General features: G+C 45.5%; 11 protein-coding genes across 11 annotated transcripts; 4 read left to right on the top strand and 7 right to left on the bottom strand.

The window, feature by feature from the left end:
- Nucleotides 1-2,513: 2,513 nt before the first annotated feature.
- Nucleotides 2,514-2,876, bottom strand: PtA15_3A79 (uncharacterized protein; the record flags this gene model as incomplete). The annotated part of the gene is made up of 2 exons (XM_053167803.1): nt 2,514-2,731; nt 2,792-2,876. 2 exons carry the CDS (start codon nt 2,874-2,876, stop codon nt 2,514-2,516), a joined length of 303 nt encoding a protein of 100 aa, XP_053018270.1.
- A 316-nt stretch (nt 2,877-3,192) lies between these two features.
- Nucleotides 3,193-4,572, bottom strand: PtA15_3A78 (uncharacterized protein; the record flags this gene model as incomplete). Its single annotated transcript, XM_053167792.1, has 4 exons — nt 3,193-3,426; nt 4,080-4,208; nt 4,350-4,426; nt 4,497-4,572. The coding sequence occupies 4 exons, from the start codon at nt 4,570-4,572 to the stop codon at nt 3,193-3,195; spliced, it is 516 nt and encodes a 171-aa protein (XP_053018269.1).
- A 30-nt stretch (nt 4,573-4,602) lies between these two features.
- PtA15_3A77 (uncharacterized protein) lies at nt 4,603-5,063 on the bottom strand (the record flags this gene model as incomplete). The annotated part of the gene is made up of 2 exons (XM_053167781.1): nt 4,603-4,890; nt 5,052-5,063. 2 exons carry the CDS (start codon nt 5,061-5,063, stop codon nt 4,603-4,605), a joined length of 300 nt encoding a protein of 99 aa, XP_053018268.1.
- A 5,147-nt stretch (nt 5,064-10,210) lies between these two features.
- On the bottom strand, nt 10,211-15,063 carry PtA15_3A76 (uncharacterized protein; the record flags this gene model as incomplete). The annotated part of the gene is made up of 30 exons (XM_053167770.1): nt 10,211-10,232; nt 10,327-10,366; nt 10,466-10,514; nt 10,609-10,638; nt 10,707-10,835; nt 10,902-10,985; nt 11,074-11,103; nt 11,183-11,240; nt 11,311-11,333; nt 11,457-11,547; nt 11,628-11,677; nt 11,774-11,789; nt 11,885-11,938; nt 12,013-12,077; nt 12,148-12,207; nt 12,284-12,327; nt 12,398-12,476; nt 12,546-12,654; nt 12,730-12,760; nt 12,847-12,980; nt 13,054-13,129; nt 13,195-13,252; nt 13,348-13,391; nt 13,480-13,499; nt 13,587-13,808; nt 13,888-13,896; nt 14,002-14,047; nt 14,109-14,367; nt 14,477-14,521; nt 14,590-15,063. 30 exons carry the CDS (start codon nt 15,061-15,063, stop codon nt 10,211-10,213), a joined length of 2,451 nt encoding a protein of 816 aa, XP_053018267.1.
- A 2,533-nt stretch (nt 15,064-17,596) lies between these two features.
- PtA15_3A75 (uncharacterized protein) lies at nt 17,597-20,652 on the bottom strand (the record flags this gene model as incomplete). Its single annotated transcript, XM_053167759.1, has 20 exons — nt 17,597-17,608; nt 17,678-17,872; nt 17,966-18,050; nt 18,125-18,234; nt 18,303-18,345; nt 18,415-18,484; nt 18,546-18,588; nt 18,650-18,717; nt 18,798-18,910; nt 18,999-19,169; nt 19,245-19,261; nt 19,336-19,396; nt 19,464-19,484; nt 19,558-19,617; nt 19,705-19,769; nt 19,842-19,849; nt 19,954-20,003; nt 20,091-20,139; nt 20,219-20,393; nt 20,620-20,652. 20 exons carry the CDS (start codon nt 20,650-20,652, stop codon nt 17,597-17,599), a joined length of 1,449 nt encoding a protein of 482 aa, XP_053018266.1.
- Nucleotides 20,653-21,872: 1,220 nt separating this feature from the next.
- PtA15_3A74 (uncharacterized protein) lies at nt 21,873-22,639 on the top strand (the record flags this gene model as incomplete). Its single annotated transcript, XM_053167748.1, has 6 exons — nt 21,873-21,892; nt 22,004-22,087; nt 22,178-22,202; nt 22,283-22,345; nt 22,440-22,479; nt 22,617-22,639. 6 exons carry the CDS (start codon nt 21,873-21,875, stop codon nt 22,637-22,639), a joined length of 255 nt encoding a protein of 84 aa, XP_053018265.1.
- A 690-nt stretch (nt 22,640-23,329) lies between these two features.
- PtA15_3A73 (uncharacterized protein) lies at nt 23,330-24,809 on the bottom strand (the record flags this gene model as incomplete). Its single annotated transcript, XM_053167737.1, has 7 exons — nt 23,330-23,476; nt 23,585-23,695; nt 23,802-24,152; nt 24,236-24,344; nt 24,420-24,502; nt 24,592-24,724; nt 24,796-24,809. The coding sequence occupies 7 exons, from the start codon at nt 24,807-24,809 to the stop codon at nt 23,330-23,332; spliced, it is 948 nt and encodes a 315-aa protein (XP_053018264.1).
- A 660-nt stretch (nt 24,810-25,469) lies between these two features.
- Nucleotides 25,470-28,217, top strand: PtA15_3A72 (uncharacterized protein; the record flags this gene model as incomplete). The annotated part of the gene is made up of 3 exons (XM_053167726.1): nt 25,470-26,562; nt 26,648-27,354; nt 27,426-28,217. 3 exons carry the CDS (start codon nt 25,470-25,472, stop codon nt 28,215-28,217), a joined length of 2,592 nt encoding a protein of 863 aa, XP_053018263.1.
- Nucleotides 28,218-28,781: 564 nt separating this feature from the next.
- PtA15_3A71 (uncharacterized protein) lies at nt 28,782-61,912 on the top strand (the record flags this gene model as incomplete). Its single annotated transcript, XM_053167715.1, has 2 exons — nt 28,782-29,191; nt 60,160-61,912. 2 exons carry the CDS (start codon nt 28,782-28,784, stop codon nt 61,910-61,912), a joined length of 2,163 nt encoding a protein of 720 aa, XP_053018262.1.
- An 838-nt stretch (nt 61,913-62,750) lies between these two features.
- On the bottom strand, nt 62,751-63,138 carry PtA15_3A70 (uncharacterized protein; the record flags this gene model as incomplete). The annotated part of the gene is made up of 2 exons (XM_053167704.1): nt 62,751-62,979; nt 63,098-63,138. 2 exons carry the CDS (start codon nt 63,136-63,138, stop codon nt 62,751-62,753), a joined length of 270 nt encoding a protein of 89 aa, XP_053018261.1.
- Nucleotides 63,139-67,408: 4,270 nt separating this feature from the next.
- On the top strand, nt 67,409-67,847 carry PtA15_3A69 (uncharacterized protein; the record flags this gene model as incomplete). The annotated part of the gene is made up of 2 exons (XM_053167693.1): nt 67,409-67,789; nt 67,836-67,847. The coding sequence occupies 2 exons, from the start codon at nt 67,409-67,411 to the stop codon at nt 67,845-67,847; spliced, it is 393 nt and encodes a 130-aa protein (XP_053018260.1).
- Nucleotides 67,848-69,729: the final 1,882 nt, after the last annotated feature.

Here is a 69,729-nt window from a genome sequence, read left to right as displayed (position 1 = left end):
GCTCACAATACAGGACCCCATGGATTGTCACCTGTTGATTATCCACTCCATTAAAAGTAAGGTCGCCTTTGCCCGTGATAAAGGCATTATTGGCTGAGGTGGCTACTTTCAGAGGAATGGGATTCGGAAAACGACAAAAATTAGAGATCAAATTGAATTCACCACAAAGATGGTGGGACGCACCTGAGTCAACTATTGGCACACTTGTGGACTCATCCGCCAGCACATGGCCGAATTGGAGATTGGCCAGATCCTCCGCAACGTCCCCCAGTTCCACCATTTGGGCAGAGGACTACCCGCCGCTTCATTTGCCGCAGGTTGCGGTTGCTGGCTGGAGTGGTTGGATGCCTGGTTGACCCTCTGAAGTCAATCTTGAGGTCGGCAGTTGTCTGCCGGTCTTGCCGCTTGAGGTGGACTGAAGTTCGAAGGAACTGGGGGCCGGTTGCCTTGAAACGTGCCTTGAGCCTGTGGATAGATGCCTACAAAACCAGGTGGTGCCACGATCAGATAGAAGGGTTGGAAACCTGTCTGCGCTGGAGGCGGGATGTATTGTCTGGTTGTTGCCGGCGCTCGTGGTTGAAACCGCTGGCAAGTGGTTTGAGGGTGTTGCCTCAGGGGACAGTCCCGGAGTGGGTGATCAGGAGACCGGCATTGCCAACACAGTCCTGCCTGCATGGCCATGAAATCAAAGGCGTCAGGTACGTTGTTGGGGTGAACGAACTGATTGTTGTGTGCCGTTGGGAACTGCTGGGTGTTGGCTGACGGGAGATCAGGCAGGGCATCTGCTCGCATGGCCAGAGGCGTAGTGTTTTGACTGGTTGACTGGTTGTCAGCTTGGATGTTGAGTTGAGTCCGGACTATGTCGATGAGGGTGACCATGCCATCAAAACCCATAGGTGGGCGTTCCGGTGTAGCAGTTTGATATTCGATTTCAAGGCGGCAATCGAATTCCTCTTGGATAGCCGGGACAGAGCGGAGCGCATCTTGAAGGAAGAGGCCTGCCCATACGTCGCGTGTATAGGGTACACCCATATCGTCGATGTCGTTGAAGATGTCAGAGATTTCAGTGGCTATCTCAGGAGTGGAGGCCTTTTCCAAGACTGTGAATGATTTTAAACGGCGAAAAAGGTTAAGCATGGAAGCTTGGCTGAGCATGTGGAACCGCAAACGCAACGTCTGATACATTTGGTGGGAGTTGGCAACATGTTGGAGGGAACGTCGCAAGCTGCGGACAAGGGAGTTCAGCATGACAGATTGGCCGATGCGCTCGTGGAGTTGGTTGGTGGCCGGATGATGGAAGAAGTAAGTAACGCCCGTAGCATCCCTCATCCTAGCGTCAATAAAATCGATCCACTCATTCCAATTCAATCCGTCAGCGCGCAAGCAATCCTTGTCCCAAACCTGGCTGTTGACAGAGTTGATGATGGAAACGGCAAGTCGGTCGATTTCTGCTTGGTTGCGGCGAGAGGATGAGTCAGCTTGTTGTAACGCAGGAGGATTTGCGTCCGTGAGAGACGGGTTGACAGGGGATTGTTTGTGAGGTGGTTGATCTTGACCACGGCGGCTGTGAGGGCGAGGAGCACTGGGCATAGGTGCTATGTCTCGTGAAAATTGATTGTTGGGAGTGGGAGTATTGGTGACAGTGGGGGAAGACATTTCAGAGTTGGAGGGAAAACGGGAACAGAACGGAAGGAAATTTCAGAGTTGGAGGGAAAGCGGGGACAGAACGTGAAGGAAGGAGGAAAAAAAAAGGGAAGGATATTCAGGATGAGACGGTGTTTGGGAGAGTAGATGATGAAATTGCAGATGTTTTGAGGAGAAGAGGTGCGTGATATTTGATTTCTTAGAGTAGCGAATGGAGCAATTTTTCAGGGGGGGGAAGAAAAGAATGTGAAGAAGAAGAAAGAAAAGAAAGAAAAAAAAAAAAAAATGGTCTGGGTTCGAAGTCAAGGTGGTTGAGTCTACTCTTGACCCTCAACGCCTGTTCAGCCCCAGCACCTAGCGTCCTAGGTGAGGATATGCTATTGGGTAGCTAGTCCGTAGCAGCTTAATCAGCAGTTAGAGGTTCAATTTTGGGCTGGAGATATTGGGTTTGGCGATTGGAGAAACAGAGTTGGGATGATAAGGTGAAGGCGATATAGATCCGATATACATAAGAGGAGAGAAAAAACGGGCCGATTACACCCAACACAGGGCTACCCAGAGTGTTGAAAAAGGAAATAGTAGGCCGATTACGCCCTACGCTGGGCTACCTTGTTTTGCAAGAACTTTAGGCGCTCATAACCTGTTGTGATGCAAGAAGAGAACAACTTGAGAACTTCCATTGCATGTATAGAAACAAGGAACTAGTTTATATACATCTAATCTAGGGGGTCTAGGTGAGCTCTAACTGTAACCCAGTAGGGGGTTACAACACTGACGACTTGAGCCGAAGAGAATCTAAAAGAGAGCAACAAATTAGTGGTGGTAGTAAAGTTATGGAAATGTAAAGCAAGGGGAGAGTGGTTATGATCTCACCTGCGTAAATTGTGCTCGTTTGTGCAAACTTGGCCGAGAACGGATCTTTGCAGGTTTTGCAACTGTTTGGCCCGTTGAATGAAACTCATTCTGTTGTTGTAGAGGGACCCGGTGGTAGATTGACGGGCTGTCAGAGTTAGTTTGGCCACCGCAGGTTTGACTTGGCGAGATCGGTACTTCTTGAGTACAGCTCGAGTGGCAAATTTGATTAGGTCTGAAAGATAAAAGGAGTAAGTATTCTATGAGGGATTGTGTTAAGGTGCAATTCACTAACCCACAGGGAGGAACCAGATCAAGTTCCAGGCCCATGCCACACCCACCCAGGACAATGGGATGGCCTGAACGGCTGAGAATCCCATGGCTGAGATCTGTGAGTAATCTTGACCTTCAACCATTTGTAGCTATAAATGAAATCTTCTTCACAATTGCAGTCACATATGGCCTTCACCTTGCTTTGTCAACAATTCTCTTGTTTGTGGTCATTGTCAACACAACATTCCTGGAGGACAACTTCGGCCTGTCCCCCTTGAAGGATGCAAATGACCCTCAGTTGCACATGGTCATCCACCTTCAAGTCGCTATTATCTCCCAAGCTTTGATCTTTGTCACCCGCTCTCACAGTTGGCTCTTCATGGGAAGGCCCTCTTTGGCATTGGTTGGCGCGTTTTGTATTGCTCAAACTGTTGCCTCGCTGTTGGCCGTATTTGAAAACAGGTCCCAGTGATCAGGTTCGCTGTTGGGTAATACGCGATCAAGTGAAATGGTCATGACAGTTCCGTCATTTAAGATAGCAATGACCAGGACCATAAAGGGGGGGAAATCAAACTGGAAGGCAAAAGCCATGATAGCAAAGCCAACAACAATCCGGATGGTGACAGCGCATGCGTAGATGGAATAGTTCCTCATTCGCTGGAACAACAGTGCAAGAGCTACGCTACAAAAAGCGGCAGCATAGCAAAAGCGTAGCGGTTTTAGCCTCGCTTCACTAAGCTTTTGGTAGCGGACTTGGCGCTTCGCTATTTGCTACATTTTTTAAGGGAAAAAAATTAAAGAAAATAGCGCGCTTTTTTTAGCGCAGAGTAGCGGCAATTTGCTACGCTTCTTGCTATAGTAGCGGAAAAAACGCTACTGTAGCGATTTTGCTGCGCTACCATAGCACCATTCAAACATCAATACTGCACATCATAAAATGATGGAGGATTGATGTTTGTGTACTATTTCTGGCATTTTCCACCAAAAGGCAGAGATGCCCGCTACGCTTTTGGCACAAAAGCGACCCGGTTCGCTACGCTTTTGGCGCTAAAAAGCGCTATTAGCGCGCCAAAAAGCGCCAAAAAGCGTCAATTTTTCCGCTGCGCTATACTGTAGCGAAGCGGCAAAAAAAAGCGCTTCGCTACGCGCAGGCCAAAACTGCAGTAGCGGTTCTGGCGCTTCGCTACCGCTCAAAGTAGCAATTTTCCGCTAGCGCTAAAGCTATTCTGGATCCAGAGTAGCGTGTTTCCGCTTCGCTACGCAAAAGCGCCGCTTTTCGTAGCGAAGCCTTGCAGTGTTGGCTGGAAGACGATTCGGGACTGTCGGATGGCGTGTACGATGGTTGATAGACCGGGCTCGGTGAGGACAATGTCTGCGGCTCCTCTGGCGGCATCAGTAGCACCCTCATTAACAGCGATTCCGACATTGGCACGGGCGAGCTAGGTAGTGGAGGACTTCCCGCCAATCTGGAAACCCAGATTTTCCCAGATTTTGCGGGGAAATCTGGGCTCGATCTTCCCAAATCCTAGAGTTGGTTTTTGGTCAAGCAGAACAGGTTTAAAGCACTCACTCATAGCAACCATGTGACCCAGGCTCTGTAATTTTTTCACGATATCATACTTGTGCTCGGGGTACACTCCAGGAAAACCATCGGCATCTGTGCGCATAGGGAGTTTGTCAGCCAGTTGCTATCTTAGGGTGACATATCCAGAACTGGAGAAACGTACCAAGAATCATGCTGTCCACCGATGAAAATTTGCTTCCAGGTGGGGGGCCCTCCTTAAGCACCTTGGAGGCAAACATGTTGTCACCCAATCCCAATCGTCGCCCGGTTTACTTTGCGATAGCAAGTTGATCACCAGTGACCATCTTGACCTTGAGTCCGAGACTAACGGCGTCGTCAATGGTTTGCTTGGTGTCATCACGGGGAGGGTCAAAGATGGACAAAATACCAATGAGTTGGAATCCACTTCCAGGTCCATCGGCATCGCCACTGGGAACATCTTCATAAGCGACGGCTAGGGCCCGCAAACCTACACAGGCGGCGCACTTGGCAAGAAATGAAACGCCGCCCGGATGCCAGTGCCATTCTGCCGTCCCGGTGCAGCACCGGACGTCCCCCTGGCAGCGTCCCTCATGGGAACATCAGTCGGATCGAGCTTGACTACAAACCCTCTCCTGCCAGGACGGGCGAAGCGTCCCCGGAGGGACGCGTCGAAATAGGAGTATGTCTCCTCCATGAGACAGCAGCATCAGTTTGTACGCAACTTGACCCTCCTGACAATAGGACTCATCTGGAACTTGATCGAAGTTGCTTGCTATCACCAAAATATATCAAGAAAAAAATATCCTTCCACGACAGTCCTACAAGAGACAATGATTTCTTGGCTTTTTCTTTTCCTTGTATACGTTGGAGTGTGGATTGCTTGTTATAAGGCTTCGGAGGAATTGGCAGCTTGGGAATCGAACTGGTCTGTCAGTCACTTGCTCGACTGGAACGATAACCAAGCACTGAACCTCAATAACATCATTAACCCCACCTCGACAACAACTTTTCAAGGCCCTAACCAAGCCAATTGTTTCTACGAGCTTCAATCCAACTCCCTGAATTCGGAAAATCTCCAGAATCCTTCGCTGCAATTCAAAGAAGCGAGAGAGATCTTCGGAGGTCCAAGAGACGGCTCAGATCGTGTTGCAGATGCCACTATCATGAATCACGAGCCTTGCTTTTTTCGAGATTGGCCAAGTGGAGCCATGAGGGCTAGCCAGTCCAGCTCAAATAATGAACTTCATTCAAGATACGTGAATGAGAACGCTCATGGACCTTGGCCAAGACTTGAAGTAGAAACTTGGCAATTGATTCCAGAAGATAGCAGCAACACTGGAATTCAGTCCCATTCACCAGTCATGCCGGTAACACAAATGTTTCAATCTTTAGTAGATGGACCAATATGTCATAATCCCACATCAGGTGAAGTGGCCAAAAATTCAGTCTTCCCAGAAGAACTCCTTCAATATTTAATGGTCCAGGTAGCGTCAGAACCAATATTGAATGATCCAACACCAAACCTAGGCAGCAAAAACTCACAATTTGAAACAGAAATAGATGTAGGATCAAGCTCCCAAACTTCAACAAGCCTTGGGGTAAATAAGAAGGCATTTCTAGAGCAATCAAGCCACCAACCATGCAGAGACTTTCTTGATTCTAAGCCTAATCATGTAAAGGAAAAACTGGGCAAAAAAAGAAAGAAAAAACTGCCATCAATTTCAAATGAAACTCACATGACCAGATACACACGATTTTCCCCTGGAATAAACCCCAACAAGGAGGATGCCAGTAGATGCAATCTTGTGGATGGGCTAGATAGAAATGAAAGTGTTCTGGAATTAAAAGAGCATGATTGGATCAAAAGCAGGAAACAATTAGATATTATTTCTGACAACAAAAAGACCCCAAAAGTGCACCAGAACATAATCAACTTTATGGATATTTTCAAGTTTGATGTAACAGTTTTTTCAGGTGAAACATATTCATCCCAACAAGATTGGCTTGGAGCAGAATCCATAATCTCATTCATCACCAAGGATCTTGCTGGAGCTTACCAACTCAATCTTTCAGATAGGACACCAGGACAGGCTCTTGAAATTTTCAGAGGTATAATTGACACCAAGTCACCAAGCAAGAGAAGAAACTTGGAAAAGGAACTTTTGAATCATCAAATCAAGACTATAGAAAAACCATGTCAAGGAAGTAGGGGAGAATCAGCAACTGACAGGCGAAGTTTGCTACTAGTGGAGTCAATTCATCAGATATGCTCAAACAGAGGATACTGGCATTTGTTTTGGAATGAGAAAGCAAAAATTCAAATTTTACAGGATATTTATGGGCAGGATAAAAAGAATTATGCAGCAGTAAGAAAAATTACTTTGTTCCTGTTTTATGTTGACATGATTGGTACTATCCTGGGAGATACTTGGAAATTTCAAACAAGGAGCAACCAAAGTATCCTGGAGCAAGCAAGAGATTTTGCTCTTCAATATCTGGGAGAAGAATTTCCTCTAACCTCTTTAACTTCTGAAGATTATATAAAAATGAAGACTGATCAAATAAAATTTGAATATCCTGCAACTGCTGAAAATAAAATTTTGAGTAGGGCTTGTCAAGACCTACTTGCATTGATTTGGAGGTGGATAGCAGATTTTGTCAAAACATCAAATAATCTAAATTTGTATGGGATCTTCTTTCCAGTGGGAAAGCTATCAATCAATAGAACCACTCAAATTTTCTTCAATCATATTTTCTTTTTCTCAATTGAAAAGTTAAATCAAAGATTACAGAAATATTATGAACTAGAATGTTAGGCTCCATGTGGCAGCAAACTAATCACACAATTCATAGAATAAAGTCCTGAAAAATCCTACTAAACCTTGTATTTTTGGTGCTATGTAGCCCAAATGTTATATCACTTCCAAATGAGGCCTTAAATAATCAATTTTGAATTCTTTGTGGAGGGGGAGCTGTCAGAGTACTACTGGTGTCATCTGGCTACTAATCACAAGCCATTGTGACAAACCTAACAAAAATAATGATCATATTACTACAATGAACAAAAGAGATATTATTAAAGATATGAGCAATTGTAAGTGGCCATGCATGTTCTAAGTATGCAAGCAGAGCTCTGATGCATGTTCTCAGGACAGCATGCAAAAGTGCTTGCCACCTCTGCGCCCGGATGACACAGGACATAGCAGTCGGCTACCAGACACATGAGATGTGAATGATAGGGGTCGTGCCAGTTTTCCTGACAAGTAGCAGGCATTTGAGAAAACAAGTGAGAGTTCTCAAATGAACCTGTGACATAAACCCTTGGCAGTACTATAAGCAACACTGGGTCGCTACGCTACGCTACGCTATTTCAGCGCTACGCGTTAGCGTAGCGGCAAAAAGCGCCCATCTATTTTGCATAGCGTTAGCGCGCTGTTAGCGCCGCTACGCTGCGCTAATTTTCAGCGGCGCTAACAGCGCGCCAATTCTTTGTTAGCGTTAGCGCGCCGCTACAGTCGCTGCGCTGCGCTACAGCGCTTTTAGCGGAAAAAAAGCCCTTTTTTCCCGCTAAAGGCGCTGTAGCGCAGCGTAGCGCGCGCTCTTTTGCTCCCTGCATGCGTAGCGTTAGCGCAATTGCGCGCATCTGCGCTAACGCTACGCTATCAGCTAAAATAGCTGCGCACCGCGTGCGCGTAGCGTTAGCGCATATGCGTGCAATTGCGCTAACGCTACGCTAAAAAATAGCGCATTCGCGCTGCGCTACGCTACGCTAAACGCTATGGTTAACCCAGTGTTGCTATAAGCTTCCACAATTGGTCTTACTCCAGATGACACATTTCCAACTTGTTCCCCCAGCACTGCCAACATGAATCTTCCCACTTGATCAATTGATTTATAGACAACCAAATATCTTCATGATTCAAACGTTACTGTTGAGGCCAAAAGGATATTTAACAGGTTTTTGTCCCCCCCCCCCCCCTCTTCCAGCCTCCTCAGCTTATTACACCAGAATTGATTCCTAACCGCCTTCTTTGCACCTTTGTAACTGAAAGTTTCCAGCCAAATTTTCTTTTAGGATCATTCTGTAACAAGCCTCTCCTCTCAACCTCTCTCATTGTCTCAGAGTGTCAATAATCTGAAGATCTGAAGGAGCAAGTCCTATATCCCTTCCCTGTATTGACTTGCTTCCTCATATCATGTATGGGATCAAAACCACCCCTGTTACAACAGGCCCCAGCATTATCTTTAGGAGGGATCTAATCAACCCCTGTTACAAGAAGCACCTTTCTATCTTCTTTTTTGTCATTATCCCATTGAATAATTAACTCCTATCACCCCTCTCCTATATTATCTATCACCTTGTGTTGCTGCAGGAGCACCGCTCTTTGCATCACCAAGGCTGATAACTGGATTCTCAAAAGATGTCACAGAATGCCTGCTGATGCCCAATCACCACAATTTTTTCTTGGTGCAGGTGGCACCTGTTCAATGTTGAGTTATATCTGTCAGACTATATCCAGATATAATTTATCATGCTCAATCATGACACAAGAAAGGTACCTAAGCTTATTATCTTGGAAAAAAGGAACATGTTTTCTTAAACTTAGGATTCATTGCTTTCATTTGTGTGTTTTTGTATCAATAAGGCATCAAGAGGTATTTCAATGTCAACAGGAAGTCCTCCAGTCAATTGGTAACTTTCTTGTGGGATAACTTCAAGGAGAAAGAATTTTAGTCAAGAATATTAATTTTATTTAGATGATCAATTACTCATAACCGCTGCAAAAAAAACTGCATCAACATGAAATGCAACAATGGAAAATTGGTTGGAGCATCCTGCACCTCAACTGTGAGCAGTTGACTCAACGCTGTAACAGCTGCGCTGCGTTTAGCACAGCGGCTTTTTGGGCCGCTGCGCTAACTTCTTTTTGTTTCCCCTGGAAAAAAAATGATTATTTTTAGTGCCCTGAAAAAGTGAGCACGTAGCGCTGGACCGTTGCGCTTCAGCGGTAGCGCAGCGGTTTTAAAAAGAAGAAACAAAATGGTTTAAATCCTGTTATAAGAGGTTTAACGTACAATAAACTTCCGCTGTCAGCTACATTAGCGGATAGCATAGCGGATTTCCGCTTCTGCTGCGCTATTGCTAATTGCTCTGGGTGGGTAGCGGTCAATTGCTGCGCGTAGCGAGTAGCGCAGCGGTTTTTTCAACAGCTTCCGCTACATGCCTCTGGGACGTAGCGGTGTGACCGCTGCGCTGCGCTAAATGCTTAGCGCAGCGCAGCGGTAACAACGGTGGTTGAATTAGTTTTTTTTGCAGTGAACCCAACAGAACCCATCTTTAGTTCAAGATTGCATATGCATATGCAACTGTTTGTATAAAACTTGCACAAATAAATCCTCTAAACTATGGATCTACAGAACCAAAGGTATACTCAACTTGTATTTATTGTGCCAACGCATAAAAATAGTACTATGTGAACCCGATAAAGATAAAGGAGTAGGGTAAGATTTTCATCTATACATTCTGATATTTGAGAAGGAACAAATACTTGTGTGTATCTTCCGTGAGGTGTTTATCTTGTTTATTTACAGTGAGTATCTTGTGAGTACATGTGTTGAAGGCATGCTCCAGGCAGAGTAAGGTACATTGGTTGGTGTATGAGTAGTATGGCTAAGCTAACAGCCAGCTGGTGAAAGTCGCTGATCCAATCATGCAATAATGAGGCTAATTGGTGGTAGAAGGATTAAAACAAGCAATCGAAGTATGAATACTCGAAAAGTTGTGAAATAGTGGCCAGATGGGGGAATACTTGTCACCACGCAACCTGATAGGGATGATAAATCCACCAGTTGTCAAATTTTTTGTTCCTGACTCTCTTCCCTTCTTTTCCTTGCTTAAAACCGAGTACAATAATCTCTGGAAAATAAGATAAAATTGGTCAAGGGAATGGTCAGATGAGCCGAGTGTAGCATGAAGTGGGCAGAAAGGTTAGATCATAGAAAATACCAACCTCAGAAAAGGGGCGGCCGGATTCAAAAGGTAATGTGGCACTTGAAAAATGAGGGTTCGAATATTGATTGATCAGTGCTTTTGAACTTGACCACAGCGAATGATACACGAACAGATGATGATGGTCAAAAAAAGCTCACGTTTGATTTTTCCGCTGGCAAAGGATAGCAATAGGACGGCAATTTGAGTCTGCAAAGCCAAGAAAATTCAGGGTCAAAATAGTTCTGTTAACGTGGTTGCTTGAAGGATTGACTGTTGGTACAGGTTTGGTAGGAACACGCACTCCACCATCTAATGCGGCACTCAAGACATGCTGTTTAGAAAGAAACAGGTAAGAACTTCTTGTAGGGTGCAAGCACATAAGGAACGCAAAAGACACACGTTGTAATCTGTGAAGATCTGGGGGCAATAGATTCGTACGTAATATTGGCTGATGAATCCAACAACTATTGCAGTGACTCTACCGGAGGTAGTACCATTGATCGCAACTTGTATTGTCCCGGCAACCAACTATTTTTGGGCAAGTAGGGGTTTGGTGATTATCGCCACAATTCCTCAAAGAAGGAAATGGCTTACTGGTACGTTAAACTTCCCAAAAATCGATTTCGGCCAGGTTTTCTCAATGAACAGAAACGGAAGAGGCACGAGAAACCCAAAGAACTATACAAAAAAATAAATAAAACAGCAAATGAGTGTTCCCTTTCCAGGACCTTTTCATAAACAATCAGTGAGATGTTGGAAATCTCACCAGACTGGCAGGAATGAAGAAATATCGTTTCTTCGCTCAAATCGTTGAAATTAGTCCCCAATAAGCTTAGAACCGTTTATTAGTTTTGCAAAGATGGAATTAAACTGACCCCTGGTCCGTACAGTGCATGATGAAACAGACTCCAAGTACTAACTTCATTAAATAAACTGCGTTTATAAATCAAATTTAAGGATGATGTCCAAAGGCTTAGGCAAACCTCAAAATCAAATCACTCACGCTTGTGAGGAAACTCCCGAGAACTGGTGATTACAAAAGAAGTGGAGGATAGTAGATAAGCATCTCAAGTAACAAAACATAAATCATTTTTGGAGGAATAGTCTTGATCAATAACAATCGTAGCTAGGTCAAAAGTTGAACTCAACTTGTCCGCTGGCGGTAGGTTCGACCAAAGCTTCCGCGTTTGACGAGACAATGATTTGCATCACGAACTGGTTCACAAAAACACCGATAATGCTTATCGAGGGCAATAGAGAACAATCTCAAATCAGCTTGTATTCATGCATATTAATGGAACTTCCAGTTTGAAAACTCACGTTCCACATATTTGGGCAAAAAATCCTTTGCAAGGTGGAACTTTAGTGTACTGAGAGGTAGTATCAATAAGATCAATATGAGATTTGATTCCCGGAAGGGAATTCTTGATGGAGAATTAGACATAGATTGAATGCTTGCCGCTTACGATCATCATTTTGATACTGGTTGTTTTTGTCAACAAAAGAAGCACACACGGTAAATAGTTAGTCCAAAGGGTCCAAGCTCTGATGGAGAGGCAATTAAAAAAATGCTTAACTCTTTGGCAATCAGTAAGGAAATCGTTGCACATGTGGCGCTGAAGATGCTAAACCTGACAAATTTATTGCTTATGTTAGAAAATTGTTTGAAAAACTTGAAACCAATTGAGACAACACGGTGACTGACCAGAGAGAGCGGATTACAGATCCCCCAAAGAGAGAGCCAATCATTTGACAAGCGGGGGCGACAACCTGAGCACATCACAAACGCCAATTGAGTTATTACATACATAGAATGCACTTGTACAGAGAGGTACTCAACTGGATTGAAGCCCGTGGTCGCATTCAAAAAACCAATGGAAGCGACAATGATTGATGCCAACTGTAAAACGCGCAGAAGATATATCAGTGATTGTTCTAAACATTGGCTTTGCCGTGATTTTGGTTGGATTGCTTACAAAAACGGATGCCAACATCGCAAACACTCCCATCTGACTTCCAGCTGCACTCGAAAAAATGATCATTAGATTGAGAAAGTCGGTAGGCACTAGAAAGTTGGTGAGTGTATTCACCAAGTGTCGCGCAAAGATATCCAAGCGCCACGGATGCCACAGAGAGGCACCCAAGAAACCATTGGGGGACTTGCGAATACTAGCAGATCAAAGGTTCAGTTGATCCACGCAGGTGGGTGCATTCGCGGTGCCAACATGATGAACTTACTTTTTCCATCTCTTGGAGATGGGGATCCTCACATCTCGACACTCCCACATCACGATCGGGACAAATGATTCCAGTGATCAGAGTCCAATTCTGAATGAGAGCCTGAGTACTGAAGATTTTCAAAAAAAAAAAATCAGGACATTTTGAAATTTGCCTTCGATCTGAGGCAAGTCGAGGATCTCACACTGCGCTTGTCATCAACAGTGCAGCAAACGCTGGAAGAGGAATCATAACAGGAGGATCGGGAAAGGATTTTAGCGATGTACTTGGCAGTCAGTATGCTCATTACTGTTTGGAATACCTTGTGAAGTCACAAATGAGAGAGTGAAGGCTGGAAGTCCTTCGTGAGCAAGGCCTTCTTGGCTGAGGGAGCCATTAGACAGGAACACGGCGGTATGATTATATTCTTTCCCGGATTGAGTGAGCAAGCTTGTGCTGATCGAGAGAAAAGGGGGTTCAGATTTCCACGTCGTCATGAAACATTCACCAGTCATGTCACAAGGCTTACGAAAGTAGGGGAAAGTTGTTTTTGGAACCTGAGGCATATGGGCCAATTTTGTATATTGTGAGATACATGAAAATTGCTGATAAGGTGGGGGATTAGCTCTTGAATTGCCGATCTAACAGGATTCGGACAGAGATCACTTACCAAAACCGAGCCCAATCCACGAATTCACTTGAGCGATCCATGGTACATACATTGGCGACTGCACAAGATGATTTAGGTTTTTTTTTTTTGAGATAAAGATTAATCGCTGAAGAAAATGAAAATATGGGGTTGAGCTTTTGCAAGATACTCAACTGCACCATTCACTCCGGCGGAAATGTTGGTCCAATCAAGGCTCACTAATAGTCGGGTGAAGGACGCATGAAGAAAAAAGAATTAATTCAAAAGTGCCCTTATTTCTATGATATACAGCAAAAAAATCCACACAGGAAAATAGTCCGAATCCACTGAGTTGGTGGTTGATTGAGTAGAAGGATAATAAACATATCAAAACTGAGCTCGGAGGTGAAGGCTAAGGGAAGAATGTAACTGACGTGTTAGGGGAAGCGCCTCCGAAGAGTGCAGTGACCTGTTTTGAGGCCGGCAGAGCCAAACAGAAAACATTGATGGCGCTAAAGGCGGGAGCCAGGAACTGGGGCAAAACTTCCCACAGACCGATCACCGGGGCGACAAGCTTGAACAGATTGATCCGACGGGTGGCGAGACTATCGCCGCCATGAAGAGACTGGAACAAGATAACTGGAGGGATGACAGCCCTAAAAACGAGGTTCGAGAAGCAACAAAATGAGTTATTTCTTTGGTTGACTTTCCCCACCCACAAGAACCAACACTTACGGATATAGGCTGTGTTTGAGATTAATTTCAAGAGAGCCAAATCAAGGATCCATCTTCAGCTGTGGCTTTCGTATAGAGGGCTTGAGATAACATAGTGATCAGCGTATGACTGACCATGCAACTGGGTAGACTAGAAATAATCGAAAATGCCAAGCGAGACCTGAAGTGAAATTTCCGTTAGCTAGATGTAGTGTGCTGGAAACAGAAGAAAGAAAACTGACAGATAGCCAAGAGTTGGTTGGCAAACTGTGCGGCAACCGAAAGGAAGAATCCGGGTCCAGCATGGAGAAACAAAATCTGGGGGGCAAAGATTTCGGTTCCAAAGGCAGCATAGGCTGCTGATGCAGCCATCATGGTGGCGAAGACATCCTCCTTGATCGAATAAGGACCGGGATTGAGCCAGTGGAAACGAGTAGGCAGGATTTTCGATAGCAGAGTGCCCAAAAGGAACGACAGAATCTGTAGAGTGAGCAAGGAGATCTGCGAATGCATTTTTTTTTTGCGTGGAAAGATATTGCGTTAATGATGTCGAGGGTTCGTGAGATAGTGGACACATATGAAAATCCGGGGCAACAAGGCACTGACTGACCTGAACTCTCACAGGCTTGAACTGGAAAAGTTGGGCAATGGCAGCCTGGAGACGATGTTTAGGTTTGAGGATTAGTTTAACACCACAAAGCGACGCGAGGGATTAAAGCTCACAGAAATCAGGGATAAGATGATACCAACGAGGACGCTTCTCAGGGTGATAACCGGTGCGGTCACATCGTCAGTTGGATCCAATGGCTTCATCCCACCAGGTTTGACAGGATTGGGGGAGACTGGGTCCTCGTCGTCAAAGGCAGAGCCTTTGAGGGCTGGTTTCTCGTCGAGTGAAAACTGCGAATCACGCTGGACAAACTGGCTGTCGAATGGGCGATAGAAGTCATCGGGATCGACGTAGAATTTGCACTTCGTTGCGGAGCTCCTTTCCGACATCTTGGAGACCCTCGTCCTCTCGGGCAAGGCTGGGTGATTCATCCGGGGCAGACGAGAGGGTGAGGAGGGCGGCATGATCCATTTCTCTCCTTCCAAGACTAGATGGGAGGCTTGGTCATAAGAGAATCGATCACACTTCTTGCTACCAGCTTCCCGATAGAGATTCTCGCAATAATCCATATCCGTGACCGGTTCCATCTCGGCTGGATGAAGGTGTATGGAGTCAGGTTGGCAGCTGAATCTTGAAGCGCACGTTGATCGATTGGGCGTAAGGGTTTCACCGCTGCATACACGATTTGCCTGGAATGAGAGGGTTTCTACAAGAGGTGTAATAATCTATTTATAAGAAATAAAAGATTTGGGATGGCCGAGTGATGAAGAAAGGAAAGATTGAATGAAAATTACCTATAAGGGGAACTAAGCTAGGGGCTAAGGCTGAAAATGCCGACCTGTTCTCTAGTCATATGTATGTCCCCAATCCTCCAAAAATAGTGAGAGATGCAACGGGTACTAAGTAACAAAAAAAGCCTGACAACCAATGATGGCTGATTTTGCGATGACGGGCCCACCCACTCGTACTCAAAGAAAATGTTCTGAGTACACGTTGTGTACATATGTACCTGCTCGCCTGGAGGATCTTCTCGACCTTCACTTACCCCCTTTGATGGCCGGCACAACCGGTCCTCGAGAGGAGCACATCCTCCGACGGGCAGTACAATCGGCCATAAAAGGGAGTGTGTACTTCCCCTTGATGACCGGTCGTGCCGGCCATCGAAGCGCATGTATCACCTTAGGCTCAATGACCGGTTTCCTCGGCGGACCATACATTACGAACAAGTTACAATAATTGCCAAGGAGGTATTATTTGGAGTAAGCAAGTACACCATGCACGTACTCGCTGGAGGGATTTCTCTTCAGCCATCAGTTTGTACCTGTTCCTCGCCGGGGGGGAGGGGTCTCTTCCTGGTCATTTGTATCTAGTTTCCGATGAGAACTGTTTTTGTTGACTTGATGCACTCCAGTCACTCTGGATATCAACCTCTGATTCGAGTCAGCTTACCTACCAGCAGTTCGGAAGATTCGAGAGCATGGAGGCTTGGGTTTGAGGGCTTGGTGTCCAGGGGAGCAAAGCCTTAATTGTTTGTCACATCGACCATAACCAGCTTGGCCGCAAAGGAGTGAAGGAAATATGTGATTGATTTCGAATATCGTTCGTGACATCCGATATGCAGCTTTTCGCGGTTGCGACATTGGAGTGCCGGCTTTCATTCAAGTAAGTAGTGAAGATAACGTCTGCACACGATATGTCAGTCGAACCGAGATTTGGTCTGCGTCATTAATCGACGGCTTGCGGTTAGAGAAACTTTGCGCGATGCATCTAGAATAACCTACACATCGGCAGCCCCATTCAAATCCCCCTGGTGACTCGAGTGCAAGCAACATGTTTTTGAAGGTTGGCCATGGGAATCCTGGCGGCTTGGCACTTATAAAAGCAACGCGTGACCTCCCTGTTGGACGAGCCGGTTCCACGTTAGACTATTACGAGCTGGCTTCAAACCTTCATCGTCAGATGAAGCTAACCATGCCTCGCAGGAGAACTGTGGAGTAAGAATGATGTGTCAATGGGATTTCATCCCCAGCGACCCGAATTACCGGTAACACAAAGGGTTACATGCATACAAGCAAGATAAGCTTAAGCAACCTGATTAGCACTGTTCACGTAAGAAATCTATGACCATGGTGAGAGATATACATCAGCATACTTTCCCAGTCAAATTGGCTGGCACAATGGGATAAACTTTATTTCAATCTTGCTGATGTTTAGCTTACGTCTGGCTGGTTGGGAAATCAGAGTAAAAATGCCCAAAAGTTACAGCTTCCCACCCGGAGGTGATCACGAAAGATTGTTTCATGCATTGACCTGCCTGATCCCCGGGTCTCCCTAGTAAAAGGCGAGGGGGACGTTCGGAATTGAGATCAAACAGAGCATGTACTCGGCGAGGGCAGTTTGGAAGCTATGTTGCCGCCAGCAGGTCACACGGGTTCGATTCCGGCTGCGATCGGTCCGTCTTGGCAGCGAAAATCGCGCCAGTCAACGTAACCGTGCGTAATGGCTTGTGACTTTTTCTTCCACTACACGCACATAATTGGAAATATTGCTGGGTCCAAAGCAGCATATGGTGTCAGAGCTAACTTAACAAAAGTCTCCCTGGTGGGAGGCTCGCCGCGAAGCGGCCCCTGGCTTTGTTAAGCCAGATGTCAGAGCCAGCAGACACAGACCAGACTCTCAAACTTAACGTAAACCACGCGGGAAGTAAGAAACGAAAGCCTTTCAGCTTCTTGGATATGAATGCTAATGTAAAAACACGTCTTTTTGGTAGGTATCATTATTCAAGTACAACTAGCTCAGACATGATATATATATATTTACAAGCCAGATGGCATGTTACAGAGACAAGACAGGTACACTTTAGAAACCACAATACAAGCACTGTTATTTTTAGTTATGGATGATTATTGGTTTTCTGTTTTTACATGTCAAATCGAGATAGACTGGGACTGAGCAACAGGACGGAGACGGGTTTTGAGACTGAAGAATAATTGAAATAAAAGATCGACTTTGACGATGCAAACCAGGTAACTTAGAACGATAGAGTAAATCAGTAGATCCGAAAGAATTTGAGATGCTTTAGAGTGAAGAAATCTGGGCCAGCTTGACGAGTCATCGGTTTTACTTCTGTTTCTTATTGAGTTAAAAAAAAGAAGTTAGTGGCCAGCGAAGTGAGTGAGAACGGATGGAAAGAATACGAACTTGCTCTGTTAGTTTCAATAGTTTGATTCCATTGGAAGGGATATTATTCAAGATCAATTGAAGATCTTTGTAATTTGAAGCCATGGTGATTGGAATTTGGTTGTTATGAGCATTTTGGACTTGTCTTATCGTGATAGCGCCGGTCGAATTCCACAAATCTTTGACTCCCCAATTACGAGTCATAGGCCATTGACCCTAGGATGATCAACCAATCAGAATGAGAAGAAAGCACAGTTAAATCAAACTCGGATCACACCGCCTTTCTGCATGTTAATGGCTGGACTTTACCTCATCAATAAAGAACTCGGATAAGGAGATGACGTAGCTGCCGATCTGTTGGGGCGAAGCATTTATGAAGGCCAAGGCGAACTCTCTAAAATATGGGGGCGGGTGTCAGGTAATCAGTGTCGGCAATCATTTCGAGGAATGAATATTTGAAGAACAGACCCATTAGCAAGATATGATTTCCAAAGTTGAAGATTGCCTTGACGACCATTGGAGCTCGGCCTTTTCCATACTCGATAACCAGCACTATGCTCCGAGTCTTGGTTGATGGCCTACGTGTGTGTGGAGATATGAGTGTCTGTACAGAAGACAAGACAGATGAATCCCAGTCAGGACCTACAATGACTTCTTTGTTGCTGATGATTGACTTGGTTTCGGAAGACCTGAAAGAAACGATGGACATGTAACTGTCAAAAAGGACTACTCGGTGATGGGATCGTTGCTCGACGTACATTTTCGTAACATCGTTACCCAAGATCAATGGTGATTTGACGAGAGCCCACATTGAGAAATGGGTAACATCTGAAGCATCTCGACCTGCGTAAGTTTATGCACCATGAGCGGGCCAGAAAATATAACTTACATTCATCATATGACATTCCACCATTCCCAACCTCGAGCATATCCTATGAATATGATCATGGTGAGCGTTTGGTAGGCAGCTATAAGTGGGTTGAGATTACGAACCAAATCATTCCAAGCACCTAGGCCTGCTTTTTGGCCAAGACCAGCAGCCTTTTCCAAGATATTCATGGCTGCGTAATGACCCAAAAAGCACAATCTTTCAATACAAAGTGTAGTCGGGGTGGTGGAAACAGGGAAAGAGTGAGTATACCTGAACAATGGAAACCAGCTAGAGGGCAAGGAGAAGCCGAGTCTGGGCATGGGCAGCGATCATCCGGTCTGTCGAAGTTATCATATATATCACCCGAGATTCTCCACGAATTCCTGCATGTTTTGGACAGGCGGGTGGAAGATTGGGAACTAGGAGTGAGCAACAATTGTTGATAGTAGTATCAAACTCTCCACGACATACGCGATCGTGGCTCCCCAATTCCACACTTGATCTTCGCCCCACTGACAAAGCGAATAAACAATCGGCCGACCAGTTGCGTTGAGTGCATCCCTCATGGTCCTGTATCGGGTGGCGGATATACTGGGTGTACCAGAAAGCCCTTCGTTGTAGCAGTTATCATATTTCAGATAACTAGACGAACAAGAGTGCAATTTGGGTCAGCGGGATAGTTGGCTTATCTACGAATCCAATGACCTTAAGACTTACTCTATACCCCATTCAGCCTAGAAAATCAAAAGCAGCCGAAACTGAGTGAAAGATTGACGAAAGGAGAATGATTTTAAAGAGAAAAACTTACATATGCTTGGGCGTCGTTGATTTCGTAGCCAAGCGAACCATATCGTTTGCCGCAGGTATAGCTGATTATTTTGCAGAGAGTTCGGTGATCAGATTGAATGAGCATTTGAACAAGCTTGATTTACTTACGTTCCAGCATCCGAATATATGCTGTGAACACGGCAAAGAAACCAGAGTCAACATTAGTTTGTTGCCTATCAAATAACGCGTGTTGCCTACGAACCCAAGTTTCAACCCTAGCTCATGGACTCGGTCGCTGAGATGTTTTATGCCATTTGGAAACCTGATAACAAGCAATTTGTTTTTGGATGGGCGTGCCTGGGTGAGTCTGAGTGGACGGTGACCGGAACATCGCAGGATCGAAACTCACTTTTCCGGGTCAGCTACCGGTTCATTCCTAGGCCCGCGATGTGGTGCTTGCCAGCAGTCGTCGATCTACATTGGATAGTTGTTAGGATTTAATTAATTAATCAAATCTGCAAGCTCGTTTGCTGATGTGGAGCTCACGTTGATGTCTTGAGGGGGTTGTGATATCATCAAAAACCAACAAAAGACACGATGTCAGCTTTGCAGTTGTTACCGTGACAGTTTCATTGTACGATCAATTCAAGAATCTCACAAGTATATCCTAGTTTGTCGAGTCCCTCGGATTTAATTGCCTTTGCTGCCCTGTTTCGATAGAGAGCAGGCAGAAGCAGCAAAATGAGGACCGACAAAGAATTATACGGGATGGGTTACTACTGCCGGAGCACGCACGAAATGATGATGTCTTCGTTGATATTACAGCCATACTTGTTCCAGGTATCTAAGCGAAGAGAACAAGATCGATCATTCAGCGAGAATGTAATCGAAGTGCCTCAATGAACAGGCTGCAAGAGACTTACTCCATCCCATCGGTGGGGTGATTGCCAGACCATTGTCGTGAGCGAAGACCCCATTGAACGCCAGATGGGCAATTAAGGTTGCTTGGTAGATCTTCAACATCGTTTTATTATGTAGTCGGCGCAAGAAGTGACACGGTAGGGTAGTGGAAGCCAGGCAAGAAACCGCTGCTTGCTGCTTTGAAGAGAATATGCACAGAGTCAAAAGGTGAGCAATCGAGCAAGTTATTCGGCTGGGGAGGTTCGGTGTGTGAGTTGGGGGGGTCTTCTTCGAAATCCGAGACGAGGGTTATAAACAGTGCGAGCCTCGAGGAGTCAGGACTATGTATCCCTCAACAGATTCGGGGAGATCATCCATCACACTTTGAATTGGATACAGTAGACACCAACCTAACCCAGCTCACCCTACGTGCTATCGAACAAGCGCGGCGGATCATCTCTACACACGACCATTTCAAGCTTACCTCTCGATCACGACGATGTGAGCTTGGCAGCTCTTTCGCGCATACATACCCCGAGGTCCGTCACCCCACCCGCTTCTACAGCTCGCCATGATGATGGGGATCGCTGCGGAATGTGCTCATGTGAGTGTGGCCAAGCTTCATGGTGGGCAGTGTCGTGAAACAGTGCGGGACGATCTGGTCTTGTGATGTGGGGAGGGTCCGATACACCTCCCGAAGGGCCGATGCCGTCACGCTCGGACCCTGCTCCGCCGAGAGTCCCTGCGTACTCCGACACCCACAGATGAACTTCCGCTCGTTGTGGAGAATCTGGCGGAAGCACAGTTGACGAAAGGACGTTGTCCGAGTGTGCGAGCAAGAATGTTGAAGCAGAGATGCTAACGGTCGCTGCAGCTTGCCAGTCAAGCCGAACTATCTTATTTTATTCGACTTCGGCAACGGAAAAGACTCCGCAAGAATCAGTTGGAGGGAGCTGATGATACACGAATAATCTCAATCGGGAGTCAAGCTGCGAGATATACAAGAAGGGCGGAAGAAGAGTTGTAGAAAGAAGACGAAAGACAGCAACACATCGATCGATCCTAAAGAATGAGATTAGTCTGATGATACTGTCGATCTATATCGCCTGGCTCCCTGGGGTTTTGTTCTACCGGCCATCCGTTCCAAACAGGCCCACTGAGCTCATCGAAATGATTCACGATCCCAAAAGAGACAGGGCCCGATGGAAATTTTTAGTCGGAAGTTGATCATACTGAAGTACGACAACATGAGGTGGGACCGGCGGTGGGTGGGATTTTATACATAAATACGACCCGATAAGCCCCCTGCTGCGGTGAGGGAAACGCTCGAGGGCATCAGTGAGCTGGCCCTGGTGTCACATCCATGTTATGAAGGTTGCCGTCCAGTGGACATTTCGCTGTGGCAAAATAGCGCCCATTGCAGTTGTGGATGAACCAACTTGGATTGAACTTCCTCCTTGGACACCGTCAACAACGTAAGAAGACCATCATCCTCACCAGCACCATCATCTTCACCACGATCACAGGAGCGTATCTGATACTCACTCAACTCAACCAGCACAACCGTCCCAGTAAGCCCAACCCCATTTGAGGAACTTGTGGGATACATGTACTGACCAAGATATATTCGCGTGCGTGCATCAAGTCATCAGTCCGGTTCCTACAACCCATTCAACTATGACGGCGAAAATTATCAGGTTCGTTTGAATACTATCCAGCATTGATTTGGTCAGAAGGCTCCGATTTCTCGGGTACTCTCCTCGTTGGAAAGTGACGAAGATCTCAATACTGTTCTTTTGCGCTGACAGCGTTCAGGAGGTCGAAAGCCACAAGGACGAGAAATCAGCCTGGGTTATCGTTGAAGGAAAAGTATATGATGTAACAAATTTCCTGTGAGTATCTTTCCCATCCCTCAAAATCATCCGAGCAGAGCAGTGTAATCTGAACCAGATATAAATAAATATATATTGGCAAAACTTTAGTGAAGAGCATCCCGGTGGTAAGAAGGTAAGTTCGCGCAAGAATCTGTTGACCACTTCTCTTTCAGTTTTTGGTTCTTCCATTGTTCTGACGGCTTGATTGATCAGGTCTTATTAAAGAATTGCGGAAAGGATGCAACCGAACTTTTCCATCAATACCATACAAAAAAAGTAAACCCATCTTCCCTACAACCTATTTCCATTTTTGGTTAGAGTGACAAGACGTTTTGATGACTTACGCGTGGATCTCCTTCATGAACTGTAGATTTTGAAGAATGTCGCCGGCTCTATGATGATTGGCCAAGGTAAGTCATCATCGCCCTTGCGCCTATTGGATCATCGAGTCTATGTAGACAGAAACATAGTTCCAATGGAGGACTATTGAAATATTAATGAAATTCGATCATCATTTGCCTTTCTTTGCTTTCTTCTTTGAACGTAGTATCCGGCGATGCTAAGCTATAACTCGGATGTATCGGTCGCAGCTGGTGACCATCCGAAATCAAACTCCTTGTTTATCAGTGCCACAATCCATCTTTTGGTTTTATTTCTTGTGTCTCATCAAGAATTCGAATGTTTTCCAGTCCCAACGGTCGATGAAAGCCGAACAGCACACAAACTAGTTGGTTTCTTCTCTTGCATTGTAGACATTTTTCTCGTCGGTTCATTTTACTTTCAACATTGTACTTCTCGGTTCACAGAGTCATATTTTCAACGCACCGTGTTGTTGTATTTCTTAGTAAGAAGTAGCTTCCCCTTTTATTGCCTCTAAGATTGCAAGATTTATACAAATATTTTCGTTATGCACACTGTAACACAGTTCAAGATGAAGCTGGAGACTGAATTGAATTTATGTGCGGAACAAGAAACTACGTACATATTCTGCATCTTTTCCCTTGTAAATATCTTCCGTGCCGCATGACGCATTAAAAGCACGTTATGGTAGGCGCCTTATCTTTGTCTGGTGCGAAAAGTGCCTGCAGATCGGTATTTTCTCAGATTGTTTGGCATATTATGTTATAGGTCTAATTTGTCGCAACAAATGCACTCGATCCCCGGCCACAGAACGCATCCAACAAATGAAGGTGTACTTATATAGATTACAATTTGGAGAGCCCGTCTCCACCTCTTGAGGAAAAAAAAAACGATGAAAGTTTATTTCAGAACTTCTTGGATCTGAGGTTCTGAATGGGTTGGATGAAGTATGCGAGTGTGGTAGCCATCGAGGAACGCGTTCCGGGTAAGGAAGTCGATGACCTCATGGAGATCAGAGACATCTTGTTCGACATCTTTTTCAATCAACTTTTTTTAATCAAGTTAGACGATCGTCAATTAGCCTTTATCTTCGTGGGGTTTATGTAGAGAGAGAAATTATGGCCTGTGGGATTGGGAAGAGGAGATCAAACGAACCTTAGAGAACAGGCCAGAACGGTCAAGAAATAGATGCCCAGATGAGGATGACGCGTTGCCGGGACGACGGTTGGAAGATGATCCTTTCGCATTCTGTTTATTTGAATTTTCCTGCAAGAAGAGTTGTCCAACGTAACACGAGTAAGCAGACGTAATGCAGTGTTTTTCAAAAGCAAGAAAGAGTGAGCGTGTCTATCTGGAATGAAAGATACTCAACTCCGCGAAGTGAAGTCTGCTGATTCTTACTAGGTCCGGCATTGAAGGAAGAAGATTGGGTGGCAGGAGGGTTGCGAACGGGAGGGGCGATCTTACTAGACACGGCATCCTTGAGGGGGTCGATATCTGAGCCACTTGATGAACTCTCACTTCCGTCGGATTCATGCACATCTCCTTGAATATTTTCTGGCAACTGCGTGTCTGGACAGGCTCTCTTGGTGGCGCCTCTGATTATGGGAGGGTCGGCCTGATCGTTCCTAACCCACACGCGTCTCCTGTTCTTGTGCTCGTTCTTGTATTGATTGGAAACCTCGAGCAAGATTTTCTTTTTCCGTTCTTCAGCTTGAGCCCGCTATATATCCACCAAAACAAAGAAAAACACCCATCAAGGCTGAGCATGGCTTTCACGAAGCAACAAGAACACAAGTGCCGAACCTTTTCGGCGACGAGCGCGTTGGTGGGCCATTTTTTCTTGCGTTCTTGGATCCATTTGTCGATATCTTCTTGAGTCTTTAACGCGTATCCTAGTCCTTGGATCGTGGCGCTGTTAAGGGTGCAATCGGGGTTATTGAAGTGAGCGGGTTGTTTCATACAGAGCGATTGCGTCGAATAGACGTACTTTAATGGTCCATCTGGTTTTGTGTTGGTTTTCGCTCGCGATTTGGGAGACCTACCGGGTTTGAAGATAAGATGGCGGTCCTCCTTTATTAGGATGGCGGGTAAGACAGAGAAAAGCCAAAAAGTTGTCAGTTGAGGATTGATTGTGTTGGGTTGGATACGAATAGGTCTACCTTATGAAGATCCAAGATATCCTGGATCGCCTCGAATTTACAGTTTTCATAATCACATTTGACATGATTCCTGAGATGGTTTGCTAGATCCGTCAGATTGTAATAATCCTGTTTGCATTCCTCGCATCGAAATCTAAACAAAAGTGACATTGAGTGTGTGTGGGTAAATGTGCTACAGCAGTCAATCATGAAAACTTGTGTTACATACTTTTCGGCATGGCTGTGATGAGTCTTGGCTCTTTTATTGTTTTGATTCTGATTGTTCGGGTGGTTGTTGGGTGGTAGTGAGGGTGGGTGTGACTGGTAGGATGGATTAGGATAAGCAGTCGATGAGAAGGAATAACCTTGTGGGGTGGTGGGAGGCAGGTATTGATAGTATGGCTGTTGATATTGGTACTGTAGAAATTGATACGACTGAGGTTGCGGTTGGAATTGAGTCTGAGGTTGGAATTGAGTCTGAGGTTGGAATTGAGTCTGAGTTTGGAATTGAGGTTGTTGAAGGTAGTTGGGTTGATGGTTTTGGATGGCTTGATTGACGGTTAGGAGCAGTGAGTTTTGCTGATAGTACTGTTGCTGTTGCTGTTGCTGGTGCTGTTGGTAGTAGTATTGCTGCTGCTGGAAGGGGTTCATGGTTGGCCTGGTCGATGTGGCTTGCCAGTCGATTTTGGAGATGTTGTTTATGGAGACGTTGTTTATGGAGATGTTGTTTATGGAGATGTGGTTTATGTATGAATAAAGTGTATGAATAAAGTCCAGGAGGAAGTGAATAAAATCTATGAATAAAATCCAGTGGGTTTGAAGGTTTCGTGAATAAAAAAGTCCCGAGGCCGTGCCTGGTGCTACTACCGACTTCACCAGCCAAGAAACACCCGCAGACGATGAGCGAGACGGAAACCCAGTCGGACGCCAGCCGTCTAGCCGATCGACTGTCGCAGTCGGTCTCACTCCTCGCTGGAAACTGTCAATTCAGAGGAACAACGATCAAGGAGAATGGCGAGCAAGCGGTCGAGCTGGAGGGACAGAGGAATGGCTTGATTGACGAGACCCTCGAACTATCACGACAAATCTTCAACTCGGCCCTCAAGGCAGAATCAGACCATCTGCCATTACTAGAAGCCTTGGCCAGCACGCCAGATCAACCGACCAACAAGAGGACCAGCCAACCTGCCAACCTCTTGCCCCGAACACCCCTCGAGGAGCTCTATCTGCCCCCTCAACCGGATCATCTAGCAATCTGGCATCAACTCTCACTCAGACACAACTGTCTCATCAACTGGGTCAAAGACACTCTCGACCTGGACGTCCAAGCCGACCAGCAGGAGGACCAAAACAATAAGAACGATGCCCTGGCCATCGAACTCGATGGTGATCCGACCAACCTCGACCCAGATTCACTCCGACTTCCATCTGGGTCAGAATCCGACGAACTATCCAGTCTCGACGACCAGGATGACTCATCCTCCGACACCGAACAACTCTTCTCGTCCAGCGATGGCGATTCCGATGACCAAGCCGATCCTGACCCCAATGAGTCCTATGTGACCACACTAAATGATGCCGATCAGGACAGCAGTCAAGAGTCAAGTGAGGATGAAGAAGAAGATGAACTAGAGGACAAAAAGCGAAAAGATCAAGACCAACCGCTCTCCCTCGATAATCTAGAGTCTCGTTCATCATCATCAGCATCCTCATCCAAAAACACACCCAAACACCGGCGATCAGCGGTTGATAGCGACTTCTTCTCGTTAGCCGAATTCGAACAGGAAGCCGAGGATGGTGAAGCAGAGATGAGGAGGAAGCTCAGACGAGCGACTGGCATGAGTGGCCAACCTGAGGATGACGAAGATAGCGAACAGGATGAGGAGGTTGATCTGTTTTCCCGATTTGATACTGGCCTGATAGACGACGAGGACGCTATGGATGAGGATGGTGATGATGAGGGTGGACAAGTCGATCTAGATTCAGTCGCAGGTACTGTCCCTATCACTTTCTCCTCAAGAACATGCATCCTCAACCAAACTAAAACTAACACTGTTCTTCTTATTTTTTTCAATAGATCTCAGATATAACGATTTCTTTGCCCCGATCGCCGGCAAGCCATCTGGAAAGAGACAGCCCAAAACAGTTGATGCCCCAGCTACCAAGAAAAAAACAAAGATACAGCCCAAACTCGGCAAGGTCAAGTTCTCAGAGGAAGTCAAAGTAAAAGAGATTCCTGCCAAGAACCGAGGTGTCCGGGTGGCTGAAATCTCGAGTGCTGACGAGGATGAAGATGAAGATGACGATGACGTAGACTTCCACTCCGATGATGACCTTGATAGTGAAGATGAGGAAGAACAAGAAGAAAGATCGGATGGCCACGACTCATCCGATAACAGCGATTCAGATTCTAACGGCCATGACAGTCAAGACGAAGACGCAGGAGAAAAAACGATGAGCCGACTGAGTGGAGATCTCTTTGACGATGGCTTCTCAGAAGATGGGTCAGATTCAGATGGGTCGGATCCAGGGGCTGCTGAACAAGATTTGTCGAGACACGCGAAGAAGATGAAGAACTTATCTAAGCAAATCGCGCAACTCGAAGCAGAGAACGTCGCCAAGAAGGAGTGGATGATGAAGGGTGAAGCCGCGTCAAAAGATCGGCCCCAAAACAGTTTACTTGAAGAAGTTTTAGAGTTCGAACATATCCAGAAACTCGCTCCCGCTGTGACTGAGGAAAAAACGCAGAATTTGGAATCGCTTATCAAACAACGGATCCTAGAGGTAAGCTCGTGGCATCCTTTTGCAGATTTAGTTTAATGGATCAAACTAGAAAACTGTTTCCAAATTTGTAGGGTAATTATGATGACGTAGTCCGGAAGCGACCGATCGATCCGAAAGCATTTTTACCATCTCGGTTGTTAGAATTAGAAGATACTCAGGCCAGCAAATCATTGACGGAGATATATGAAGACGAATACGCCAAGACGAAGAGCCATTCTGAAACCGGGAAGAGAGCGATAGAGGCGAAGGACGAGAAGTTGAGCAAGGAGCATGAGGAGTTGAAGGCGATGTTCGAAAGCTTGAGTGGCAAGTTAGACGCCCTAAGTAATGCACATTTCACCCCTCACCAACCCACGGCGACGATCAAGACGATCAACAACCTGCCGGCGATCTCCCTGGAGAGCAGTCTGCCTACTGCCACTGGGGCCGGAACCCTGTTGGCACCGGAAGAGCTTTTCAACGTCCGGTCGGCCAAGGATCTCGTGACGGATGTTGACAGTCTCACTCACTCCCAAAAACAAAACCTGCGCACCCATCTCAAAAAACATAAGTCTAAATCTCCCTCTGGATCTGGGGCTGCGGCTGCGGCTGGCTCGGGGTCGGGGTCCGCTCAGAATCAGAAGAAGAAAGAAAACTCGGGCGCACCCTCCGGTCAAGCAGATCAGCCAAATCAGCGATCATCCGTCAAGGACCAGAAAATCGCATCCTTGAACTTGCTCCAAAAACCCTCGAATCAACTCGCCCAAAATATCACTATCCTCGATAATCCTAAACTCAAACGACCTTCCGATTCTGATTCCCTTCCCTCTAAGACCAAGAATAAGACTCGTAAATTGGATAGTGGGGCTTCTTTTAAGCTGTAGACTCCCTCTCTCTGCTCTACCTCATCGTTTTTTCGTCTCTCTTTTGTTCCGATCTCTTTTTTTTAAATCGGTCTTTTTGTTATCTTGGTCTCATCGGTACTTCCAGTTGGGTAACTAATAACATGCAATCGTTTGTCCCGTATGATTTTTGTGATGGGTTTTCACGTTCATGCTGGAATTAAAACATGGTTATTGGAGAAGCTCATGAGTCGATTTTGTACGTTACTCATACCATGTAGCCCTACTCTCGTATCAGACCTGTACATAAATTGCGTTTCTTTTAGTGAGCCGGCATGTCATGCTGGCACTCATAAGACTGTCCCGCTGGGACATAATCCGCTCCAAGGAGGGGCAAAACGTCTGAGCTGCGCGACCTCCACGGAGACTAACTCGGAGTCGAAGGGACTTGTGTTGAGAGATGACTCGTCCACGAGACGATAGTATCAGTTTGTACTATGTACAATCTGACCCTCTCTATGATAGGTTTCCTCTGTAACTGGAGATGCTTGCTAATTGCCAAAAACTGTCAAGGAAAAAACATCCATCATTCCAATCAGCTAGGCAATGATCCCCTGGTCGTTTCTTTTCCTCGTCCTCATGGGAATGTGGATTGCTTGTTATAAGGCTGCAGAGGATGTGACTTGGAAATCGACCTGGCCTGTCGGTCACTTACTCGACTGGGACGACAACCAAGCCCTGAACCTCGATAGCTTTATTTACCCCACCTCAACAACAACTCTCCAAGAACCTGATCATGCGAAGTTGTCCTATCAAGTTCAATCCCTGAACTCGGAAAAAGCACAGAATCCTTATCAATTCAAAGAAACAGGCGAGACCTCCGGAGGTCCAACAAACGGCTTAGATCGTGTTGTAGATGCCACTGCCATGGATCTTGAACCTTTCACTTTTCGAGTTCGGCCAAGTGAAGCTGTAGGGACTAGGCAGGCGAGCTCAAATGATGATCTACCTGCAAGGTACGTTAATGAAAACGCTCATATTAGGGCTGGGTCAGAAGGTATGCCATCTTTCGCAGAAGGTGCCAACAACACGGGGAGTCTTTCCCATTCAACCGTCATGTCGGTAACACAAATACATCAGTCTGTGGACGAACCAATCTTCCACAATCTAACATCAGGTGAAGTGGCCGACAATTCAGTCATTCCAGAAGGACTACTTCAATCCTTACTAGCCCAGATATCGACAGACCCAGTCTTCAACAATCCAACACCAAGTCTAGGCATCGAAAACTCACCATTTGAAACAACAATAGATGTAGGATCAACTTCTCAATCTTCAGCAACCCTTCAGATAAATACTCTGGCATCTGCAGAAAAGTCAGGCCACCAATCACGCAAGAAATTTCTCGATTCTGAGCCTAATCTTTTGACGGAAAAACGAGTCAAAAAAAGAAAAAAAATACAGCCTTCATTTTCGCATGAAACTCACATTTCTAATCACACCCCAATAGTCCCTGAGACAAACATTAATGATAATATAGCCAGTAGATACAATCTCATAAATTGTCTAGATAGAAATAATGGCAGTTTAGACAGAACCTACAATGAGAATGATGGCAGGACAACTTTTCAAATTGCTTCTCACAAAAAATTCAACCCAGAAATGTACCAGAACAGGATAAGGTTTAGTGATATTTTCAAGTTTGATGTGGCAGTCTTTTCACATGAAATATATCCATCTCAATTAGATAGGCTTGGAGTAGAATCCATAGTTTCATTCATTGAAAAGGGCCAGCCTAGAACTTCCCATCTCAATCTTTCGGGTAAAGAACCACGATTAGCTCTCAAAATCATGACAGGTGTAGCTCACAACACACAGATAAGCAGAAGAAACCTGAAAGGGGAACTTTGTAATCAAGAAATCCAGATTTTAGAAAAACCTTGCCAAGGAAGTAAGAAAGAAACAGAAGCTGCCCAAAAACCACTACTAGTAGAGTCGGTTCATCAGATATGGTCAAACAGAGCATACTGGCACTTGTTTTGGAATGAAAAAGCCAATGTTCAAATTTTAGAGGATATCAATATTGGTTCCAAAAGAACAACAGATGCATTTATAAGAAAACTTTCTGTGTTCCTGTTCTTTGTTGATATGATTGGAAATATCCTTGGAGATATTTGGAAGTTTGAAACAAACAGTAATCAAAGTATCCTGGAGCAAGCAAAGAATTTTGCTTTTCCAGGTGTAAAAGAAGATTTGTCTCTGCACCCTTTAACTTCTGAAGGTTTTCAAAAACTGAAGACTGATCAAATAAAAGTTCACCAGAAAACTGCCTACAAGAAAATCAAGGTTACAGCTTGTCATGAACTGATGGTAACAATTTGGAAGTGGATACTAGATTTTGTCAAAACTTCAAATAATCCAGATCTTTATGAAATCTTCTTTTCAAATTCAAATGAGAAGTTGACAATCAATAAATTCACTCAAAAATTTTTCAATGATGTTTTCTTTTACTCAATTGAAAATCTCAATCAAAGATTACACAACTATTATGAACTGAAACTTTTAAACAATTTCTTTTAAATTACCCTTTTGTTTTCAATGCTTTCTCTTGTATCTATCTTAATTACATAGCAATTCATACCTTCAGAAACTGATGCAGCTATTTGCAATTGGGTTGGGTTGGTCTGATGGCTGACGCCGGGTTCATCATTTGAATTTAATCCGTTGTTATATTAAGCAGTACAAGACAAAGTACATGCTAGCACATCTTTCCACCACCAAGTGTTGGGAGGATAGATGTAAGGCTATGTAAGCCAAAAGAGATAGAATGCGAAGAACAAAAAGCAAACAAAAAATGCCCAATGCTATTAGGCAAAACTTGGAAATAAAGGGGCAAGTCCCACCTTCCCTTCCTTCGGAGACTCCCTGCGGGACAGTGTCCCCCCTAAACAAACAGAGCAATTTTAAGTTAGGCTTCAGGGGTGCCTGCCCCAAACTTAATCGGTCCTCCCATCTGAGTTGGCAGGCAGGCGCCCGCAAGGTCTCTGTGAGAGACCATGCGGGGCTCTCCTTCAGAGAGCCTTTGTTAAGCTCGGGCCTGCCTGCCCCCTATGTATTGACTAATAGTTGGGTCCGCAAAACCACTTAATACAGATAATCTGCGCCCCTCAGAAGGATGAGGTTCGGGACTGACTGAGTTGGGCGCGAAGCTTCTCCGCACAAGAGCTGCGCGGGCTCCTCGGAGGGACCTTTGTTGAGTATATACTATAGAGTATAAACTGGTCCATGATTTTAGCTTTGAGGACCCTAATATCATTAGTTTGTACTACATAAATATGTGCGATGAGTCTCATATGGAACTTGAGTTCTTCGCTACTACCCAAAATTATCAAGGAAAGGATATTACTGCAATCCTATAACAATGATTTCTTGGCTGTTTTTCTTTCTTATTTTTGTGATCAGAGGGTGGATTGTTTGTTCGACCAAGTCTTCAGAGGATTGGGCCAGGGAATCGACCTGGTCTTTCGGTCAATTACTCGATTGGAACGACAACCAAGCAGTGAACCTCAACAGAATCATTTACCCCGCCGGGACAACAACCCTTGAGGAACTCGATCAAGCAAAGTTGTCCCCTGAAATTCAGTCCAACTCCCTGAATTTCAAGAAGCTTCTTGATTCTTTGCAATTCCAAGAAACAGGGGGTATATTTGAAGGTCTAAGAAACGGCTCAGACCATGTTTCAGATGCCACTGCTATGGATCACAAACCTTGTAATTTTCAAGTTTGGCCAAGTGAACCCTTGAGGACTAGCCAGTCCAGCTCAAATGGTGAAATTCATGCAAGATCTGTTGGTGAGAACACTCATGGGGCTTGGCCAAACATTCAAGTAGAAGATTTGGTAGAAGATACCAACAACACTGGACTTCTTTCCCATTCACCAGTCATGCTGGAAACACAGATTTTTCAATCCTCAATGGAAGCTAAAACAATCACCCACTATCCAACATCAGGTGAAGTGGCCAGAGATTCAGTCTTTCCAGAAGAACTGCTTCAATCTTTACTAGAGCAGATAGCCGCAGAACCAATTTTCAACAATCCTGCATCAAGTTTAGACACCAAGAAATCTAAATTAGAAACAAAAATAGATGGTGGATCAAGTTCTCAATCTTCAACAAACTTTGAGATGAATATTCTGAAATCTTTAGATCATTCAAGCCACCCAAAATTTAAAATATTTCCTGATCTGAAGGCTAATGATGTGAAGGAAATCCCAGGCAAAAAAAGAAAAAAGTTACAGGGTTTGATTTACAACAATAGTCTCATCTCCAGTCACACAGGATTAGCCCCTGAGGTGAGAACAACCAATAATGAATCCAGTATATCCGTATTCAATCCTGTGTATGGATATCATGAGTTTTCCAAAAAAAATCACTATGAAATTAACAGCAGGACAACGTTACATATTGCTTCTGACAAAAACATGACCGCAAATTTGCACCAAAAAGAAATTGAATTTATTAACATTTTCAAGTTTGATGCAACAGTATTTTCACATGTGACATATCCATCAATATTAAATAAGCTTGGAGCAGAATCCATCATCTCATTCATCAAGAAGGATCAGCCTGGAACTTTCCAACTCAATCTTTCAGGCAAGACACCACATTGGGCTCTTAAAATCTTCATTGGTGTAACTTACAGCAAACAGATCAACAGAAGAAAGTCGAAAAACAAACTTTTGAATCAAGAAATTAAGATTTTAGAAAAACCTCACCAAGGTCGAAGTAAGAAAGAAGCAGAAGCCATCCGAAAAAAGCTACTAGTAGAATCAATTCATCAGATGTGGTCAAACAGAGGATACTGGCACTTGTATTGGAATGAAAAATCCAAAATTCAAATCTTAGATGATATCACTGGTGCAGATGAAATAAACTATATTTCATTTGTAAGAAAAATTACCTTGTTCCTGTTTTATGTTGATATGATTGGTACTGTCCTTGGAGATACTTGGAAATTCCAAACAAATATTAATCAAAATATTTTGGAGCAAGCAAAAAATTTTGCCTTTCAAGATCTGATGGAGGGATTGTCTCTACCCCATTTAACTTCTGAAGAGTATCAAAAAGTGAAGACTGATCAAATAAAATTTGATTGTCAAGCTGCTCAAAAGAAAATTCAGGGCACTGCATGTCATGAATTGATTGCATCAATCTGGAAGTGGATTTTTGATTTCGTCAAAGCTTCAAATAATCCAAAGCTGTATGAGATATTTGTTTCAAAGGGAAAGTCTTTGATCAACAGATATACTCAAACTTTCTTCAATGACATTTTCTTTTACTCAATTCAAAATTTAAACAGAAGATTACACAAGTATTATATTGATAATTGGAACCAGAACTGAAGAGAGGGAAAAACCCTGATTCTCATTACCACACCTTGCCCACCTCTTGACACCAGAGATACCAACTCTTGACACCATAGATTCTCCAGGTTTGGAGTCTGCAGAATCCATAACATATTAGGGGGTTTCAAAGTTGGCCAGATTCGACTTGCATGAACTTTTGCAAGTCAGTGTTCAAGTTCATTCTTGAAAACTGAGTTGCAAGAGTGCATGCAAGCATGCAAGTCACATTGTAATAAAACCCCCAAACCTGCTTGAAGGTTTTTTTGAATGTTGGTTTTGAGGAAACACCTTGAAAAACAACTTGCAACAGTACATGCAAGTAATACATGGCCAACTTTGAATCCCCCTATTAGTATTACAAACTGAAAATTTAAATGATTGATTTTTGATTCCTCTCTAATTGGAAGACTTATAGTAGGATCTACGCCCTCAAAAAGACTCACATTTTACAGATCTGTCACCCAAAAGATGCCCTAAAAGATCTTTCCTCTGGTAGCGGTGAGGGACTCCTGTCCGTGCTAGGCTGCAGCAGTTGTGTGAGGGGATGGGTGCTGTTGAGGCTGCCCTCGGGGTGATGGTCCGTAGAGATGAGCGCAGGTGAGATTGGGGATAGATAGTTGGTGGGGGTGGCTTTGAGATGTTCGCCGGGGGATTAGATCCTTGGCGGCGGTTGTTTTTGCGTGAAAAGAAAAGGGTGATGATCTTAAGGAAGGGGAGGAAAGGTGGGATACAGATATGGATGAGGACTGATTGGCGAGCCGTTCTTGAAGGTTTGAACTCAGTGGATATGATAAATAGGATTGATGGGGATCAAGCGGGAACTGGCGAGTTCCCCCAGGACCCTGGAAACAACAATGGGAAGTTACTTACGTTACGTTATCCAGCGGGATTTCTGTAACGTAACTTCCCACCGTTACCAGATAACGCGTTATTGTTATCTGGTGAAACTTTCCTGCGCTTGTTTGGATAACGTAACGGAGGGGACTTTCCGCCTTGATGCCGCAAAAAATAACGCCGATAACGCGCTAACTGCGTTATATGGCCTAAAAGCACTGTAAAATTGCCAAAAAAAACCGCGTTATCCGCACGTTATCCTCCTCAGATTGCAGGGGATAACCCATTACTTTTTGTTACGGATAACACAACTTCCCATTGTTGCTGGAAACCCCCAATAAATGAGCGGAATGAAAATGTATGAATTTTTGCATTTTTTTGCAAAATGGTACACATGAAAATGGTATGAATTGGCTTTGAACCTCAAAAGGGTACGCATGAAACACCAAATAAATGTATGAATTTCCAATGAAATTCAGGTAAGTTGGCTAAAACCCGCAAATCCCCGCTTAAAATTGGGGTTTTCGGGACCCCCAGTCGGATTTAAGCTCAAGTGCACGCATGAAAATGTATGAATCAGCCAAAAGAACCCATTCCCCGGTGCCCCCCAATGTATGAATTTAGGCGAAATTCAGGAATTTACATTTTACCCATCTATAGGAGGTTTCCAGGGTCCTGTTCCCCCCTGTCCATGCAGGCCAAGAGTGGGGACTCAGGGATCAAGATGAAGAGCCGTTTCATGCGCAAGACAAAGGCTGCGCATGACAGACGCTTGGTATATAAACAACAGCGTCTCAGAGCGAGACAGCGTAGCGCGTGCTCCATCTCTTCCCACCAGATCACAGAAACAGTCCCCATCTCGGGCGTTCATCTTTTTAGTCACCTCCCACCCTCCCTTTTTTCTATCAAAAGGAGTTGTTTTTCGCCTGAAACCCTACTCAATAATTGAGGGCACACATTCCTACTCTTCCCCCTGGTCGGGGCGTTGTGGGTAAGATCAGTCACTCTTCCCTCACGCGCCTCTCCTCCCACACTCGTCGCGGGCGACTGGCTGCGGCGTGACCCGCTACCAGTAACCCGCAGGGAGTACCAGAAGGGAACGCAAGCCGGAATGGATTCAGAGTGATGCTTTGTATTCTGGGGATCAGAATGCCATGCCCCCTCCCATCATCCAATTTTGCAGAAGTTGGACTCAGGGAGGACACATGTCACATGTGTACATTTAATCACATCCTCCTGTGCGCTACAGGCGCGCACACACAAAACAGCAGAGAGAAACAGGAAAAGAAAACACAACACAAAGAAAGAAAGAACAAACAGTGAGGTGAGACAAAAAGAAACCAATCAGAACCTGCACAAACCAGAGAAAGGAAAATAAAGAGGAAAGCAAAGATAGAAAAGCTCAAGCCAAAAGAAGAAAACCACAAACAAATCAGGGACTACACCCACAGCAGATGCTGTGTTGGAACAAAGAAAAATGAAGAGGCTGGGGAACTGAGAGAGAAGGGACGTGGGAAAAGAATTTGGAAGGAGAAAAAGAAATGAGGGAAGGGGGGAAAAGGGTATTGAAGGGAGTTTGAGGAATGAACATGGATAGAAAGGGAAATCTGAACTCTGAATCTTGAGAGCCTTGCGGGTGAGATCTTGGATATCTTGAAGAATCGGAAAGACATTTAAGCCTTGAAAATATTGAGAGCGAGGGGGGGTGTGAAGCCCCCCTCGACATCGGGGCTCCACACAAAGAGTCATGGGATAACGTAACCCCCCGCGCATCGTATACTTAGCCTGAGCTGCTGCTTCCCTAGTCCGGCAGAGAGTCTCTCCTCTCTCCCGGCTAGGTAAGCATTGTTTTCATTCTTCTCTTCTCTTTTCCTTCTCGTCGCCTGTTGGTGTATTTAGACTAATAGAGAGAGTCTCTCCTCTCTCCCGGCTAGCCTCTGCAATCAATCCCCCGACAGTTTGGACCTAGACATCCTTAGACGGCCTACCAGCCGATCTCTGTGCCTTTTCATCCATCTCATCAGTGAGGGTCCATTGGACCCTTACACTTTTTTTTTCTTGATCCAAACGAACCGATCACTCCCCGTCTTGGTCGAAACTATCGACCTTGTCATCGCCTTCTGACCTCGTTCTCGCTCGCCTTCTGACCTCGTCCTCGCTCGTCTAAGCCCTCAGAAACATCGACCTCTGCCCTCGCCTTCTGCTCTCAATCCGCTGCCCGTATCGACCTCGTATCGGTGTGATCGTTCACACCAAACTCCACTTTTTTTTCATCCAATCGACCTCCTTCCTTTTTCCCTCATCTTCACACCACGTCACTCCCCGAGCCGAGCACGGTTCATGACCACAAGAAACACCAACACGGGCCCTCTGCTTCCGATCTCCGACCCCGAAGAAATTCTCCGTACCGCCCGTCGACGGGCTCGCCTGGACGCCCTCGCAGCATCGAACAACGCCGCGATCGCCCAAACGCTATCGTCTGACCACCCGAACTACGACCCCAACTTCCCTGCTCCCTCAACCAAGCAAAGCATGAACCCGACTTCCAGTTCAACCGGTTACCAGCCGGAAGACGCAGAGCAGGAGCTTTCCTTAAGCGACTGCCTCAAGGCAGTCCTCACCATCCAAAAGAACACGGCGGTCCAATTCCAGGCGGCACAGCAACAAGCCAAGGAACAACGCCGAATTGATGCAGAACAACGGAAAGCCGATGCGGATCGTTTTGCTGAACAGCACAAGATCGATCGAGAACGCATCAAAGCCCTTGAGAAAGCTGCGTTAGCTGGCGGAATCAAACAAGAAGTGTCCCCGGCTCCACAGTCTGATCGAGTGGACTTGAAAAAGTTCCGAACATCCGACGGGCCCAAATTTAACGGACCTCTCCAAGACGCCGAAGTCTTTCTGACGTGGATCCAAGCCGTCACCATCTTCTTTTTGACGAAGGCGGTTACTCATGCGGACGACAAGCGTCTCATCATCGGCTCCCTGATTGCTGACACTAACTTGACCGCGTTCTACCGGGTCGAAAGTCCAAAGTTCGCCGGGAAGTCATGGGAGGAGTTCCGTGATCGACTTTTTGAATTCTGTCTCCCAGAAGACTGGCGAGCAGACCTCCGACGATCGATAGTTCGCCTCGAGATGTCCAATGCCGAATCGTTCATCCAGTACAGCAGCCGAGCCCGCACTCTCCAGTCCCTCGTCAACTTTGAGAAAGATGTATTTGATGACCTCGACCTTGCTGAATTTGTCGTCTTAGGACTACCTCAAGCGCTTCAGAGCAAAGTGCGCGACTTCCAATTACTCGCTCAGAAGCCGTTCAAGTATGGCACCTTTGAGAACCGCGTTAATGGATTCTACACCGACTTCGCTAAGAATCGCCAATCCTCCTACCGTTCTGTCGCCACCGGCGCCAACGCGACCCCACTTGGCTCCAATCGTCTCGAGCCCGAGTTGCACCTCTGGAAGATGCATTCTTACCTCGATTCGGTAGGGAAATGCCATTTCTGTAAAAAGCATTGCGGAAACCCTGCTGGAGCTTGTCCCGGTCCACCAGACAGATCAAGGCTCTACATCCCACCGACTTTCCAGATCCCGCCGAAACCACCGAATTACGTGGCCCCACGGGCTTGGTCAAGTCCGACTCAGAAACAAACCGGACCTGCAGGCAGACCCACAGGCAAACCGGCAGGAGTAGCAGGCATGGACGAAGCCCCACCGTTTGAACACTCTCAGGTGTCGTTGATCTCGGCTATCGAAGGCCAACTTGAAGCAACGACTTTAGCGTATGGCGATCAACCGCTCGATGAAATCAAAAGAGAGGCTGAACTTGCCCCAAAATCGGACGACGCTTCGTACTCACTCCCAGAAGAACCCACTGACACCTCCGACCTCATTGACGTACACGCGGTTGATGAGCGAGTGGAGTCAGTCCTCGATAGGTGGTTCCCCGTGGACGATGACGGGACCACGGAGCATGTGCCCATTTCCAATGCTCCCCCCATTCCACATCCTGTCCGTTCCCCCGACCGAGTGCTTCATGAATTCCATGCTGGGCGACGCTTACGCGTCCTTACCCCCACAGCTCGCCCACAATTGAAGATCCACCGACCGACGTCATCAGCGTTTCCACCGCCAGTCCAGACGCCTGACCTACGCTGCCTCGCGTTACACTCATCAGTTCCGACTTACCTGTTGTGCCCGATTCTCCCAACCCCAGTCCAACCGTTTTCGTCCAACTCAGAGCTAGAACTTCCAACGGAGACACACATTACTCATTCTAGTCGACCTCATTCACGCAGGCCACCAGCCCAGCCGACGAAAATTCCCCGCCACGTTTCTCGTACCCTGTCTGACCGCCCCTTACGTCGTCACCCCTTATGCCCCCGGTTTCCTTATCATCCGACTGCTTTCACCCAAATTCATCGTCCTCGGTCTCCTTCTTTCCTTCTGTCTTCTCGTCACCATCCACCATTTTACAATAGCCATTCCTCCCCCTCTTTTGCTCTCTATATAGGGGGGGAGACTGTGAAGCCCCCCTCGACATCGGGGCTCCACACGAAGAGTCATGGGATAACGTAACCCCCCGCGCATCGTATACTTAGCCTGAGCTGCTGCTTCCCTAGTCCGGCAGAGAGTCTCTCCTCTCTCCCGGCTAGGTAAGCATTGTTTTCATTCTTCTCTTCTCTTTTCCTTCTCGTCGCCTGTTGGTGTATTTAGACTAATAGAGAGAGTCTCTCCTCTCTCCCGGCTAGCCTCTGCAATCAATCCCCCGACAGTTTGGACCTAGACATCCTTAGACGGCCTACCAGCCGATCTCTGTGCCTTTTCATCCATCTCATCAGTGAGGGTCCATTGGACCCTTACAGGGGGGGCGATAATTTTGGATCTTGATTCTTGCTGATCTTGATGGCAGCAGCAGCAATGATCCTAAGTAGCTGACCATGACATGGGCCACGACAGCGGAAATGGTAAAAAAAACAGAGATGCAGTCTATGTAGACAGCACATATTTCCTGCTGGCTGAAAATCCTCCAGGTTGGTACATGAACCCCTACAAGCTCACCATTCATGGGAGGGGTTACTTGAGTGGGTTGTGTAATGGGAAGGCTGCTGAGCTGTCCAGAATCAGCCAACTGCAAGGGGCCACAATTAGAGAATGTGATGGCGGACCTGGGTTCCACACCTGTTTTGCCCCAAAAACAGGCACCCAGCACTGCATGTGGCACCATCTGGTGAGTGCACGTAAGGTGCAGGTGGTAACTGCCAACCGGTCCTGGGTACCCGCCCCGGGTGACTGGGTCTGCCAGCACATTCTCTAGGTACAATATAACAGTAGATCTGTGAAAACATATTCTGTTTAGGGGGCCTAGATCCTATAGGAAGTCTTCCATATTCAAAGGAGTTTTTTGTATCTATCTTGATTCAGTGGCAATCTATATTCACACCTTCAACATGTACACTATATAGAGTTAGAGATGGCCCCAGCGAACCCGTCACGGGTACCTGCTATCCGCTGGCGGGTACCCGCCAGCGTGTGCGTGTTTGGGTGTGGATGGTACCTGATCTTGTTTGGGCAGGTGGCGGCTGCCACAACGACTGGAAGGACTGGGAAGGCCTTCTTTCTGGTTGAAGTGGTTACAGAACCTCTTCGACTGGAAGGAATCCTTCCAGTTGAAGGGGTTACAGAAACTCTTTGACTGGAAGGAATCCTTCCAGTGGAAGGGGTTACAGAACATCTTTGATTGGCAGGAATCCTTCCAGTGGAAAGGGTTACAGAACCTCTTTGACTGGAAGGAATCCTTCCGGTGGAAGGGGTTACAGAACCTCTTTGACTGGAAGGAAGGCCTTCCAGTTGAAGAGGTTACAAAACCTCTTTGACCAGAAGGATTCATTCCAGTCAAAGAGGCTAAAGAACCCCTTTGACCAGAAAGAATCCCTCCTGTCCAAGAGGTTTTGTAACCTCTTTGACTGGAAGGAATCCTTCTGGTTGATTTTGAGGGGCAGGCACCCGCGCGGGTACCTGCAGGTACACGCTCTGACCCACTCCACGGGTGTGGGTGTCTGATTATGCCAAAAAAAGGCGCAGGTACCCGCACCAAAAAGGGTACCCGGGTGCAGCGGGGCCATCTCAACATAGAATCAAACTTGGCCCAAAAACTGTCTGGTGGGTCAGCAGGCGGGTATGCATATCCCTAAAATTGAATTTGTGTTGGCACAATATTACCCTATAGCGGGGAGTTGTAAATTATTTCTTGCCTACCTTAAAACAACCCTTGGTGGGAGGCTTGCTGTGGCTAGCGGTAAAAGGGTGTTTTTCCAAGGAAGCCATGGGATTCCAGAAAGTTTAAGGGCTACCAAGGTACAAAACTTCCAGAATGCTTTGTGGCACATTTCAGATTCAGAGGAACAGGGCCAAGTGATCCATATCATGATACAAGGTTTGGGTTTATAAATTTCTTCAAAAGTCAGTGGTCCCAGAATTGTTCAATTTTGCTCTTGCTTTTTTGAAATTTTGCTTGTCAAACATCACCCTTGACACATATTTACAGTTAGCCCCTGACAGGACCCTGGCAAGGGTTTCCTGAACATACTTGTGTTGTGGAACTAATAAAAGGGCAGAATAGAGCTTGGAAGGTAGATTGATAACTACACTAGTACTAATCTAAGGTATGCAAAGGATGCTGATATAAGAGCTGCCTTCCTGAATAATTCTGATGGGGATGAGAGTAACATGCTAAGAAAAATAAGAAATAGCTGTTGCTAATTTCTACTTAATCTTAGATTGACTAGTATTTATGAGCTTGACTAGTAACTACATTGGGGTTGAGATAGAATGTGTACTAACTACTAGGGATGGCACTTCAAAACTGGTTACCCACCGCAGTGTGGTAGACAGAAAAGTGAAAAATCAAAATTTTTTCCCCACACATATATTTACTAACCCTAGGCCTCAAGATACCACCAAAGGGACCTCATAAATGGATTTTACGGCCAATTTTACCCCTAGTCACCACTGGAAGCGTCACTGGAACCCCGCTTGATTGGAAGTTACACCCTCTTGGACCAACGGTGGGCCAGCTACGCTAACCGTAGCGTAGCGGAATTTCGCTAAACTTTAGCGTAGCGTTAGCGAATTGCGCCTTCTCTGCGCTAACGCTACGCGAAAAGGGTGCGCAGCTAATTTAGCTGTTAGCGTAGCGTTAACGCAGATGCACGCAATTGCGCTAACGCTACCACCCCAGGGCGCAAAAGAGCGCGCGCTACGGTGCGCCACAGTGCTTTTAGCTGAAAAAAAGGCCTTTTTTTCCGCTAAAAGCGCTGTAGCGCAGCGTAGCTTAGCGTAGTGACTGTAGCGGCGCGCTAACACTAACAAACAATTGGCGCGCTGTTAGCGCCGCTGAAAATTAGCGCAGCGTAGCGGCGCTAACAGCGCGCTAACGCTACTCAAAATGGGCGGGCGCTTTTTGTCGCTATGCTAACGCTAAGTGGACCTGTAACGTAGTGTAGTGTAGCGGCCCACCATTACTTGGACCCTCATGGACACGGCCAGCCCCAGTCATCAACCTGTCACACCCCTCAAGTCACCTTTCCCAGGCATACACATAATCAGCTCCAGCCAAACACATACTCTTTTCTATCCCTCTTATCTCCACTGCATATGCAGGGGACCAACCCCATTTCTTCTGTATTTGACATGTCCTTGCTTCATTTATGCACCCCTTGCAGCTGCATGCAGTCTTCTGACCCCATTTCTGCACTCATTGCATTAGTCTGACACAACTCATGCACCCCTTGCATGAGGAACCCCTGTATTTGACATTTCCCCTGTCAGCCTGTAAGTAACTAACCATGTCTGAGAGGGTTGTTACTAGCAAGATGATAGTGTAAGATTCCAAGGATGGGCCAATGGGTTTGTGGTAAGACCTGTAAAAGGTTTCACTCTATCAGTAATCTTGACTGAGAGGCTTGCTCAATTAAGGCGCATCCAGATCAACACAGGATGTTAATAGGCATCCAAGGAATAACTCAACTTGGGTTTGTGGTTTGACCTACAGAAAGGTAAGGGTAATCAAGAGTTGATGTTATTCCTGAATTGAAAGATGGGTGAGAATGAAGGCACTGTTTAACTATGTACTAGAGGCCAAAGCGGCTTCGCCGCTGCAGGGAAGAGCCCCCCCTCCCTCCCCCTCCAAGGCACCTACTACTTTCTGCCATCTTCCTCATTCTCAAGAGCCCCATCCCAAACAGTTGCCTGCACATCATACTTGTCAGGTGTATCCTACTCCTGGGCCAGCTCATCAATCATTGCAAGGTGTCTCTTTGACTCTGTCAGCTGGCACACATAGGCTATCAACACAAGACATGAAATGTACAATAGCAAAAGCCAAACATCTAGCAGCAAAAATCACATCCACAATTTCTCCGGTGCAAAGTCTTGCTGAAATCAATTGGAGGTCAAGACAGATGATTAAAAAACATCACCAAGTTCTTTGTCTAATACATTATCCAAGTCCACAATGTTTGTTTACGCGCTCCAAAGTCTTTGGTTGCTGTGATATAAGAGAAAACATCTCAACATAGCTAAGATGTGTACAGTGGGTGCGCCATAATCTTTGGTGTGGGGTGAAAACGTGTACAGTTGCGCAAGGCAATAAGCTGTGCTGGCGCCCCTGCAAAATTTAAATTTTGCACGCGGGCCCTTAAGTTGTGAGGCCCATGGGCTCAAACCACAACCTGATCAGATTTTTGTGTGTCTCAGACCAAGGGCAGTCCAGAAATATCTTGGCTAAGGTTTCTGCCCAGCCATTCTTTTTTTTTTTTGAAATGTCACCCGGACTGATCGGACCCACCTATATCACTTCAAGGATAATTAAATTTCCCAAAAAAAATACTCAAAGTTTGAGGTTGGGAAAATCATTGAAAAAAAATCACTCTGTACTGAGCGTGCTCAGCCAAAAAAATAAAAATGTGTCAGACTGAGTAAAAACCAATGGGGCACATTTTTGGGGTGATTTTTTGGACGGGCCTGCACAAGGCCCGCATGGGCCCCTAACAGGCCCGTTGGGCTCATTGAAAAAGTAGGATTTGTTTGGAATTCCAATGCTCTGCTAAAATGTGAAATGGGTAGAACTGAATAAAAAACATGGGGGTACATTTTTGGGGAGATTTTTTGGACGGGCCTGAATGAGGCCCACATGGCCCCCACAAAGCCCACTGGGCCCATTGAAAGAGTAGCCTTGGTTAAGAAAGCATATGCTCAGCTAAGAAATAAAATGCGTCAGACTGAGTAAAAACCCTAGGGGCGCATTGTTGGGGAGGCTTTTTGGACGGGCCTGCATCAGGCCCGTACGGTCCAACAGGGTTCCAAGAAAAAGGAAAGGGCCTGGACATACATTCTGTGAGTGCACAAATGTCATAAAGATGTCAGAAGCCCTTCAATATCTTCTATTGATTAGTGGTCAATAGGTACTGTTCTGAAACATCATATGGGCATTCTTAACCAAGACTACTTCTGGGTTGGCCGAACCAGCTTTGGGTGGGCCCTGACGGTGTAAAGCTCAAAAGCGTTCCTGAGAACCTTTTGCTGAGTGCGGAAAGGGATGAATGAGGTTACCTCTGCCTTTCCTGGGTCACTAGACACTAATACAAGCCCCCCAATCTACGATTGGAAGGTTTATGTAGTGATAGTGGAGGTGTATCAAAAGATAGCCTACTTTGAGCAGGTGGCTTAAGGGTTATGGTAATGTAGCTGATGTGTAAGTGTTGTAATGAGGTTGTAATTTGTATGTAAGGGTGTAAAACCACAATATAGAGTGGGGCTAATACTGTAGAGTGAGAAAGTATTGTACTGTTATGGGGTAAGCTGAGTGCAAGTAGTTTGCTGAGAGAAATTACAACTGGGGGGAGGAGAGCCTCCTTAAATAGAAAAGAGTGAGACATTTTAGCTCCAGGGGAACAAGAGAATGAGGGGTTTTAGCTGCCCTGAAAGCTGCAATGAGGTATTTTGGCTGGTGGTTGACAGGTCACATGAGGTCATGATGTCATATGAGGGAATTTAGCTAGTGAGAAATAGGAGGTGAGATATTTTAGCTGGCCTGGCCTGTCAAATGATGTCATCTGCAAGCTGCATGAGGGGTTTTTGCTATCTTGACACCTGCATGATGTCATCTGTCAACTGTCAGACTGCAGCCCCTATTACACTAGTCTGCATGCACCTGCATTAGACTGCATAAGCCTGCATCAAGTGTGCATAGCACTGCATGACACTGCATGACACTGCATGACACTGCATGACACTGCATGACACTGCATGACACTGCATGACACTGCATGACACTGCATGACACTGCATGACATGTGCATAGCACAATGTAATGAGTGCAGCTGATGAGGTAAAGTATATGTAGAGGGTAGACAAGCTGTCAGAGTGGTCCATGTAACTGATTACATGTCCTGGGTAAGTGTGGTTCATGTAACGGATTACATGACCTGAGTATGGTGTTTGTGTATGTGAAACTGGCTGATGGTGTCTTGAAGGGGTTGTATCTTCTGATCCAGAGGGGTGTAAGATGTGTTGTCCATGGTGTCCTGTGTAGTTTTGGCCGTAGAATCCAATGGTGTCGCCGTATTGGTTGATTTGAGAATGTACATATGAGAAAAAGGGAATTTTTGAAATGGGCTAGATGGGTAACCATAAAGCATACCACATCCTCCCCCAACTTATTGTCTGTCCCCAGACAATTCTGTTTTGATTATTGCTGTTATCCAAAGTGTAGATTTGTGTCTTGATGTCTTGAAGTTGTCTTGATAATGTTTGTTGTTCGTGTATGAGTTATTAATGCTAGTCTTGAGGTTTTGATGGAAGAAAGAAAGGGGAAAAGAAAGAAGAGAAAAAAAATTGTTGATTATTTATGTTTTCAATTTGTGAATGTATTTTTATTGTCTTCTCTTATTTTTTTTATTATTGTTTTGTCTTTTTATTTGTTTGTTTCTTGTTTTTTATGTATGTATTTAATTGGATTTCTCTAAAAAAAAGAGTTGAGGTTAATATATATATATGCAAAAAAAAAAAAAAAAAAAAAAAATGGTAAGAGAGAAAGGGAAATTTAGTGTTTTGTTGATCTGTGTTGATAGGGTTGTGTAAATGTGCATGTGATGTCCTGGTTTGCGGCAGGGTAGCGCCAGAGCGTTGCGCAGTGCGCATGAGGTTGCACGCCAGATGATCCGTGGTCAAGTAGTGTTCGGGCTCCGGGTTCGAGTCCAAAGCCGCTTCAGGGGTTTAACTGGGGCTACGCGAGCTGCGGCGCCCGCATTTGTATGTACATGTCTTAGAGGGCCCCGGTAACCCATAGGTTTCCCGGGGTTGGGTTCGAGTATGTAGTGTTGCCCGGGTCCAGGCTTCTGTCGAGTCTCCGGTCGCGGAAGCCGGTCTAATGCCGCCGATCATCCATTGTCTTCCAACTGGCCGCTGATCCGCCCTCGCCGTCCGTGTCCAATAACTTCGAGGCCCGTTCCGATATCCTGGCCGGTAGGGTGTATATCCAGATATCCAGGTTCGTGCTCGTTTCTTTGACTGACGAACCTTTTCATTGCTTGCTCAGGGAGGATACCAGGTCATATCCTCCCCCAACTTGATTCCTTGACTCAGCCGTATAACAAAAAAAACCTCCTTCCTTTGTCTTCGAATTGGATCGACCGTCAAGATCCTCAACCGACCCTCACGTAAGCCGCCTCTTTTTCCTTTTTTCAATCTTTTTGTAGTAACTGACCGCCGTCTCTGTCTGTGATCCAGACAGAGATGCTCCTTCTTTGACCTCCTGACCCATTCGCGGAAATGGCTCCCCTTGGGAGAAGCTTGGGGACAAAGATTCTCTCGCCGGTCGGCCTCGTCTACTTGGTGGTGGTACCGTGTTCTGGTAGTTGACTCATTGGGCTTAAAGGCCAGGGACTTCCCCCTTTCCTCTCCTCATCTGCTCGTCTCCAACTTCGTAGTCTTCCCCAGTATCCAACTAGTCCAAATAACTTTTGCCAGTCGCGTTCTACCTGTAGCCCTATCATGAGCAGTTTAGATGAAGCTCCCATTCCTTTTTTTCGTCCTGTGCCTTCCTTGATCAATCGTATTGGCCCTCTTCCCGGCGCCCAAGACTATCCCATCTCGATAGCTTCTTCAACCTCCATCATTAGGCGTGGGGTTGCTGGTTATGGCGAACAAGTTGGTCGAGGTGGTGGAGGAAATCGCGGAGGCCGTCGTGCCAATGGCTTACGCCGTGGTCATGCCACCCGTACGTACCGCCCACCCTTTCGCAGGGGAGAACATGACCTTTATCCCGAGACGGTATGTTCGCTTCCTCCTCCCAACTTGTGAATTATTATAAGTTCCAAGCTGAGGGCTGGTTTTTTATAGTTCATGATGAACAACCGAGCCATCATCGATGCCATGCCTCAACTTCCCCCAGCTCTTGCTAGTAATCCAACCACTACTCCCACTAGTGGGAGCAACATTACTTCCTTATATCCTAGTCGCTCTGCTTCTGTCTACTCTGCGAGTTCCGTCGCCACCGCGGAGGACTTCCTAACTCCACAAACTCGTGTTCCTTCCCCAAATCCCCCGGGCTTCTATGATCCGGCCGACTTCCATCGTTTGACTCAAGACCAAGTCGTCTCCCTTCTAGACCGTCAATCCGCTCCCAAGTTGTTTGACCGCTACATGTTTGTTCCTCAGTACATTGACGATCTTTACCAATCCATCATGTCCGCCTTGGTGCACCACTTCCAACGTTTCCCCGCCGCCAATGCCGAAGAACGCGCTAGCCGAGTCAGCCTCTTCCGCTTCATAACCCGCCGTTATCGCACCATGACTCGCCACACCGTTTGATCTGTACGTTTTTTCGTTATTTGTTTTCCATGGGTGTGTCTTCTAACTTGTTTCCTGTCATTATTCTGCTAGCCTTCCATGCCTCGATACCGATGGACAACCACTTCTCAGGGGTAAAATTTCCACCAAAATCCAAAAACATTGCCAAATAATATAAAACCTAAAAAAAATCTTTATAGCTAAAAAACTTAAAAAAATTGTTTTTTTTTTTTTTTTTAAGTCTATCCTACTGTTAGTTAAAGTAACCCAAACCCCTCCCCCAACTTTAAAAGGTTGTCCCCAACCTTCACAGTGAGAATGGGAATCTTGAGAGAGGGTGAGAATAAGAGAGAAAAGTGAGCTCAGAGTACCAATCTGAGGATTTTGAGAGAAGTGAGAACACCTCCCCCAACTTAAAAAAAATTGAAACCAGTGAGCTTTTTGTCTGTTTGATTTATGTGTTGATTTTCAAAGTGATTTGCTGGAATTTGAAGTTCTTGAAGTGTTTTAATGCTGATTTTGAATTAATTTTTGAGCGTTTTTAAAGTTTGTGCTTGAGATTTGAAGTATAAAGACTTTAACCAGTTTAATTATTGACAGTTGAGGTTGAACAGTTTAGTCTCATGCCCAGGAGGTAATGCTCAATCAGAAGAATCAGGGTTTTCTTCATCAGAAGAGTGATGACTGTCTTCATCTTGACTGTTGAGTTCAGGGTCCTGTTCATCTCCAATGACTTGATCCAGGGGTCTTCCTCAAGGATAAAACCGCTTAATGTGAGATGCCGCATAGTTTTGGTGAAGTTCTGTCCCATCCAATTCTTCCAGCACATAAGATCCTTTAGGTAGTTGTTTCTTGATTCTAAAGGGACCATTCCAGCGATTTGAAAATAATTTTCCCCACTGATCCTCCAAGCTTTTATTGTAGATGAGTACTAGTTCGCCAGTGTCCAAAGGTCGCCGTAGTCGAGCTGCCATTTTTCTATCCCAGTATCTGACAGAAGCCTCTCTTGCTTTCATCATCTTAGTGTGAGCTTCTTCCAGAATTTCTTCCCATCGTTCGAGTTGCATTGCCCGAGCTTCCAAAAGTTGGTCTGTAGTTTTGATTTCTAACCAATCTATTCCCAAATAGGTGTCCATTTCCAAATCTACTGGTAGTACTGGTAGTTGTCCAAATACGAGTTTGTAGGGAGTGAATCCAGTTGTCCGCTTTGTTGAGATCCTGTCCGAAAATAAAACTAGTGGAAGATACTCCCTCCACTTTCCACCAGATTCGCCACACATTTTAACCAGAGCATCCTTGATGGGTCGATGTCCACGTTTGATCATTCCATTTGCCTCCGGATAGTAAGGTGTTGTAGGTTTTAGAGTTGCTCCAATACTTTTCACAGCTTCAATGAAGTCTTCTTTGAATTCCGCGCCGTTATCCACTGTTACTGTCTTGATTGAACCATATCTGTAGACCCAGTTTTCCAAAAGAAACTTGGCCACATTACTTGCAGTGAGTTTGACCAGAGTGGCAGCCTCAACCCATCCAGATAAGTCGTCCCGTGCCATGATAAGATATTTGTATTGACCAGCTTTGATGTGACATGCGTCCAGAGCAACTCGTCCAAAAATGTAGCTATCCCCAGTTGCATTTCGAATTTCCCTAGGTACTGTTGGATCCTGTTTTTGACAAGCTTCACAGCTTCGAACCCAGTTCTTGACCTTCTTCTTCAGGCTGGGCCACCAAAACCGAGTTACCAATTGCTGATAAGTTTCTTCTATTCCACGATGCCCCAATTCTTCATGAACCTGTTGTAGCAGTTCTTCTTGATAAGTGTCCTTAGAGATTACTATCTGTGGAGAGGGTGAGTGTTTCCGCATAAGTCGTCCATCACTACTGAAGAATTTAGCTGAGTTCCGCCGTAATTTTGCAAATTCCACTTTGTCCATTCCGTCAGGAGGTTCCAGGGTTTCCAGGTAATGTCGAAGGTTCCGCCAATATCCTGGAGACTCCCATTCCTTGAGCTCTAGAACTGTTGATTGAGTACAAATCCTAAATGTGTAACAGGGTTTGATCAGGGGTTCCTCCTTGTCAAAGTCATCCTGGTCCTCGTAGAATTCCTCGTCGTCGCTAGAAATAGGGCGCCTTGAAAGCCCATCCGGTAATGTGAAAGTTTTCCCCGGTTTATGAACTATGTCGTAGGAAAATAGCTGAATAAATGACACCCATCGAGTCATAGGTGCATTGGGTAATGATGGAGAGTTTATCATCTGAATTAATGACTTGGCGTCCACTTGGAGTTCAAAGTGTTGGCCCCAAAGGTAGATCTGTAACTTTTTCAAAACCCTAGCTACTCCGCACAACTCCAACTTAGGCTGAGAGTACCGTGATTCCACTGGTGAAAATACTATTGATTCGTAAAGTATAGGTCAATCCAATCCAGTTTCGAGTTCCTGTTGCATCAACACCGCACCCGCCACTATGAAGCTTGAGTCAACCGCCAGTTTAATCAATCCTGCGTCCGCTGAGTAGTCAATGCTTTTGAGAACAATATCTTTGCCAATTATTTCCTTGAGTTGCTTGAAAGCTTGATCGCATTTGTCCGTCCAAATCCACTTAACGTCCTTCCTGGTGAGCTGTCGTAAAGGTGCTGCCTTTTCAGACAGATTTTCAATGAATATTCGTACGTAAGTGATTATTCCTAGAAATCCGCGAAGTTCCGTAACATTTGAAGGTGTGGGCCAGGTTAATATCTTGTTTTTCTTTTGTGTAGAAACTTGTTGTCCAATCTGAGAAACCACGTGTCCAACGATGTCCAGAGCAGGGACGCAACAAGAAAACTTTTTCCCTGAAACTGTGAGTCCTGCTTCTTCTACCCTGAATAATATCCGTTCCAATGTTTGTGCGTATTCCCAAATAAATCGTCTAATCCCCGGATTTTCCTTCAAAGTTTGTCCATCATAGGTTGTTCGTGGTCCTTTGATGCCGCCGTCGTCGATGAACACACCCACATGTTCTGGAATCTTATCTTGCAAGATCCACATCATCTGAGCCTGATATACCGCTACTGAATTGGTTGCACCTTGAGGAAGTCGAGTAAGCTGGAATCGTCCTGATGGAGTGTCGAAAGTTGTGAGGGGTCTTGATTCTTCCGCTAATTCCCTTTCATCGTATCCTCCCATAATATCACCGAGTCCATAGCAAGCTCTTCCAGAAAAAGATTCAATAAACTCCTCTGTTGCAGGGGGCAGGCCAGCATCCTTGATTGTAACCTTGTTCATTTCCTGTAGATCGTGTACAATTCTGAGTTTTCCGTCGTGTTTGGCAACACAAAACACTGGACTGGAGTAGCTTGATGTTGATGGTTCGTAAAGGCCGGTCCTAACTCGTTCCCGTACTAGTTCAGTGTATTCTTCTTTAATCGCCGCCGGAATGGGAATTGGTTTCTTCTGCCATGGAGTGTGTTCTACCACTGGTATGACATAAGGTAAGCCATAAGAGTGTTTCAACAATCCACGTTCCGCCGGACAGAATGCAAGAGAGTTTTGTCAAATGGTAATGAGATGTTTAAACAGCTTGAGTTCCTCTGGCCAGAGCCATCCTTCAGGTCCAAAGTTGATGACTTTCAGGCGCTCTTCAGTGATTTTTGCTGTAGGTTGGAATTCTGGTGGATTAGGTGTTAAAGGCGTTTTGTAAGGATCCCGTGATAAAGCTGGTCGTTGAAGAGGTGGGTTGATTGATTGTGGCATGGCTTGATTGATAGGTCGAACTTTCTTTGCCACTGGTTTGTATTTTGTCATACACCACATGTTTTCCTCCTTCCAATTCTTACAGAGATCTTTCTGTGCTGAAGCGCCTAGCCCGGTGGCTAACAAACTGTTTATTCACAAATCTTCGTCCAGGGTTGGTGGTTTTGCCCCAACCTGAGGTACAGGTTTTTCTTTTTCTGATTTCTTCCGCAGACGTAAACACATGTTTTTGACCCAGCCCAACTTCTTTGAAATTTTAGTTTGAATCTTGACCAAGTCCGTGTCGTCCGAAAAGCGTGACTGATTTGAATGTTGTGTCATGTAAGCAGTTGTTTGCGCAGTCTGTGTGGGGCTTGGTCCTAAATGTTTTAACTGATTCCATCCTCGTCCTTGTCCAACTTTAGCTATTGGTACCGTAATCCTTCTTCCAATATCCCCTTGAAAGGATAGAAATTCGCCAGTCCCTGGATAGTCCAAAGTGCAATCGTAGCCGAAAAGGAAAGGCCGTCCGAGTATACATTCCTGAGCTTGTGGTGAAACAAAGAGGTGTACCGGTCCCGAGAATCGTCCAATTCCAATGGTGCAGTTTTCCACTACTCCTTTGATATCACATCTTTCTCCGCCAATGCCTCTCATTGGGATCTCCACCTTCACTACTTCTAGGTCCAGATCAATAGCTGCCTGGCTTGGAATTACATTGACCATCGATCCAGAATCCACCATGAACGGTACTTTGTGTCCGGAGATTTGAGTGTTGATAAATCCTAACGCGCAGCTATAGTAACAGTTGTATTCCGAATCTTCTTCCTCCTTGTTAAGTAACATCAAAGCTGAAACCTTGGGTTCCGATTTGTTGCCATTCACGTATGACATTGTAGAAGTTTTGTATCCAGGGATTCGAGCTTGGAGTTTGTTGATTACTTCTTGAGCGTAAGTTGGAGAGATTGCCATAAGTTGAGAAAAGGTAGTTGGTATCTTCAAGTTTTCCAGTTCCGTCACTAGAGCTGTTTCTGCTGACTTTTCCTTCTTTGATGGTGTTGATTGCCTGTTAGGTTCCAAGATTTGGCCGGGAGTCTTCCTAGTTGCTGGAACTTCTCGAATAACTTCTTCTGGTCCGACTTCCTGATCCACGTCCATTGCCGAATCATCCGCTTGTGCCGGAGGTTTTCGTCGTCCACGAAGCGCTTCTGCTCTAGTTGTCGCAACATTGGATTCAAATTTTACTTTTTCAAAGTTAGCTGATCCAAGCCTTGGAGGTTCCCAGTCGATTTTGTGCATTGAAGAGGTACAGTCGGATTCTTGCTGAGGTCTTTCACTGTTGATTGAAAACACTGCTGGATTATCGGTTCTGAATGCTGCCGTTACTTTTGCTTTAGGTTTTGCGGAGTCCGCAGCCACTACCACACGAATAGGTCTTGAGTTGTCCGCTGGGATCTTCTCTCCACTGGGAAGACAAAAGTCACGTCCGTCACGCTTAACCAAGCCTTCTCTTTCGTCCTTCTGAGCTTCATAACAAGAAAATGCTGAATGTCCTTCTCGATGACAATAGGTACAAGGTCGGGGTTTGTATAGTCGTCCACTTGGCCTTTCATTTCCACGAGAGTATTCTGCCTTTGGTGGGTTCACTAACTTGCCAGTTAAAGCATCGATTGCTTTTGCCAGACTGTCGACTTGCTTCTGCAGCACCTCCGGGGGATTCTCTTCAACCATCTTTTCCCGTTTCTTGCTGTCGCCTTTCTTCTCGTCTAACTTCTTTTGCATTGCTCGATTAGCTTCACTGAAACCGCTTCCTACAAATGTTTCGTCTGCTGCAGCTCGGACTTCATCCTCAGCCACATCCATCAAGTCTTCTAGGTGAGGCGTCTTAGGATAACCATCTTTGCCGTAAGGAATCAGGTCCTGTTTGACCATCTCGTGTTTGATTGATTTCTGTAATTCTTTTGAAAAAGCCATAAAAAACAGGTGAGTAACGTCTTGTTGGTCTCTAATGTGCTCATTAGCAACCAAATACTTTGTTATTAATAAAAATTTTGATTTTTAGTTCTTGTATTCTTTGAATCCTTTAGGTCCACCAGCCTTTGCCTGTTCTTCCACGAAGTTTTGCAGGTCCCGGATGGTGAATCAAATTTTTGCATGGGTGTCACCCCATATTTCCTTCATGCTACGCCTAATTAGCATGTTCCAGTCCCGTTGTTCGTATCCGTCCATCAATTCCAGTTCTTGCTTCAAGTCTTCAGGTCCAACAAAGCTGCAAATATGCCGAACCATGTCATATCCTTCTGCTCCATAAACTTCCGCGGCCAGTTCAAATCGGTCCAGAAATTCCTTGAAGTTTTCGCCATCATATAATAACTTTGCCACTTTGATAATTATCACTTTTCTTTTAGGTTCCGTCCTGGTTGGGTTGTTTACTTTGGGTTCTTGAGGTAAGCCGTAGGTTCCAGGAGGGTGAGTCTGAGTGTTTTCTTGAGTAGTTCTATTGTTGGCCAGCCGTCCACGATAGGTCCTTGTTCGAGTGTGAGACATGGGTGGTGGAGGTAGCGGATCAACATTCATTCTAGTGTTCTGACTGTTTTGAGTTCCATTGAATAGTCCGAGTGGATTTGGATTGTTTGTTGGTAGGACATTTTCCAAGTCTTCATTCTGTGGAAAAGCCATGTCTGAGTTTTAACTGATTTCTGATTCTTTATGTTAGATGAGTCGTTCGATATTTGCTAGTAGTTGTCCTAAGGGGTTTGATCTCTGGGTTTCTTCCAGGGCGTGTTGGGGGGGTTATACTATACTAAACTAATAATAATACTAAAAAAAACTAAACAGTATGACACGTTGTTCAAATATTCAGATGCGTAGAGGTTTATCACAACTAAAATCTGTCCGCAGTGAGTCTATGCCGGCTACCACCTGGTAGTTAAAATATATATCCTAAACGCTCACAACAAATACGTCAGTTCTAATTGGTCCTCGTCTCCTGACCTTATAAATGATTTTTCAAGTATTTAACTAATTAATCCGGAGTTCTACTAGGAATATGTTAAGGACTGATCGTTATAATGATATCGGAAAGTGTCTTGACAGAGATATGTTTCTTCACTTTAATGTAACAGGTAAGTTTTCCTGACACCAAACTAATTTAGATTCACTAAGAGTACTTATAAAATTCGCAACAGTGGTTAGAGATATGTTAAGCCACGTGTTCAAAATAGAAATCCTCTATCACGTTGGGGACTCCCTTGTAAAGCTCAAAAGCGTTCCTGAGAACCTTTTGCTGAGTGCGGAAAGGGATGAATGAGGTTACCTCTGCCTTTCCTGGGTCACTAGACACTAATACAAGCCCCCCAATCTACGATTGGAAGGTTTATGTAGTGATAGTGGAGGTGTATCAAAAGATAGCCTACTTTGAGCAGGTGGCTTAAGGGTTATGGTAATGTAGCTGATGTGTAAGTGTTGTAATGAGGTTGTAATTTGTATGTAAGGGTGTAAAACCACAATATAGAGTGGGGCTAATACTGTAGAGTGAGCAAGTATTGTACTGTTATGGGGTAAGCTGAGTGCAAGTAGTTTGCTGAGAGAAATTACAACTGGGGGGAGGAGAGCCTCCTTAAATAGAAAAGAGTGAGACATTTTAGCTCCAGGGGAACAAGAGAATGAGGGGTTTTAGCTGCCCTGAAAGCTACAATGAGGTATTTTGGCTGGTGGTTGACAGGTCACATGAGGTCATGATGTCATATGAGGGAATTTAGCTAGTGAGAAATAGGAGGTGAGATATTTTAGCTGGCCTGGCCTGTCAAATGATGTCATCTGCAAGCTGCATGAGGGGTTTTTGCTATCTTGACACCTGCATGATGTCATCTGTCAACTGTCAGACTGCAGCCCCTATTGAACTAGTCTGCATGCACCTGCATTAGACTGCATAAGCCTGCATCAAGTGTGCATAGCACTGCATGACACTGCATGACACTGCATGACACTGCATGACATGTGCATAGCACAATGTAATGAGTGCAGCTGATGAGGTAAAGTATATGTAGAGGGTAGACAAGCTGTCAGAGTGGTCCATGTAACTGATTACATGTCCTGGGTAAGTGTGGTTCATGTAACGGATTACATGACCTGAGTATGGTGTTTGTGTATGTGAAACTGGCTGATGGTGTCTTGAAGGGGTTGTATCTTCTGATCCAGAGGGGTGTAAGATGTGTTGTCCATGGTGTCCTGTGTAGTTTTGGCCGTAGAATCCAATGGTGTCGCCGTATTGGTTGATTTGAGAATGTACATATGAGAAAAAGGGAATTTTTGAAATGGGCTAGATGGGTAACCATAAAGCATACCACAACGGGCCTGATGCAGGTCTGTCAATAAGCCCTCCCCAAAAGTGTGGCCCCATGTTTTTTACTCAGGTTGACACATTTTTGTTTCTTGGCTGAGCATAGGCATTCTTGACCAAGGCTACTCTTTCAATGGGCCCAGTGGGCTTTGTGGGGGCCATGTGGGCCTCATTCAGGCCCGTCCAAAAAATCTCCCCAAAAATGTACCCCCATGTTTTTTATTCAGTTTGACCCATTTCACATTTTAGCAGAGCATCAGAATTCCAAACAAATATTACTTTTTCAATGGGCCCAATGGGCCTGTATTTTTTTGGGAAATTTAATTATCCTTGAAGTGTATTTATACCCATATTTATGGACTTATGGGTTGGCATGTAGCCTGTATAAAGACCCATAAAGCCATAGATTGATGTTCTAAACCCATAACCCAAAGCCAAAAGGGACTGCAGGCAGCAGCAAACCAACACACCAACATGCAGGGTTGAACCCACAAACACTCAAACTGACCAGAGGGGAGACCTAACTACTAAGCCATAGCATATTGCTGTTAAAAAACCCATAATCCAATCAAAAACTGTTGATTGAGGGGTATCCTCACCCAAAAAAGCCCGCCCACTAATTTTTTATCTGCCAAAAAATTGACCCCCAACTGTCCGGACCCAGAAAAAAAAGGTACAGGCTATTGCCTTGCGCAACTGTAACAACCCAAGTTGACCCAAGTTTCACTGAGAGGCATATCACCCATGACCCAGCTCACCTCTCATCATTGGTCAGCAATCAACACCAGCAACACCCCCAATACCTCATGAAACCGCCCAGAAATGATGTGATGGACTTTTGATCAATGTTAACCACCATTACACCCTGGCTTGGGATCAAATTTGTGATTATCAAGGCAATTAACCTGGTGGTCAACAGCTCAAAAGCCTAAAAATAAAAATAAAAATAATTCTGAATGTTTCCTTTCATCTTCATTCCTCCCAACTCCCTCCGCATACCCTCCTGATTCTCTCATATTTTTTGGAAATATATCCAGCAAGTTGAACATTTGCTGATAATTTAATCATGTTTTATCTTTCCTCTACTTGCTGTGTAATTATAATGTCTTTTGCATCTTTCTCTTTGACCTCCTGAGAAATAAAATGGAACCTTAACAGTCCTCCTTGTCCCTCAAAAATTAAAAAATGGTGCGCCAAAAGTTATAGCGCACCCACTGTACATGGCAGGAGTTCAGGATTTTGAGTGATAGCATAATATGACCAAGAGGGGCCATGATCCACATCATAGGCTATCCAAACAGGCATGCCAATTACATATCTATCAATCAAAGGATATGGCGTCTGAGAGCGGGTTGGGGAGACGGAAGGGTTAGAGCTGCAGTAGAGAATCAGGATGATGGAGGTTCTGACTCTAGATGAACCAAAAAGGTTGACATATCCTATGCTCAGAGTCGTCAAGTGGCTTTGTGCAATGTGCTTGGCAAGGCGCTTGATACCCTTGGCTTGTTGGGCTCTGAGCTTGACGAGGCCGAGACCGGCAGAAAGAATTTCAGCGACAGGTGGTTTTGGATCCTGTAGAAGCCTGTGGTATAGATCACAGCGAGAGCGCAATGTGGACAGCCAAAACAGCGGCCAGGATTGCTTGTTAGGAGCAAGACCCGAGAAAGCCAAGAGTGGAGGGGTTCATGTCCGCACCCGGAACTCGGATCTTGAGTCGCAGTTGAGGAGTGCAATGATTCGGAGAGGGGCCAGTCGACTGTCGAGGCCCAGCTGACCTGAGCCGCTCAGGAGCCCTCGACCATTTGCTTGTAACCATTGTTAGTCAAGATGAGACATGGGAAAATGTTTGCCAAACAGAAAATCAGGCCTGCAATGAACTCTGCCGCTTACTGAGCAGGGGGAGACTTCGGAAACACGTCTCCCAATATCGGCCAGAGGCTTGACACCCGCCTGGTCTCTGAGCCTCGCCAGGACAGTTTTCATCGGTCCTCGCGGACAAGCGCACAGCGTCGCCTGGAGATCGCCAGGGCGGAAGAGAACAGGGTTCCAAAGCCGTTGTCCGGGCATCTCAGATCAAGGGGCTCCCAGGGTACGCATCTGTATGTCTCCAAATCCATGCGGGCTGTCAAGTCTCGGTAGCCGTTCTAGCTGTTTGATATTGTCAGGTCTTGGTTGTATGTACGGTCATTGATGTCCTACCAGTTAAAAAAATATGTTTTTTTGTTAAGAAAATTGGCAATGCTTGGAGCGGAAGATGAGGTTTCTTACCCAGTCAAAGGGGACACGGCACCAGCCCAGCCTTTCGCTCTTCATGGTCGACAGCAGATTGGTGGCCCAGACGAGTTTATTGCGGAGGAGGCCGTCGGCGTCTATTACAGTGAGCTTGACCTTTCGTAGCCTTGGAGATTGCGAGTCCCTGAGAAGACGACGGAAAGTATAAAAAATGATATCGTGTATCATGGAGCGCTGAGGCTTGAAACTGGATGTGGTCGAGAGCCCTTTCATATCAGTACAATCCGCCCAAAAAAAAATGTTGTGATTGGGAAGAATATACCTCAGACAAACAACACTCTAGTCATTGAGGGGTTTCCAAATTCTTCCAGATATAACACAGTTGTCAATTCAAAAATCAGGAACACTCTGTTTCCTGAGATATAATGCTTGAAGTAGACATGCACAATAGATCAGCTGAGACAACAATGAAAATACCTTTGGTTGAACGCTAGACCAAATGAAGCAAGTGGAGATTTGGAGCAAGCAGAGCTTTGGACCACGTAGTAGAGGCCTGTTTGCATTCAGTTGAATACGTTGGCCAGGGGCAAAGGGGTAGAGGTGCTGAGCATGTAGTGCTAATGGCTGCCTGCCCTGAGTTGTATTGGTGGTGGCCGGATTGAAGAAGAATGGCCAAGGCAGCGGAGATGGTTTTGTCCGTGTTGTTGAGTTGAGGCTTGGGCTGGTAACAACATAGCCATGGCAAAGAGTGCGGCCGGATATAACCTACCCTTCAGGAAGAGGTTGAAGCGGGTATATAACGAGCCACCATGTCCAGCAGGAATGTCCCCAGGGGTTCTGCTTCCGTCCGCCCCCTCCCTGGAAGCCCCCTAGTTGCTTGATTAGGCCCCTCCATGACGGCTCTTTCACAGAGTCTTTCACAACCGGCCCTTTTTTGCTTGTTGCCCTAGCACAGCTGGAGGGTCATCCATAGGGCCTTTGGGTCTTTGGGGATATTTTCAATGGCTGCCTGTATTGTACAAATTGTGTGCTCTTCTGTTGTGTTCTTTCACAATTCAAAATACGCCAAAACTTAGATCTAGGTTTCCACATTTTTGTGGATTTAAGAAACTTGGATATGTTAAACCTTGCTGTAATAATATTCTGAGGGATAAACAGTCATGGGGGCGTGTTTATATAGAGGGAAAAAGAGCAGGAGGGAACATGAGGCGCTTGGAGGCGCTTCAGGACCAGGGGGGAACTGGAAGCGCTCAAAAGAAGCAGATCCTCATGAGGATCAACATTGGAAATGATCAGGGCAGTGCAATGATCAGTACTGATCCTAGATCAGTAGCTGTGTACACTAGTTGATCATAACCAATCAGTGATTCCATTCAGTGCTCTTTGAATTGGATTACATCATGTATTTTTTATGTATTTATATCATAACCAATATGTTATGTAAATAGGGACTGAGGCGTAACAGGGGATAAATGAGTGAGACTTGTCTTGGGGTATTTCACGTGTGCAGTAATATTACAAGGTATTGTAATCTTACTGTTTGCACGTAACTTAATTCTTATAACAACAGTACATTATGGTAACTGTATTTAACTATGGTTATATGTAATGTAATGTATAACAAGAGTACATTCTTAAGCTTGTATCTAATGATATACATATGTAATAAAAGGTGTAAAAGGAATGTACAAGGAATGCATGACCAAGGCCTTTGTCATGGTGTTTTCCATGCCACTATACCTTGTATGGTTTGAAATTTTTGTAATTGGTCTTTTAGCCAATTGAGATCCATCTGTTCTCCAGTCACTCCTTCATGTATGGGAGAGATTGGTGACTCACTGACAAATCAAAACTGCCCATACCCTGCCAGGCTGGCTTCTCCCTCCAAAAGGCGGATCATTTGAATGTAACAAAAATTATGATGTTTTGGCTTCCAAATCTTCCATCATTCTGTTGAAATAGCAAACTCAAAAAATCACTGTTATTTCCACACCAGTTTGTCCTTCTTTCTATGGATCTGCAGCAAATTGCAATGGATCTGTTTTGGTTTATTTGATTGAGTTTTAAAACTTTATCCCCAAGCATTTCAGGTTCCTGTTGGCTTGAACAAAGATGTGCATAGTTGATACTTGTCAAAATTAAGCGGCAGAGTTAATTCAAGGAGTTGGTTTACCTGTGGGTGAATATTCTTGATAACAGTTTAAATTTAAATTTCAAAATCATATGAAGCCAAGGGGCTTCCAGAGACACTTCAATGGAAAGATTTGTGGAAATAAATCCCACAACACTTTCAAGACCAATTCAAGCTGTGAAGAATAAAAGAATATTGCAGCAATTCCAAAAAAATCATGCTAGATAAATTCATTTAAATGGAAGGTTGAAGAAATTTGCAGTAGCTTTAGGAATTGGATATAAGGAGCTCCTTGCTATCGTCGCGGCATTCAAAGAATGGAGACATTACCTTGAAGGAAATCCAAACCAAATAACTGCCATTGTCTATACCGATCATCAAAACCTTGAAAGTTTTATGACCAGCAAAGTGTTGACCAGAAGGCAGGCTAGATGGGCGGAGACTCTCGGTTGTTTTGACTTCGAGATAATCTTCAGACTGGGCCAACAGGCCACCAAACCGGATGCCCTGTTGAGACGACCCGATTTGATCCCAGATAAGGAGGACAAGCTCAGCTTTGGCCAATTACTGAGACCGGAAAACATCACCAAGAGGACGTTTGCAGGACTCGCGGAACTGGATGAATTCAAGGCGTGGTTTCAAGATGAAACAATCAATCTGGAAGATGCCAAAAAGTGGTTTGAAATCAACATACTGGGAGTAACCGATGAGCCGGAACGACATGAGGAGGAAGGCGGAGAGGAGTTGGCCTTGTCGGACCCGGAATTGTTAAGTCTGATCCGAGTAGCTACAAAAAAAGACCCGAGGTTGACCGCTATTATGGAGACGTTCGACAAGGACCCCCAACAGAAGACCTACATGGTTGTGGACGACGTTGTGTATCGCCAAGGACGGGTCGAGGTGCCGGCAGACGACTCCATCAAGAGAGCCATCCTATACGGCAGGCACAACAGCAAACTGGCGGGACACCCTGGAAGAGCTAAAACATTAGCACTACTGAGGCGTGGATTTACTTGGCCGTCGCAGAAGCGCTTTGTAAATCAATATGTCAATGGTTGTGATTCCTGCCAGCAAACCAAACCGGTAACACAGAGACCGTTTGGGACGCTAGAGCCACTCCCCATCCCGGCGGGGGCATGGACTGACATCTCCTACGACCTTATCACGGACCTTCCGGTGTCAAACGGATTTGACAGTGTCTTGACGGTCGTGGATTGGTTCACCAAGATGGCGCATTTTATTGCGTGTAGCAAGACCACCAACGCTGAAAAACTGGCGGACATCATGATTCAGAACGTCTGGCGGCTTCACGGCACACCCAAGACGATTACATCAGATAGGGGTAGCCTGTTCATCTTGCAGATCACACGGGAACTCAGTAAGCGACTGAGCGTCCGTCTGTGCCCCTCGACTGCCTATCACCCGCGGACAGACGGCCAATCAGAAATTGCCAACAAAGCGGTAGAACAATTTCTACACCACTTTGTAGGATATTGCCAGGACAATTGGGAATCCCTTCTGGCATTTGCGGAGTTTGCCCACAACAACAATGAACACGTGTCTACGGGGATGTCGCCATTTAAGGCGAACTATGGATTCGACCCAACTTTCGCAGGAATCCCGTCTGGGGAGCAGTGTCTTCCTTCTGTCAAAAGGCGGCTACAGCAAATTAAGGAGGTTCAGGGCAAATTGGCGGCGGCGCTGGAACTGACTCAGGTATCAATGAAGAACCAGTTTGACCGAGGAGTACGGCTGACCCCTCAATGGAAAATTGGAGATATGGTGTGGCTTGATAGCCGCAACATTCTAACCACTAGACCTAGTCCAAAGCTAGGTCACCGGTGGCTGGGGCCTTTTCCAATTATTGACCAAATTTTGCCATCGGTGTATAAACTGACGCTGCCTCTTTCGATGAAGGGGATCCATCCTTCCTTTCATGTGTCAGTTCTACGGAAACACTTGGCGGACGCAATTGGTGGAAGGACGGGGGAACATCCGGATCCAATCATCGTAGAGGGGGAGAAGGAGTGGGAGGTCAAGGAAGTATTGGATTGCTGGCGCAAGGGAAAACAGGTGCATTATCTCATAGCGTGGAAAGGGTATGGTCCGGAGGACAACTCATGGGAGCCGGCCGGGAACCTCGTCAACTGCAAACAACTCATTTCAGATTTCAACATAAAATTTCCGGACGCCGCGTCAAGACACAAGAGATCAAGAAGGTTTAAATGAGGGGATTGAGAGGGATAGGCTTTTTCCCCACGGGGTTTTTTGATGCCACCCGGGGATTAGGACGCAGAGCCGGGGGCTTGGGCGTTAAGGGCGGAGTAGTGTTATGAGCTGCGCCAGCGCACCGTAGCCTACACCAGGGACATGTCACATTGCGTTGTATACATGTCACGCTCCCTCACTACAAGAGGGAGCCAAGGAGGGATCATCATAGCCTCCTCGTCTAGCAATCTATTATCTAGCTAGACACGCAAGACGGCCTCCACATCCCGTCAGACCGATCCTAACAGTATGATCCTTGTTCTAATTGAGGATCAACTTGAGTATGCTAGATGTCAACTGGCAGCAGTTTCTTGAATTTTTTTCATAGTGCCCGCAGCTCCAGTAGTAACCAGTGGTTGGCAGCAGGAATCCGCACATCATGACATCCCACCAAGCAAAATAACAGGGCTCACTTACGAGCAGTCCCTGAAAGGACGTTGAGCGCACGAGTCCACGACTGGAGGACTTCCCGTCAATCTGGGAACCCCTTCCAGACCCAGATCTGAGCCAAATTTCGCAGGGAAATTTAGGCTTTGAGACTCTGGGAGGCTCTCAGATTGCTCCCAGATTGCGACGGGAAGTCCTCCACTGTCAACGTTGCAGCCACGAACCCCGCGATTGAAGCCATTGCATTTGGCATTGGGAAGAGAAAGCCAACCAAGTCAAAGGTCAGCTTGGCTCCAACGACACCCTATAAGAAAGAGAGAGTCAATGTGCATACCAAGCTTGATAAATGAAGCAAAGACAGTACATAGATTGATCTTCCGGCCTCACTGCGACAGACCTTATGAAGGGAACTCTACTCAGCAACATGCCGGATCGATTGGTGATGCGCATCGCGATCAGTGAGCGGTGGGTGAGCCAGGCGTTGACGCCAGCGTCCAGAGACTGGACCAGAATTGGTGAGATCAGGAGATGCCACTCGACTCTCCTTGCTCTCCGCCTTATATGACGACTTGACGAAGCCCGTTCTCACGAAATCGTTCTGGATGGTCCGTCCGTAGACGAGGCAGGCGACAGGAGGACAACTTAAGTACACAAATTGAAACATGTGACATGGTTTCATGTTTGGCGTCCGCGTCGCACGCTGAGAAGAAAATACCCATATAACATACATAATCACTGACACGGGGATAGTGTTTTCACCGCTCTTCCTCGAACCAGGCGCGCAGCCCCCTGGTGTCCATGACGAGCTCGGCCCCGAGGGGGCGAGCTCGATGTCGAGACCGATAGCATTGAGATGACCGGGTTGACATCACACTTTCTTTGCCTCCGGGCATTGCACGACATGTTTTCGAAGCGCCGACCACTAATCTCTCTCTTTTTGTGCTGCGTTCAAGCTGCTCACTACATTGCCCGGCCTGCCCCATCATTGGAAATCAGTCATGAAGCAGATCAAGCAGCAGAGGGTATTTTCTCTTCTCCTACATGCAAAATACGCAAAACCTGTGATTCACTGACAACGTCCCTCAAAACCACGTTCTTCACATGTTTTTGTCTAGTTGCCATGAATAGTCAACAGCCTTCGAGTTCCGACATAATTCACTCACTCGTACATGGATCTTCAGATCCCCAACCAGCCGCGGTTCCAGTGGCTCAAAAACGTCAGTTACGTACCTCGCCGCGTACCGTTGCTCCAGAAGCGGAAGAAAGTGATATTTTGTGATTAAAATCTATCAGACACCGGGTATTTGGTCTCTCCAGAATGGAAACAATGTATTACGCTTCATGACATCATTTCTTTTCAACATTTCCGCGACTTTGGAAACTGATACTGGAAACGCTTGAATGAATACCAGGGCGAGAAGCACTGGATGAAGAATTTAGAATTTTGGAGACACATATATCGATGTTCAAGGGACTAATTAAGGAAAATGACGAAATTGTGAGCTACCAGTGTAAGAGGGGGAATTGGAGGACGCCAAGCCAACCTAGGACAGATCGGGCATTCGGGAATGACAAGCTACAGAAAAACCTTCTAGAACTAGAAGACATTTTCCGTTTAATAGAAAATTGCAGGCGATATCGGTTGTTCAAGCTCACTGAGAAGCGCATGGTGCTTGGTCCTCGATACGGTGGTGTAATGCAATTGGTCGAAGGAATTTCGAAAGGAATGAAGTTCGTATTCTATTCACATTTTGCTGTAAATATCAATTTTGAAAAATTAAGATTTCTGAACAATCGCCACCTCCTTGCCAGATTAATTGAGTTTTACAAATGCAAGGGCACGAGATACACGAAGCCAATCAGAAAACTCATTAAGACAAATGGCAAAAGACTGGATGCCGGATCAGATGAATTGAAATTTCTCGCAGGGGCTGCTCCTGAGCCAAGAAAATTGGACGGGGTTCTGCTGGATAAAATCATGAATTTGGTTGCATGGAAATGGCTGGAAAGATTAAATATTCTGTTGCATGAAATCATACCGCTTTGGTTCGCGCGCGAAATGCTTCAGAGCAACAGACTAAATCATGGAACTTATAAATACATCTTCCTTCAGCAATCGGTGTTCAGAACTGTTGAATTGCTTTACAACCACGAAATGATCCCTGAAGAATACCTCAGGAAATTCTTCAGAATGAATAACACACGAGAATTTGCACAAATAAATTTACATGCAATTAATACTATTTCCACTTCTGACGGCTCAACACCATTCCAACTTGGGACCCCTCGACACTATTGCAACTTTTGGCTCCTTGAACCTACAACAGATGGCCTCTGAATTTCATTCATTCAATTTTTATTATTCAGGCTCAACTACACCAATGCTTTCCCTTATCTTCCTCTGAAATGGCCACATTGTCACATGTATGCCATAAGTTATTTTTTGCTCTATTTCCATTCATACCAATTTCTCATCCAATGCAGACTTTTCATGTTGAACTCAGAATTTGTGAACTGGTACATGGGTCAATTATATGTCTCCAATTAGAATTGCCTCCGTGGCGCTTTATCAGCGCGTTGAGTATTCCTGTTTGGCAATCTGGAACACATTTTCATTGCTTCCCAAGAGGAACTGTGCAGTAAGAATGGGGGGAAAACCTGCTTGTTTGAATTGTGCCAACAATCTGAAAGTCCCCCGGTTGACATTGGGTGGGTCCTAGGGGCCATTTTTCCCTACCAGTCAGCTCAACTTAGTCAGCTTGTCTATTTTTTCATTCTCCTTTGGCTGCCACCTTGAGGATCAGATTTGCATGCACTTTGGGTTCAAGGTGGTGGTGGCCGGCCCCGTTTGTTTTGAAGATGAACAGAAATTCACTTGGTTCAAATCTATTTGAGCTCCTGTTATCATCTAGCCTTTTTCTTTACTCTGTTGTATTCATACCAGTTCCTGCTATTCATCAGAATTGTATGTTGGTTTTTTTTCTTGTACATACCATTTTTGTTACTTTGTGTTGAGATAATAGACATGTGATCCGGCTAGCATTTATCCTAAAAAAGGGCAGCCTTTTTTAAGCCTGTAAGATCTCTGCCATTAGGGGAGCTCACAATTGAAATTTGCAAAACTTGAGGACATGTTTTAAGTTGTTTATCAACATTTTTTTGAAACAAACTGATAAGATTTACTGATTGACCAGCAACACCTTTCAGCCCTAGAGCCAGTGCAGCTGGCCTAAAGTCTGCCTTTTTCTACTTCATTATACCTAAATGTGTTTATATCTTTTTAACCTCAAGAAATAAGTTTTTTTTTTTTACTTCAGATTCTGATTTTTCATGCAATTCTGACCCTAGTATTCCCTGATCAATTTCCAATATCTCTACTCCTTCATAGCGTTTGTGGTTTGTGACACGCATGCCCAGCAGCGCTGTGTAGTCGTGCCTGAGCGCTCCAAACCACATGTGCATGTGTTATTATGTCATCCAACTTTGAAAATTTTCGAATTCAGGATCCCCCATGCAGCTGGAGGATAAACAGACTTAGGGCTGGCCCCCGTTCCCGGCCTCTCCGGGTATACCCGCGGTCTGCCTTGCGGGTATAGGGCTCTGGGACGCCTCTTTGCCTGAACCATACCTGGCCTACCCGGTGGGTACGGTCCACGGGAAGCCTCAGAAATACCCGCTGGTATATTGGGTATTAGGAAGGTCCTGTTCGGGTGTGCTGCGGCTACCAATCTGCACCCGTGTGGAGGAAGTGAGCAAAAAAAATGCACATATCAAAAGTACAGAGGTCCCTCAGCACGGACTGGGGCCCTCATGGCTCATGGGTGCAAAGTGGGTGCAGTAGCTCTGGGCTTTTACGGGCCTTACCCACGGGAATTGGGAGCGGGTTGCGGGTATACCTGCGGGCTGGCAGGTATACCCGTAGCCCGGCCGCCCCGCGGGTACCCTGTTCCCGTTCCTGATACCCGCGGGTAAGGCTTGGTGTTGGATTTCTATCTCTCTTCCTTCTACCTCATGATCCTCAATCCAGCTGTCACTCCTATACACACTTCCTGTCAACCACATGCTCTCCTTTTAGCTCCAGTCATGCCATCCTCCTACCTCAGCCTGTGACCTTGATCCCTGTTCTGATGTGTTGTCTAGCTTTCCTGATCTACTGTGCCTGTTATGTGCGCGCGCACTCTGTCTGTGATAGTGAGAATGTCACCTGTTTCCTTTACCCGAGTTCCATCACTTTCCATCACCTTCCATTGTTTTCTTTGCATATTCATTGTGATCCAAACCACAAGTCTGCCCTGTGTATTTAGCCTATATCTGCCATAGTCTAGCTCAGCGCAATCAACCTCATTGGTTCTTCTTCTACATTATCCGTGCCTCCAATCCGAGCCGATCCGGTGAACTCTTATCCCCTCACTGTCCCTTCTTGAGCCTAAAGGCTCATCTCAGTGCTTTATTCGTGCGATGGTCTTCACTTGAAATCCCTTCACTTGGGCTGCTTGATTTTGGTACCCAAGTGACGGGTATACCTGCGGGACGGGCACCAGGCTAGCTCAAAGTGTCCGGATAGCCCTACTGACAGACTTTAGCACACCAGAACCACACCCCAGATAGCCCTAGGATCACCACCAAAGAGATTACCACACTTCCAGTATACCTACCATCACAGCAACGGTGTAACCAATACAATACATGTATCTGTATTGGTCATGTATTGTATCTGATAAGGGCCAAAAGTATCGTATCTGTATTGTATCTGTTTTACAGATACAATACAAATTGTATTTTATTTTTGTATCATCATTTCAGATACAATACATGATATCACATTTCATGTATCTGACTGATCAATACAATACAGATGACTTACAGATACATGCACACATGTATTCAAATTCCAGCAGACAGGCCCAGCTGTCACAGCCTACTCACTTCGACTCAGGGCAGAGACCGGTTGGACTTGTTTGTAGTCATAGACGGTGACCACATATATACAATATCACATCCTCCACGGCCAGTATCGTTCAGTCTCTGTTTCTGTTGCAACCATCACCATCGCCGTTTCAGTCCGTCTGAATGCCTCGATCATCCGCATCTCCAGCTCGCGTACGGCCTCCCTCCCGCCAATCAACCCGGGCAATCACTCCTGCTCTTACCAATCCAAACTTTATCCAACCAAACCGAGATGGCCGTAAATCGCTTGCTTCAACTCCAATTTCAGCTGCAAAACACGCCCAAGCAAGATTGATCTTGACAGCGGAAAGCCCCCAAACCTCAAGAAATGCGAAGAGGAAGCGAAGTTCACGAGTGGTTGAATCTGATCTAGAGAGTGGCTCCCTCGCTGAGCATCCCCAAAATGCAATCGATATCCAACAAGATTCAGAAGACGAAAACTCCAAAGTTAAAACCGCCCGAAAAAAGCGAAAGAAGAGGGATGATGATCTTAACTTGGATGATGTCGAGGATTTCTTCCATAAGCCCACATTAGCTGATGGTCAGGTAGGCCTCTTTATGATCTGGCCTTCAAGGCATCCGTTTGCTCAATTTGTTTTGTTTGAAAAGAAATCAGGCCCTCCTGTGCTGTACAAATGTCGATGGTGCGGGAATAGCTACAAACAGACATTGGGAACTCGCGCAAACCTATACAAACATCGAGACGGGGACAAAAACCGAGCACCATGCCCATCACGAGCGGATGCGATCAAAAACGGGGCCAAGCTACCGTTAACTCCTAAAGAGATCAAGAAAAAATCGACCCAGAAAGAGAAGGATCCTATTGAGATCATGCTGGAATCTGGAAGCTATGACACCAAGGTATTCAACCACTTGATGCTTTTTTGGTTAGTTCGACATTCGCTTCCGTGGAGTCGTTTTGAAGACTTTGGACTCGGGGTTGCTTTAAGCTACCATCGGAAGGGCGGCGGTCTATTCTCTCGCGCATGGGTTGCAAAGGAAGCCCACAAGCTTTACTTGAATTTGCAGACCAAAGCCATCGACCAGATCAAGGTAACATTATTTTCTTTTGTTGATTGAAATCTATTGATCCCTTTTATCTTGCACCTCAACATGCAGAAACTGATCTGCTGATTTAATTACATTAGGAATTGAGCTCGAAGATAACTATTATACACGACGTTTGGACGACTAAGGGGAACCGACAAGCTTTCATGGGAATCTCAGCAGCTTATGTTTCGGACGACTGGAATTTCCGCATTGTCCATTTAGCGTTGAAGTATATTGCATGGACACATGCAGGGAAGTATTTAGCTATTCCTTTTGCGCATATTTTGAAAAAGTTGGGCATTCATACTAAGATAAGTTGTTCTAACCTCTATTCTTCTCTCTGATCTTTCATGAAGTTAATTTGAACGCCACAAACTGATGCCTACTTCGCTTTTTTTTGGAATATATACATATTAGCTCACACGACTGATTCTGGGTCAAACAACCGAACCCTTGCTGCGGAGGTTGATCGTATCATCCTCAGGGATACTTCGGAGAGTCTCAACTTATCCAAAAACCACATACGATGCTTTTGTCACAAGATCGCTCTCATTGTTAACGCTGGTCTCCGGGCCCTTTCGCTTTCTTCTGCTGGACTGACCAAGGCCAAAAAATCGACTCTCGGATTTGTACCGGCACTTTTCGATATTGAAGAAAAGAACGAGAATGAAAATCAAGACTCTGATGGCTTAGAGGTTCAAGTTGGTCGGTTCCGAGAGAAAATACCAGACAATGGACCTTCAAACAGCGATGATGAAGTGGACGATGAAGATTTCAATATTGAAGGCAAACCAGTTGCGACAACATTGGAGAAGGTTAGCAATAATCAATCCAATGAACTGATCGTTTTTTTTGTGAAGCAGCTAACATACCCATTTTGCTGTTGTAGGTTGACTTCATTATTTCGAAAATCACTTCGTCGGCGGCACGACGATCCGAGTTTGACACGTGGTGCAAGAAACTCGACTACTCGGGGCCTGGCTTGATTGCGGGCCATGGGATTCGATGGAATATTAAATTCCAAAGCCGCGAACGGGCTTATAATGCTCGCCACGTGATCAACAAGCTTATCGACAACAAGAAGGACCGGCAAGAGAAAGACGATGACTCGAATTACTTTGACAATGTAGAGCTCGCTCGCTCCGATTGGGAAGTGGTGAGGAAGCTAAATGATACACTTTCTGTTGGTATTTTCATTTTGAATACATGATAGAGCGATCAAAACTGATTTCTGATTTGCTTGGCAGGAGTTTTATTTTATTACCAAAAGGATGGAAGGAGATATCTCCTCTGGTAGTATGATGCTAGGCGAATACTGGGGCATAACCTCGTTCCTCAAGAAAAAACTTGCCTCCAAAAATGAAGAGGAATTCCATCCTATGTTCGTCAAGATG

The sequence above is a fragment of the Puccinia triticina genome, chromosome 3A (genome assembly GCF_026914185.1).
Source record: "Puccinia triticina chromosome 3A, complete sequence".
Lineage (NCBI taxonomy): Eukaryota > Fungi > Basidiomycota > Pucciniomycetes > Pucciniales > Pucciniaceae > Puccinia > Puccinia triticina.
The sequence above is the reverse complement of the archived record's forward strand: the minus strand, read 5'-3'. Positions and strand labels throughout refer to the sequence as shown.